The sequence below is a fragment of the Rhinichthys klamathensis genome, unplaced genomic scaffold (genome assembly GCF_029890125.1).
Source record: "Rhinichthys klamathensis goyatoka isolate OS25496 unplaced genomic scaffold, OSU_Roscu_1.1 h1tg000310l_1, whole genome shotgun sequence".
NCBI classification, from domain to species: domain Eukaryota; kingdom Metazoa; phylum Chordata; class Actinopteri; order Cypriniformes; family Leuciscidae; genus Rhinichthys; species Rhinichthys klamathensis.
This window is the reverse complement of record NW_026606828.1, coordinates 702,324-774,412: the sequence shown is the minus strand read 5'-3', so window position 1 is coordinate 774,412 and position 72,089 is coordinate 702,324. Positions and strand designations below refer to the sequence as shown.

At 37.7% G+C, this 72,089-nt stretch overlaps 4 protein-coding genes and 1 long non-coding RNA gene across 7 annotated transcripts in view; all 5 read right to left on the bottom strand.

Annotated features, from left to right (window-relative positions):
• Nucleotides 1–184, bottom strand: part of alkbh3 (alkB homolog 3, alpha-ketoglutarate dependent dioxygenase) — a 7,316-nt gene extending 7,132 nt beyond the window's left edge. Inside the window, exon 1 of the mRNA XM_056271033.1 lies at nucleotides 81–184. The gene's annotated coding sequence lies outside the window, so the exon portion shown is untranslated. The remainder of the gene's footprint in view (nucleotides 1–80) is intronic.
• Nucleotides 185–1,922: 1,738 nt separating this feature from the next.
• On the bottom strand, nucleotides 1,923–16,923 carry hsd17b12a (hydroxysteroid (17-beta) dehydrogenase 12a). The gene is made up of 11 exons (XM_056271031.1): nucleotides 16,603–16,923; nucleotides 8,254–8,300; nucleotides 7,152–7,227; nucleotides 5,363–5,470; nucleotides 4,976–5,040; nucleotides 4,847–4,891; nucleotides 4,532–4,566; nucleotides 4,016–4,097; nucleotides 3,521–3,586; nucleotides 3,041–3,190; nucleotides 1,923–2,371 (listed from the first exon to the last, which is right to left on the bottom strand). The coding sequence occupies exons 1-11, from the start codon at nucleotides 16,778–16,780 to the stop codon at nucleotides 2,264–2,266; spliced, it is 960 nt and encodes a 319-aa protein (XP_056127006.1). The 5' UTR covers nucleotides 16,781–16,923; the 3' UTR covers nucleotides 1,923–2,263.
• A 3,284-nt stretch (nucleotides 16,924–20,207) lies between these two features.
• On the bottom strand, nucleotides 20,208–33,339 carry LOC130104472 (uncharacterized). Of its 2 annotated transcripts, XR_008809497.1 has the most exons (6): nucleotides 32,792–33,339; nucleotides 32,536–32,553; nucleotides 27,211–27,309; nucleotides 24,053–24,171; nucleotides 20,823–20,913; nucleotides 20,208–20,499 (listed from the first exon to the last, which is right to left on the bottom strand). It is a non-coding gene; the product is annotated as an uncharacterized LOC130104472 (long non-coding RNA). The 2 variants fall into 2 exon arrangements; XR_008809496.1 differs by lacking the exon at nucleotides 32,792–33,339 and having other exon boundaries at nucleotides 32,536–32,774.
• Nucleotides 33,340–40,533: 7,194 nt separating this feature from the next.
• On the bottom strand, nucleotides 40,534–55,443 carry api5 (apoptosis inhibitor 5). 2 transcript variants are annotated; one of them, XM_056271008.1, is made up of 14 exons: nucleotides 55,135–55,443; nucleotides 53,483–53,644; nucleotides 53,295–53,388; nucleotides 53,089–53,154; nucleotides 52,781–52,932; nucleotides 52,004–52,231; nucleotides 51,512–51,616; nucleotides 51,244–51,333; nucleotides 50,938–51,116; nucleotides 44,204–44,297; nucleotides 41,296–41,352; nucleotides 41,112–41,203; nucleotides 40,879–41,021; nucleotides 40,534–40,795 (listed from the first exon to the last, which is right to left on the bottom strand). In XM_056271008.1, the coding sequence occupies exons 1-14, from the start codon at nucleotides 55,204–55,206 to the stop codon at nucleotides 40,716–40,718; spliced, it is 1,614 nt and encodes a 537-aa protein (XP_056126983.1). In that variant the 5' UTR covers nucleotides 55,207–55,443; the 3' UTR covers nucleotides 40,534–40,715. The 2 variants fall into 2 exon arrangements, with proteins under 2 accessions (XP_056126983.1, XP_056126984.1); XM_056271009.1 differs by having other exon boundaries at nucleotides 52,025–52,231.
• Nucleotides 55,444–57,687: 2,244 nt separating this feature from the next.
• prr5l (proline rich 5 like) lies at nucleotides 57,688–71,889 on the bottom strand. Its single transcript, XM_056271030.1, has 9 exons — nucleotides 71,677–71,889; nucleotides 69,583–69,730; nucleotides 67,404–67,484; nucleotides 62,752–62,800; nucleotides 62,049–62,106; nucleotides 61,837–61,928; nucleotides 61,603–61,737; nucleotides 59,394–59,514; nucleotides 57,688–58,064 (listed from the first exon to the last, which is right to left on the bottom strand). Exons 2-9 carry the CDS (start codon nucleotides 69,699–69,701, stop codon nucleotides 57,703–57,705), a joined length of 1,017 nt encoding a protein of 338 aa, XP_056127005.1. The 5' UTR covers nucleotides 69,702–69,730; nucleotides 71,677–71,889; the 3' UTR covers nucleotides 57,688–57,702.
• Nucleotides 71,890–72,089: the final 200 nt, after the last annotated feature.

Below are 72,089 nucleotides of genomic sequence, written 5' to 3'. Positions count from 1 at the left end.
TCCTAGACAGAGACATGTTTTAATAACTTTTTAATGACCTGATAGCTGTCCCAAACATTAACACCTTCAATAATACTTACACACAGTCGTTTCGAGTCGATTTTTCTCGTTCTTCAACGCGTTTGAACATTTGTGTAATGTAATACAATCAGTTCTGGTGTTCATCGAAACGTGTCCGGGTTACTACAATGACCGATTAAATATTTCCTACCTTCAGATGATCGTTCCTCCCCCTGTGCTCTGTAAGTACACTGCTATTTGAATATGAACATATAAGCATCATCAAATATGTGTATTATACAAATATAATATTGTATATTTGTTTAAAAAGCAATACGTATGCTATAGATAACCTACTAGACTTTCTATTTGTTTTGTAATATTACAACTAACCTTTTGTTGGAAATATTTAAGAAGCCTACAGAATGGTACTGAAAAAAGAAACCCAGACTTACATAAGGAAAGTATTTGCTCATTTTCAACATAGATCGAACTAACTTTTAATCAATTTATATAAGGAATTAAGCAAGTATCTTCAAAAATGGTTAAATACCTGATAAACAAAGTGAACACCTGGATTAGGGTGCATTATGTCAGGCATTGCTATTTACACAAAGACTGTTGGGTAGATTTTTAAAAAAGCAAGATTATTACATTTTGAAGTAGCCTAGAAGATAGCTGTAAAATGCTTGGCAAAGCCTTAAACCTTGAAGCTTTACTGTGCAAGTGTAAACACTGATTGGTGCAGATCCGTTGTGCTTCACTCAGGAGTCTTTTAGTAAATAAGATTCTGTAGGATTGTGTTCAGTTCCAGAAAACATTTGTTTCGAGAATAACAAAGCCACATTTATCTATAATTCTGCCCACCTTAAAGGGATAGTTCACCCAAAAATGAAAATTCTGTCATTTACTCACCCTCAAGTTGTTCCAAACCTGTATGAATTTTTCTTCTGCTGAACACAAAAGATATTGTGAAGAACATGGTTAACCAAACAATTGATGGACCCCATTGCCTTCCGTAGTAGGGGGGGAAAATACTATGGAAGTCAAAATATCTTTTGTGTTAAGCAGAAGAAAAAACTCATACAGGTTTGGAACAACTTGAGGGTGAGTAAACGACAGAATTTTCATTTTTGGGTGAACTACCCCTTTTAGAATGCAAAGTATCAGAGGACCTCAAAACTATTCAGCAATCATAATTTTGTACAAGTATATCAGTACTGGTTTAAGGACAGACATTAAAAGAAATCAAATAAGAAAAAAAAAATGAAACACCTTCACAGTTTTATACAATTTATAAAAAAAAAAAAAGACAAATACAAGATAATTACAGAAAATTCATTTTTATTAACAAACAAGCACTTCAGTGTCATGCATCAGTAAAGCAGCACATTGTGTTCCACTCTTCGACACGTCTGGAATGAGAACATTCAAGTTAAACCAGGGGCGACTAATGAGGATCAACCACCTGGATGTTTCAACTTGACTGGCACTTGTCCATAAACAATCATACAGAGATCCAAGCTATTGAGGTAATCCTCAAATCCATCTTTGGATGAAACCCAAGACAAACTGGTGACATTCCACCACACCTTAAAGACTTCAGCAGAGAAAATAATGTAAACGTGCATTAGATCTCCTTTAATAATCGTGACCAAGTTTCATGTTCTATAAAAAGGCACAGGGTTTCAATAAACCAAAACTGACAGGTAAACTTCCAGCCTGAAAAGGCCAATATACAAAAATACACTTAAATCAGACCTTTGGTTTTATATCGATACAGTACAGGATTCAAAAGTTAGCCACCATTGATTTGCTAAATATGATAAATTAATGACAAGAAAGGCCAGCACCCATTTATCACTACAAGGCATAACAAGTTTTTTGGCAGTTAACAAGAAGAGTGCAAGATTATCAAAGAGTAAATATATATCTATAATTAGTAATTAAATAAATAGAAAACACCACCACCACCATATAAATAGCCCTCTGCTTACAACAGCAGTGGTCACAAAACCCTCCTCCAAAATGTAATACTTTGTTCACCCTATAAAGAAAGATTGGTCCTCCCATTTCAGTAACAAGTCATTATGGGACATGAGCATGTCCAGATATTTATATAAAAATAAAAAATAAACGATTGGGTGTTATAAGAGGAAGCACTTCAAAGACGTGAGATCCAAAGTGAATCTCAAATCTCAGCACATATATATTCTATAAAACATCTTGTCCTGTTTGGTTTCCATCATAGAATGTCCTCGACCTATCGCAGCTTTCTCCTCCTGAGGTATCCTCCGCGCTGGGACTTGTTCAAGCGCAGGCCCAGGCAGATGACCAGCTGGATGGGGGCCAGGACGGCGATTACCCAGCCCTGCGGGACACAAAGATAAGAAACAAGGTTAGTTAGGGTGACAAACATGCTCACTAGCTAGGTTTCCATCCACCTATTTTAATGTGTATTTGGGATATCGCATTAAAAGAAGCTGGATGGAAACTGCAAGATGAACAAACTACAAAAGAAACACATTCCCCAAAAATTGTTTTTGATGCGCTTCAAAAAGAGACGTGACTTTGCGATGGGATGGCAGAACTGGACCGATCTTTTTGCACAGCATCTGAAACGCTGTTTTGGTTCTTCTGAAATGCCTGAGCAAAATCTATCAAAGTGTTTCGGTATAATTTCCTCCCAGAATTTTCTTACACGACTGCATTCCTAAACAGCAGGCATCCGCCTCTGAAAGCAAGCGAGTTTTGTCTGCGCGCTCTGAAGCGAAAGTCATTTATTATATACGTAAATTATTATATACAGTGGCTTCTCCTACTGCTGCAACTTCCATTTATCTTAGTGAGATTTAGCGGAAGTTTATCAGGAAGTGACGATTTTGTTCTCATCGACTCACTGAATGGAAAATTTGAATTATCGCATAAAACATTTGCGAATAAAGCACAAAGTTAAATCCGCATCTTTGGATGGAAACATAGCTAATGAATGACTTGTATTGAATTTGACATTTGAGGTGAGACGTTCAGGCAGTCGTACCATGACGGCGTGAGGGAAATAGCCGTTGGTCTGGTCCTGCAGTCCCACAGTGTTCAGTTCAGCAGCCACGTAGCGTTCAGGGGTGGGCTTGTCTAGGGTTGGTTTCCTGATCCTCGTCATCTTGGTAGCCACAAAGAAAGGCAGCACACTCTGCGGCAGGGACAGAGAGGTTTGTTATTCATTAAAAACACTTTCAGCCATTTTTTCAGTTTAATAGGCTATATAGGCCATGTTTGCATGCATGAAGCATCAAGTCAAGTCAAAAATTATTTCTATAGCGCATTTAAAAGCAACAGTTGCACCAAAGTGCAGTACAACAAAACATTGAGCATATAAAAATGCAGCATACAAAATTTAATTTCCTATATATAAATATAAATATAAATATCTGCCCTACTTTTTCCCTCCATTTAATAATATTTCACTCTGTAATATGGCACATTATAGAAGTAAAGTAGCATTTAATGACAGTTTTCTCACCTGGATGATGATCCCTTTGCTCTTGTACTCTGCATGAAGTCCACGTGAGAAGTAGTCCACAAAAGCCTGTAGAAAGATGACAAGTAAAAATCATCCTCCAAAAAAGCTACATTTAAATCAATAATTTCTAAATGCACAAAGTGAATTTAAGCATTATAATGTGGGGTATGAAAAATGTATACTCACTTATATTTTATACTCAGATTTGCACATTTAATAGTGTTATTAAATTAATGTTTTTAAAGATTCGCTTTAAGTGAGCGTTAGATGATGGCAAAGGTAATCTAAATGTAAAAATAGAAAAAAAAAAAATTGTGCACAAACTATTAAATATACATTATCGACCAATACTAATAAATATAATACCACCAAAATTTTAAAACAATTGTATGAACAAGTTAACTTCAGATTGTTCCGTATAAAGACTATTTTATTTCTTTCTGAAACAATTATGAGCACTGATTTTTCTGTGAAGAACATTGTGAAGTCACTTGCCTTGGTGGAGGAGTAGATGGTCAGCAGTGGAAGGGGGAACATGCCACTGGCAGAGGAGATATTTAGGATGACACCTTTAGCTCTGCAATATAAAAAAAAACTATTTCAACCGATCATGTTTGACATTGACATCAAATAAGGTCTTTTTTCCAGCTGTGGAAACCTAAAAGCAGCCCTCACATCAACACACGTCTAATGATGGTCGCCATGCGTGTTGCCATGGCACCAGTTCTCATGCAGTACCCCTGCAGCCGCAGCAGAGTGCTGGGGAGTGCAGAGGGTTGGACCTATTTGTACAAAATTTGCCCAGCTCCGTTATTGGCCCCAGAGTAGCATGTGACTTCAGAGTAGCCAATCGGATCAGTGCATTGTTGCTTTTCAATTTTACACAAAGAGTTGGGGGGGGGGACACTCAGGTGGAAAAACCCTGTTTTGAAAAAGCTGCACTGAATTCCCTTTTAGTGGCAGCGGACGTGTTAGGAATTCCAGCGCAAATAATGAAACATCAGGACTCACCTTGCCTCCATCCTGGGCAGAACCAAACGAGTCATCTGGCAAAAAAAAGAAAGAAAAAGTTACTCCAAAATGACATTAAAAATCTGTAATGCTAATATTTCATTCGAGAGAGCGAGAGAGAGAATGTGTGGGTGGTGAACACGAGGAGCGTTGGTAGAGATCAGCAAAAGAGAGAGAGACAGAGAGAGAAAACAGGTACAACAGGAGTACATCAAAGCGGTCATGTTGCAGTACTTTTAAAATTTCAAATTAGAATTTTCAAAATGAAGAATTCCGAAGCCCTTCAAACAGCACAACGTGTTTGTGTCTACTTACTTGGCACACTGAGGTGATGTTGACATTGATCATGGTGGTGATGAACTGCAAACGGAAATGAAAGGGTGAATATTTCTTCACAGTAATGTGGCTACTAATATGTAAACCTCCTCAGAAGTAGTTACTCACGTTTTCCAAATCAGGGATGTGGAGGAAGAATTCGGGGTATGTATAGGAGATTCCCACATTGTTAACTATGGTTCAAGAGACAAAAATAGAAGATTAGATGGGGTTGAATGCGAATCTGAAATGTTCCAAGAATCACCACTATGTGGCGATAAAGCATCAGGAATGAGATGAGAGCCTGAACAACAGACATAAAAAAAACTCAATCACGATTTCAGGTATAAAAAAAATAATAAAAAAAAACACCTTCTGGAGGATGAGGCCAAATAAAAGAGGTTTCAAACACAGACATGGAATCGTGAATGAAACTTGAGTGCGTGTTAGCTTTCTGACAAGAGGTTTGTGTTACTTTCAAGGCTCTGCGTAGAGAGAATTTTCTTTTTAACTTACCGAGGATTCCAATCTCCAGTCCTGCAAGACCCTTTTCGATTTTAGGATAGATATCAGCCTGACTGTAGTCCACTGCGATGGTTTTTGTTTCCACCTTATATGTGCTTTCTGTAATCAGAGACACAAAAGACATTAAGCGCAGAGAAAAAGACGCAAAGAGCTGAAGCCTCCTCCCCCCCAAAAAAACCTGCTGAAACAGTCATCGTTCCAGCTGCAGACCTAATATTGGCATTGGAGAACTCTGTCCAAGATCAGGCATCCCTGCTATTGCTGCTGTTCTAAAAATAACTTCTCTGGGACTTTGCACATTGCACCAAAACACAGATTTCTGGCCAGCAGGGGGCGCTGCGTACCAAGAAAAAGCTGTCAGAGGAACTTCCTACATCTCCCCCCTCCTCCGCTTGTTTGATGTGCCTGCAGCAATTAGAATTTATTGTCCAAAGGCTCATTTGTCTAAACACTGTTCCACTGAGTTATGAGAGGAAAATTCCTCTCAGGTCTCGCAGCGAGAAGCATTTTTTATGTATATCGAACGGTTATTTTAAGAACAACACACATATATGAGCTCCAAAGACTTTTGTCCTAGGGGCTTGTGGGATACTGCTATCTGCGACTTATAACACCCTAAATGGAGGGTGATCAATGCAAATGTTAGGTTTGAGAACTAGGTTTGGCAAATTACATCCCGGTTCGTGACTAGCCATAACCTCCTCCCATTCTGTGTGTTGCTAGCATGACTGTGGTACTGGGTTTTTCAGCCTACTAACCTCAGCAGTTAAGTGCTTGCATTGAAGACAGCTTAAAAAGTTGATTTTAATAACATTTTATAGTTAAAACATTTTAAAAACTGCATCAGCATAGAGCTTAAATGAGTCCTTTCCAGAGCTGATCATGGGACGAGTAAGACTATCAAGGCATTGTTAGTTCATTATTCAGTACACATTGGGGCCAAATAAGTATAAGACAACTCCTATTCACAATCTCACAGCCAGTCATGATTCATTCATACTAAAAGAAAATGTAGGATGAAAAATTAGCAAGTTATATAATAATAATAAAAAAAACCCGACAAGTACCTTGAACACTGAGAGGATGTGGGGGGAATTCATAATAAATTCAACACTTATATAATATATGCTATATTTAAAAATTCAGTGTTCTTGTTAACTAAAACTATTAAAAATCATGTTCAGTAACTGAAATAAATCTAAAATAAATCTAAAAAAAAAGCTACAAAAAAAGCTAAAACAATTAAGTATTGTGTTAGATTGCATTATAAAAACTCTGTTTGGTTCATTGCATATAAAGAGATTGAAGAGGAAACTGCTTTCACACCAAAAGCCTCAAATGAATGACCACAGTACAATTAGATGCATAGTAGAGGAAACGAGTCATGCTCCACACATCCGACTGGTCTAAATGGTCGATGTTTGGTCATTTAGCACTTGGTCGGGACAGATGGAAGGCCCTTCATGCTATATGTACATCATGTGAGCACTGATCTAGCATCCAAGTAATTCACATTTATTGGAACAGGAAAGGCAAACAGTGGTTCTGCCTTATTCTGAGAAGTGTGGTGCATGACCCCTGGAGCTTGCGTGGACCTTTGACTGTGCACTCCTGCCAGGCTGCATCAGCTCTGCGCCCAGCCAGTGAACCAGGCCCCCACCCTGCCTCTCAGGCCAGGGATAAAAATAAAGCCTGTTTCATTAACATCAGGAGGACTGTCTGTCATTCACAGAGATGAGCACTGCAGTTTGCCAACACACACAGATGGCCGAACACTGACCGAGAGACTTTGCCACGTCGTCGAGCTTCTCCTGGGAACGGCTGATGAGCATCATGGAGAACCCTCGTCGAGCAAGCTAAGAGAAAGAGAGAAAGAGAGATTGAATCATCTAATTTATGGCAGATAAACAATGCAAAGCATTTTTGCTAATAACTGCCATGAAAACTCCTAAAAGTGATCCATGTCAGCTTCTTATTTTCAAGGGTATCAACTGAATACTTTTCCTCAGAGAAGTAGAAATATTACAATAAAATGTTTGACAGACAATGAGCTTTTGACAAATGTAATATTTACAGCAAAACATTAAATGTGAATAGTAGAATATTTTAACCTATATGTAAAAACGACTATAAGTAAGCTAGAAGCAAGTTCGCAGCGCTCGTTGTGTTCCGTCTTCCGGTTTATATTTCCACAGCATGAAGGTAAGATCTTACGGATTTATGAATGAACCGCTCGTTTTAAAATATTCCCGGTATACTGACATTCGTTATGACATTCGCTTCAAACATCAGGAGCTTACAAAGCTCAGGATTACTTTCGTTAACTGTACCGCAAGTAAATCCACGTCATCAACTAATTACCTTTCGACAGCGATGCCATAGAAACACACAGAGCTATCGCAGAAACGAAAATTCAAACAAAATTCTAAAGATGGCTGCGCGTTTGTTTCTCTGGCGCATAAAGTCCATACACTCATTTTCAAAATATTTCCGTTTGAGAATTCTGAACAGCACGGCAACCGTGGCTCAACCAATGGCGTGTGTTTGGGGGTGGGGCTAGCTGTTTGTTTGACCAATGACACATGAGTCTATTGTCTGAGGGGAAACCTGTTTGAAAGCGGTCATGCTTTCACATTTTGCACAAATTGTGGATTACTCCAATTACTTTTAACTGTTACGAAAAAGCCAAAGACGAAGCTTGATGTTAGCTTTGGAGTGAGCAGTGACTTGAAAGAACTGTACGAGTTATGAGGTAACAGGTCTTTTTCCACCAGTAGTCTTCTAGTCACCCTCCTTCTCTTGGCCTCAGAGTGAAACCTCTGTCTTGTGATGAGTCACTGTGCTTTCCGTGGAGCGAAGAGATAAATAAGAGAAACCCTTACCTCCTCCGCATAGGATTTCCCAATCCCATCCGTGGCTCCCGTCACAACTAGAAAAAGTAGAAAGAAATAGACAGGATCAGTTTGCAGCAGCTCAATTACAATTTTTTTTTTACCAAAAACAAGCTTATTAAAAAGGGACATTCAGGGCAAACAGGTACTCAGATACACTAGGTTCAAATCAAAACAGCCTTACACTTGCTAAACTTCCAACTTTATGGATGTCAACACTTCCTATATTTGAGCTTCATATGCAAGATTGTTCAAAGTATCCATTTGTAGGTTGATTTCCCTGAAAAGTGCGAGCACCGACTGTGGCATTTTCAAAACAATTCTTTGACGTTAAAATACTCAAATATTAGCTTGATATATAAAAGCCAACTATTGGCCATTTCTAAGTTGACATCAAAAAGTGTACACACCGAAGACAACAAAACATTACTCAGTTGTTACTATACTAACACTAATACTAACAAACCCAACACGATAACACTGGGTCAACCAATGGCGTGGGTTTGGGGCGTCCAGACAGCAACAGTGTCGGCCCAGATGCGGCCCACATCTGGTACGCGGGGCATCCACATGTACAAGATGTGGCTCGGATCTGGGCCGACACCATGTTGCTGTCTGGGGAGCTATCTGTTTGACCAATGGCAGACAAGAACAGCGTTCAGGAAACTGGTTGCTTTTGTTGTTGCCTTTAATTAGATCTTATCAAAAATGTTAAAATGCTTTCTCATATCACAGCTTGATATAAAAAACCACCAAGAAAGCCATTTGATTTTCTCAAAAAGTATAAACACTGTGACTCTAAAGCACTTTCAAAACATTTGTCATTTCACAATTCCGACCGACAACACTGCCTCAACCAATCAATGAGTGGGGGGCGGGGCAATCTGTGCAATATATATATATATATATATATACACACACACAGATGTTTGAAAACGGTCATATTTGACATTCCATTTAGTGATGCTAGCAGCACCGAAATGACACCCTTCACATTTACAATTATGCATTAAAAGCCTGCAAAATGAAATAATTCTAATATAACTAGGACCATCTCAATTTCCCATAATGCTCTTGTTTTACAAAACACACATGGAAACACAAAAAGCAAGCAATAAGACAAAATGTGTGATGCTGATCAAAGTGTGGCATGGGCAGTGGTCATTGGCAAGAGCAGGGCTGTGGGGGAGAGAATGGGGGGTTATGACGTCTGTAGAGCACGACAGCACAGGAGGGGTGAGGAGGGATCCTGGGGGCTGCTAAAAATAGAAACCAGAGGGAGACTGCGCAAAGTCAGATGTGGGTAGAAAGTGAGAGAGCACGACAACGGGAGAGAGCACTGGATCGAAAGAGAGAAGGAACAAAAGAAGGTGATTCACAAGCTCCTTTTCAAATTCATCCCAAGAATGAAGCATCCTCGTGTTGGTCTCAATGGGACAAATTACATTAAAGAGATAGTTCAGCCCAAAATGAAATTTGTCATCATTTACTCACCATCATGTTGTTTCCAACCCGCCTGGTTTTCTTGTGTGGAACATAAAAGATGATAATATGAGTAATGTCTTTTTTTTTTTTTACCCATACAATGGAGGTCAATGGGCACCAAAACTGGTTGGTTATTAACATTCTTCAAAATTTGCAGAAGTAAGTAATTCAGGTTTCGAACAACATGAGGGTGAGTATGAAGATTTTCATTTTTTGAACAATGGCAAGAGCTTGCGAGGATATGGCTGAAGAAATTTAAAAAGTCAGAACAAATAGTAAATACACTAGAACACGTCAAACACGGAGTGAGGAGCGCTTGGGGACAATTCCTAGAATTCCACGCAATGAATGGGTCAGACACGAAGGTGGCGAGCACATGCTCGGCCACACTGTAAAAAATATGTACACAAAAATGTACACAAAATCCAAGACTAATCAACATATAGATATACAGGGACCATTCGGAGGATAATTTAATGCAGAAGACAGATCATAAACAGACTGCTGCCCATCAAAACCCAAGTCTAAAGGTTTCAAAAGTTTTTGCAGCGATGCCATAGAACACCATTTTTGATTTCCCAATGAGCCTTTCAGTGAACAGTTAATGATAAATAAATAAATTCTTAGTTTGAAGAACATTTTAATAATCTAAAAACCCCTTTCCACTTTAAAGAACTTTTCTTTTATTGGCATCAATGGTTATATGAAGAACCTGAGAGTGTAGCGTGAACAGCATTAGCAAGATGCTACACAAAAGCATGACACAAATGATTAAAAACAGGCCCAGAAGCAGCTCCCTTTGCAAGAGAGATGGCACGAGCAGTCGTGCTCAGGTACATTCACGAACAGTACGTTCAGAAATACGGAGGCGCACAGGCGCACTGGCCCTCCTCCGACTCTGGAATATAGAGCTAAAAAAAGCAGCCGAGTGAGTAAAAATAGCTGCCTCGTCTGGAACAGCCGCAGCACTTGAATACCAACAAGATGCTGCCCGCTCACCCTCAAACTCTCTCTCTCTGCATCCCCCAGCAACCCAGCTTATGTAGAGCCTTCGGTATAAAAAAAAAAAAGCAAAAGCTGACCGGCTCTCATGGAACAGAGATTTTATGCTTGCAGCAGAGCGGAGGACAATCGTGAACGAAAACCATCCTTAAAGGGATAGTTCACCCAAAAATGAAAATTGTCATTTACCCACCCTCATGTTGTTCAAAACCTGTATGAGATTCTTTCTTCTGTTGAACACAAAAGATGACATTTTAAAGAATGTTGTGAACCAGACAGTTGACGGCACCCATTGACTTCCACAGTATTTGTTTTTCCATCTGGTTATACCAACATTCTTTAAAATAACATTGTGTTCAACAGATGAAAAACTCATACAGGTTTGGAACAACTTTAGGGTTGAGTAATGAAAAACTTAATTTTTAGGTGACCTATACTTTTAAAAAACAGGGGGGGGGGGCATCAGAAGCTAGTGTAGCTCAATTAAAATGAGGGATGAGGGGGGATTCTGCCATCCACATTCAGACCGCTACTGTATGCAATCTGTCGCATCACTCTCTCTCTCTCTCTCTCTCTCTCTCAATGAATGAACTGTTCTCGTTCTTGGCTCGGTAGCACTGCAGAATGATAACACCTCCGCCCACTCCCCCCAAAGCAGCATCGGGCTTTAAATAGCACAAGCCAGTCACATGGCCAGCAGAAAAAAATAAACTACACACCAGAGCAGTTCAGCACCCAAAATAGCATCTATACTCGGATAAAGGTGGATTGAAGGGAAAAAAAACAATGTGGGGGTGAGAGGGTGCAATATCAGAAATAGCAGCAAAAAGCCACATGCGTACCAACACAAAAAGAAGTGAAAAATCAATAGTTCTCCTCGCCAAAAATTAATTAGAACAGAAAAGGGCAGAAATAATTCAAAACATCTAAACATAGACCTGGTATATTTTTGGACGCCAGTGCAGGGGTCGATGTTTTTTTCTAGGGAAGAGATGCATTAAATATGTGCAAACGTAACACGGAAAACTAATGTCAAAGTACTGTATGAAATTAGTGTCTTTAGGACACTAGGCATTTTTTGTAAGCTGCATCATGAGTGTGTGTGTGTAAATTGTTAACTGAGTGTCTTTTAAATTTTAGCCAAAGAGATCCAAATAAACGTCTGCTTCACGCTGCTCACAATAGCAGGTCGGAATGGGATGCGAATTGTAGGTGTAGTGTTAAACGCCAGATGGAAGATTTCCTTTTCCAGGAAATAAATAAATAAATGGAGCAGAGTCGTGACAGAAGAGAAAAAGGGAGGGTGGGGGTCCGCAGAGAGCGAACAAACAGATTCTGGAGGGGGGGAATGGGGTTCTTACTGAGGGGATGAGCAAGAGATGGAGGATGGAGATAGGCTTAGACAGAGAGAGGAGGAGAGAAGGGGGGTGCAATTTTACCCAGCATCCTCGGCTCCGGCACGTGGCAACAAGCGTGTTAGTCACATGAACGGCAGCGTTCTCTTTGAAGACCCCCACCTCTTCAAAGAACAGTCACACGCTGTCATCATTCACGCCGCACAAGGGCTCACACATTCACAAGTTGCGCAGCCGACATTCACTCACATGAATACGTTTCATTCACATTGTCCCATTTAGCTAGCATGAATGGGCTAATGTTGCTATTCACAAACTTGTGCATATACAGTAAGCAAGAAAAGAAACCTTGAGGATATTACTATAACAACTGAACTGAGAAAGGCCCGGATTTTAAACTGAAAAACCCTTGATTTGAATGTCAAAGCAAGTTTGTGTGACACAATCGCCCCCATCCCCATGAATGACTGCAGCTCTATTACATAACTGAGATTTTCGAACACATTCAGTGTTCTAAGGAAGGATGAAGTGAGATGGGGAAGGGTGAGGGGGGTGAAGCTCTAATTCTGGCTTCCTTGCACTGCTCGGTCAGCATCACAACTCAGCTGAGAGAAAGGCCAACCTACCTTGTTCACACAGTACACTGCACCAGTCATAGAAACCTAAAAATACTAAGACTCTTACAGTCCTTTATACACTGATGGACTGGAAGAGATTAAATATGGCTTCTTAATGTAATTTAGGTTGCTTGCATCTATGATAGATGGAAGTCTCTTCTTCGACATTTAAATGTCACGAATCCTGTCAAAAACAGGTCTGGGTCATATGTCACCTCTAAATTAAAAATAAGAAATCACATTTTGCTGCTTAAAGAAAATTAGGCATTTCTTGAAAATAAGGATAATAAATTGCCATTTTACTTTCTCAGTTCAGGTGGAATAATATACACTTTAAAAAAAAAATATATATATATATATATGGTTGGGTTTGTCCATAAACATGGGTTGAAACAGCCCAGCATTTTTTTTAAAACGCACACAATGTACATAAAATTAAATCTGACATTGTGGTAATATCTGTATTGCCTTTATATTGGGTTTAAATAGTTAAATTAAGATGAGGACAAGAATCACCAATGATTTTTTTTTTATTATTATTCTTTGTAATTTGGGGTAAAATGTTCATATTTGTAGTCATAATGCAAAATAAATCTTAATTGATCTAAAAATAAATGTTCTTTATGCAAAATATTAATTTTCTTATGATTTTGGGGCATGAGATTCAACTTTGGAAAGCATTAGATTAATATGTGATATTAGTAACTCAGATGCTTATTGTGTAAAAAAAAAAAAGTGACATCATAGATTTATTTTAAGCTTTAACTATTATTTTAATGTCTAAAACACATCTGGGATTCCTTATAAAAAAATTTGGTCTGGGTTTCCTCTAATATGTATAACTTAATAATACTGAGAGAAAGAGAGAGAAGCCAAAACTTACTAATAAAAATGGTCTTAAAAAAAAAAAAAACCTTCCAATCCTACAAGAACATCATGCACAATAACTAAACCACAGGCTTACAACCATGGCGGTGCAGTTCCCAAGAAAAACACCAGGAGTCTCCCGTAAGCATCTCAGGCCAGGAATGCCTTGTTTTTCTACAGGAACACCACAGGGCCTTTCTCATACATTCCACTTCATGACTCACCTTCTAGCTACTCAGCACATTAGATCTTCAAAAACACATCATTTTTGACATTTCGTGTCATCATACCGTCAACATACAAAGACAAGTCTGTAAGATGATGCACTTATCAAAAGAGGAGGCGGGGAGACCGCAAGCGTGTCAAAGAAGCATCAGTTACACTCAAACCGACGTGGACAGATTTTCGAGATCTGGAAGCGCACTCTTGCTCAATCTGACAAGACCTGTGCTTCTGGATTGACAGGGAGAGGAACTCGTTTTCCCCATCTCCACTTACCGCCACCTCTAAACCGCGCATGTTAATCTGAACGAGTCCGACTGGTACCCTGGTTTTTTTTTTTGGTTTCAGGGAGTGGCATTCATCAGCTTCATTTTTGACATCACACTAGCAGAAAGGAAATAGTTCAAAAAGTCACTGTAAAAGGGAGTGGTGTTGCCAAGTGAGCAAAGAGGTGATTCTTCTTACCATATAAACCTGCCGAGGAAATGTGCAGGTCGTATTTCACTCCAATCAAGAAAAACGAGAAATTAAAATGAAACTGAAGCCAATTTTTTTTTATTGTGGAATTTCCATGACATTAAAGCAGTTTGCCCCCACACTGTAAAACATATTTTCATGATTTGTCGTCACAATTTTTTTTTTCTTTTGCCAAAAAACTTTTTGCAGTTTTTGTCTAAAACATAACATACATTAAAAAAAAAAATCTCAGCTAACATAATATTTTGAGTTTCTGTTGATTAAACCAATCTCCTACATTGTATTAAACATTTTTTTAAATTTCAATTAACTCAATTATAAGGCAACCAGGTATCTTTAAGTTAAACCAACAATATATTTTACAGTGCAAAATCACAAGCAAACTAAATGTAATGCACAAAAAATATGTTATTTGAATTGTGAAACATGTTTACACCATGATAATGGGGAGTAAAGTTAAAGTAAAGTTAAAGTAAAATCAGTACATGAATTTAATAGTAACACTTCACAATAAGGTCTCATTCCTTAACATTAGTTAACTAACAATGAGCAATTCGGTACAGTATTTATTAATCTGTGTTAATGTTAGCTAATAAAAGTCTAGCTGTTCATTGTTTGTTCATGTTAGTTCACTGAGCTAACTATTAAAATCAAATGTTGTATTTAACATTAATGTATTAATAAATGTTAAAATTAACTAAGATTAATAGGCTAAATGCTGTCTTAATTAACAATTAAGTATTGTTAATTCTTAGTTTAACTAAAGTAGTTAACTAATGAAACCTTATTGTAAAGTGTTACCAATTTAATAAGAAAAGCAATGTCACAGTCCACAATTCATTGTTTCTATAAAGGCAAAATTTGTTATAATTGGTTTGAGTGTTATTTTACGATATTTTCTCACTTTTTCATGTTTATCGAAAATTGGCTCTAAATCCGGTAAGTTTGGTCACCTCCCTTTAACCTACATTCAACTGAAAACCACATTGCTCACAGGTGATGTCATTGGTTCTGCATATCGGTTATTAAACAGTTTAAACAATCAGTAAAAAAACAAAACAGGCTGACTTTTACACAAAATAAAAATTGCTTATTTTTGGAGGGAAGTAGCATAGGAACATTTTATTGACAGGTGAGAAAAACCCCAAAATCTAAAGGGTTGTAGGTTCAAAACTGCTGGCAAGTGGTACTTGAAAAATAAAGATATGAGCTAATGTCATTCGATAAAAAAAAATAAAAAATAAAAAAAAAACAATTTCGTCCAGAATCAGATTCAGCACATTCGCTCTGAATGTGCAATAACCGAATCGACCGATAGGGGCGTTGAGTGCTGGTGCACCTGCTGCCTAAATAGACAACATACTAGGCAGTGAAAGACTATGGCATGATGAACCATTTCAAAATCTTCCACAGTGTGATGAGTTTTGAAGTAACATTATTGAAAGTGCGATTACAGTGTCTGGAGAAAATCTTCGCGCTGAACCTCACGGCTTTTGTATATTTGAGCATCACCACAAGTCTCCCCTCACATGCCGCACGTGGTATGGACCCGCATTATAATTAAGATTGGCGTTTTAAACTGCGTCATGTTGCCAAAAACCAACCTCAGTGCCCTAGTGAGGGGATGAAGAAGACAAATGCTGCCAAAAAAGACATCAAGTAGAAGACTAAACCCCATTTTACCCACGAAAGCAGTGTGGAAAAGAGCGTTTGTCGGGACAAACACTGGCACGCGCAGCCGGGAAAACTGGATAACTGGGTCAGGCCAGGCATAAACGATTGAGGAAAAACTAGAAATGAATAAAATAAATCTTGATTTTAGCGAAATATCTGGTTGAATATTAAGTATGCGTTTGAAATAAAATATAAGATTTAAAAACAATGTTGTGACTATAAACTCATCTAATTGGTGGTATTTGAACGAATATATTAAGAGCAAGCTTGTAAAAAAAAAAGTCAGACTGAAATACTTGAATGACTCATAGTGACATGCTTTCTGCGCATAATATATGAATGTATGGCGCCTCCATTGACCATACGCATAAAATACTAATACCTCAATTAGTCTGCTGATTCAATCTTTCCTTAAGGATTATAAATGTACGTGAGTGGTATTCATCCCTTCGTAAACGATCACAATAACGTGTTATATCAAATCTGATGCGCAAAAAAGTTACAATTATTAGTTCCCTCCCCCCAAATCCATAAAGTTGAGCTTTATTTAGTTTAAGGCTGCGCCAAATGCGCACTACATTTATCCCACCCATGTCCTGCTAGTTCAGGCGCTTATTCCCAAAGCATGTCGTTCAACTTACCTGCCCATTTTCCCAATTTGGGAGAGAGCAAATCCCCGTTTCCCAGCACCCATATCCTAAAGCCAGTGATGACCATGTACAACAGCCACAGAGCCAGCGAGGCCGTGGTGAGTGCGCCGACCCAGAAGATCGCTCTGACGGCAGGCTGTAGCGTCTCCACCACGGTAAACGACTCCATGTCTACGGCTGGCTGTGCGTGGTGGTGGATGACCTGCAAAATTAGTCGTTATGCACTGCTTTAAAAGCTTCAACGTGTGCGCCGCTTTATAAGCAGCTTGTGGCATCACACCCCTACAACTCCTCTAACATACTAGTCTATCCAGATTTAAGTGCACACCTCCCACATACTCCATCGCCGCCCATGCGAGCCCACGTCCATTGTTGATTGGTCGAAACTCGCGTCCGTCAATCGAAACTTACCGCTTATTGGCGACCGTGCGCGTCAATCACAAAGAGCCCATTCTCATTCATTCGGTTGCCTGTTTCAATGGGGCGGGACCAAAAACTATTCTGCGAGAGAAGCGATTGGACAAACATTACGGCAACCTTCATTCAAATAATTTCATTGGTTGTGTTTCAGAACTGTTTTTTCTGTTTCAGTCAGGGTTACGAAACCTCCAAACCCACGCGTCCAACGATCACCCCCCACACTGTTTTATGAATGAAGGTTGTTACTTATTGGCCACGAGGACTCATATTGTCCCGCCCCCGCTGAGCAGTCGCTACGATTCTATTGGTCGGCACGAACGCCAGTCACATTAATTCAGTCGCGCTGTCACACCCATGAGTCATACCCTGAGAAAAAAAGACTGGCATGCTTATTTGCTGCATTTTTCTTCGACAGGCACATGTATGACTCGACTTTTCCACTTTCTTGGTTCTCCGAGGCACGTAACAACGTTTGTGAATTAACTAAAATCCCTCAAATCCGCTTGTTTTCACAGTGCATTAGAGACAAAGGACACAAAATAAACGTTATTAATGTATTTTGAATATTGAAAAGTCATTGTATTAAGAATAAAAGTGTGAATATACATCCATAGGACACACACGAAGGCCTACATTACATTACACAAGCAAAACTACAAATGCTGCAGTCAGAACCCATTATAATGATCCGCATCATATGATATTAGTTTACCTTGTGCAAATGTATTGATCTCTGTAGTTGAGGATGAACAATTAACATCGATCTATCTATCTATGGATTTCTATCTATCCATCTATCCATCTATCCATCCATCCATCCATCTATCTATCTATCTATCTATCTATCTATCTATCTATCTATCTATCTATCTATCTATCTATCTATCTATCTATCTATCTATCTATCTATCTATCTATCTATCTATCTATCTATCTATCTATCTATCTATCTATCTATCTATCTATCTATCTATCTATCTATCTAATCAGCAAAATAAGTTGTAATGCATTTTCCACCAGTTCTGTGTAGTAACAAGCGGCTAGGAAAAACGTGTTATTTTACACCGTAAAAAGCGTACAACCTAAGATGATTTGAACAGTGTTATTTGGGGAAACTGCTTATTTTATAATGTAGACACGCTTATTATTCATAATTCTCACGGTGAACATCCTCGCGCGTGAAACTACAATTACCCCACAGCAGCGCTGCACCAAAACATCGCGAGAACTCTGGGCGCGAGTAACGCGGAAGAGAGGATGGTTATGTAAACACATAGGCACGTAGTAGGTATGCAGCTGAGCAACCTGTGAAAATACAACGTAAACTGTTGTGAAACACATTTTTAATCGACTCACACAAGCATGCAGATATGAAAGCGATACCCGAGTGTTGTACGCGGTGAAACACGCGTTTGGCTCTTTGCTTGTGTCTAGCTTGTCAGGTTGACATTCAGTCAGACTAACACACAGACTGGACCACTCAAACACATGCATCCATGCCTACTGTCGCCATTCGGTTCAATCACGACCCGAAACTTAACCTAAAATATAAGCCCACCGAATCGTGCACAATATAAGTTACGCATGAAACATGTAAACCACATAGTGTTTAGTAGAAAAAAAGCATTGCCATCGTGGAGAAAAACATTTTAATGTCAGTATTTTTTGTATGAGGCTCTGGCTGTGGAAACCCCCCTCTCTGTGTATTGCCCTCACGCTACTTTTAGCCTTTTTATATATGAAAGGCTCATACACGAAAGGTTTCAATATGTCAGTTTTGCAGATTTTCCCCACACTTTTAAGTATAAAAATAAGTAAACAGACTCTAAAATAACGCCAAACATTTTATTTGCACTGACATGGGACAGAGAATACAGACTGATTACAAAACAACTTCGTCACGTCAACAACAAACTTCCAGCTTTTTGATTTTGCAATATGCAATCACTTTAATCACACCATACGTACAGCTTATTTCATGTAATAAAACGCTAAACAATTAGTCAAATAGTTAATTCAGCATATGTTATCTAAGCGCACTATATAGAAATTATATACAAAAACATAGGAGTGCAAAACTCGTTAACGTCGTCCAGCAACCACATGTAATTCTTCAGACACGTAGGGTTGCATGATACACAAAAACAGCAAGGGAGAAACAAGTAGTACAATTATAAAGCAATAAAAATATAAAACACAAAGCACAAATAATCTGATAGAGCACTGCCACTGTTATTTTTTGTTTTTATTATACTACAATGGATATAATATAATACTTTGATAAATTATGCAAAATTGAGATATTTTTACTTTAATATAATTTGCTTACAAACCTTAAAACACAATGTTCGACATTACCTCACACACACACACACACACACACACACACACACGTTTCCTCTCAGCCTTTCACGTAACACATTATATATTCCTGCTTTCCGTCCTCGGCACTCACAGACACCACAGACATCTTAAGATGAACTCGACGCCTTCTAACTTTATTTATTTTTTATTCAAACATATTTGCTTCTACCTTTTTCTGCACTACCCAGGCCCTCTGACCCTTTGACAATTCAAACAAAATAATTTTTTCATATTAATTGTGCTCAAAATGGTCCATAAATACTAGTTATGAAACAGTATTACATATATATAGACGATATAATAAACTAATCTATGGAAAGAACGTATAAAAACAGCGTAATGGTTATAAGCTCACTTGGGCCGTGTGAGTGATACGTCAGCAGCAGCAGCAGCGCATTTCAGCACCACGTGCAGTGGACAGCTCCGACACCTCATTCAACTGTCTGCATCTTCAACAATTTGAACAAACTATAGGATCCCAGAAATATGCAACCCTCGCAATTATAAAGCACCACAAGCTAAAAAAAAAAACCCATCCGAGTGCTGCGCCTGTAATTGTCATACTCTTCTACAGACGCGGACGTTTAATGCGCTCACGTTCTTATTACCAGAGTCACAACAAATCCATTCAAGCTACATATAGACTATTATTTAATTAGCACAAATAAGATTAAATACGACTACGTTTCCCTCCGCCTCTTTGCGTATTAAAACAACACAAGCGCTCTCGTACGTTTCGTCTATAGTGTTCCTCACTTTGGTGAAGAGTTGCAACAAATGTATCTATATATGAATTTATGTGCAATTATACTTTTTTTAGTAGCTCGAACACTCTATACGTTATCATTTTCATATCCCATTAGGTCTCACGCAGCTCACACGTGACAGACGTCTGGATGTGACAACGTAAGCAAAGTCCAGCTCATTAATTAAAACCCAGATAGTTTACAGACAAATATAGCAAATACCTGACGGTGTTATTGTGTCCCTAAAAAGAAATTAACTTGCTGAATATCCATTAACAGGTGTAAAGCATTCTAACAGACGTTGGTTTGAAGTTGATCTTCTGGGCAGGATACAAAGTAAAGTTTTCCCAGATTTATCCTATGGGGGGGGGGATAAAATGCGTTTTAGTATTTTTTAAAAGATCACATCTTCTGAATCATGCATCATTTATGTATAATCTAAAAAAAAAAAGACTGATGGCATTAAATAAAATTAAAATATATATATAAAACATATATTTCATGTTTTTATCACCACTTCTGCTCATTCAGAAAATATAGTATTTTATCTATCAGTTTATAAGGTGAAAATCATACAAATCTCCTCTATAACATTTATTGAGAGGGAAGTTCATATACTGTCAGCTTGACACAGGCCACATTATCCTGGTTAAAAAAATACAGACACTGATAAAATGCCACATACCTTTTTTATTTTTCCCTCTCACATGTGAAAGTTCTGGATCAGACGATTAACCGTAGGACCTCATCACGATTTTATCACGACTGAGGCCTTTGCCATGCTAGACGGGTTTCGAAAGACAAAGCATGCAAAAACAGATCAAGAGTTATGATTATAGAACATTTACAGTAATATATATATTTGCTTAGGGTGTGTTCTTTAACAATACCTATTTTTCACACAAATTTGTCTGAGAAGCATGACATGCTGTGCACACACACACACACACACACACACACACACACACACACACACACACACACACACACACACACACACACACAGTCTAACGTCACATGCACATCCACATGTATCATGTCCACTTCCATCCTTGTGCATCATTTTTATTAAATTTCAAAACAACCTTTTCATATTGACCACAACTGTAGATACCAATTATTTAAAACAGACAACATCCTGTATTCCACATTAGTCCTGCTTTCTTAAACATCTAAAATTAATGTTGTGAAGAATAACAGCTGTAAACTTAAAGTTTGAGCATATCTGTATTTAAGATTCAAAATATATAGTGTTTAAAATTATTCAGGGTCATTTCATATTATAGAAAAAGCTGTAATTTAGCTAATTTACTAGTAAAGCAAACAACAACAAACCCTTAAATATAAGATGCATATTAAATATATTTACAAAACTGTACATTTAGACATAACGCATTTAAAAGAAAATATAATCTATCAAAATGTAGCTAAATTATTTTTAACAATGCATTCTGATGTGTTGTACTATAACTGCATGCCTTTGGCTCGTCTGCCCTGCCGTCTCTTTCTCAAAGCTCATGCATACGTTTCACAACCTCTCGGCCATGTGCTCACAAACACACAAACACACACACACACATACAGCCCTTTACATGTGTGCAGACAATTGAACGCAAGTATTTACACACACATCTGCACTTACACGCTCATATATGCTTGCATTTACACACAAGCGGTTTTAGGGCCTCTAAACAATCACATAAAGCCTTACAACATGAACACACACATCCCTGTACACTCTTACAGTGTGTAAATATCAGTACAATTGACAAAAACACACACACGTCCCTTTAGACACACACTCATTCATATTCACACAAAACATTTTGCACACACACACAGAGGCCTTGCGATAATGATACAAAGCTTTCTGATATACACTTACACACATTTTGTTCATAAGCAAATGTCACACACATACTGTCTGTAATAACGGTAAACATTAGCATGCTTTATATTCACTTACAAACACACACACACACACACACACACACACACACACACACACACACACACCTATTCATAAATATCTATGCATGTACTCCTACGTACGTACAAGGTTTTGCAAGCACACATGCACCTTAAAATAATACAAAGCTTTTTGACACACACTAACACATACACATTCCCGTACATTCATATTGATGTGCACACACTCACACACACTTGCTTCATCTGTCGTATTCTCAAACATTTTATATATATATATATATAAAATTGCATTGATTCACAATGCACCACTTTACAATGGTATACTTGAACATTTCACACACACCACAAGTTATACAAACACACACATACACATATGAATACTTTTATACACAAGATGTTTTACACACACCAACACATGCACACATTTCTCAAGCATTTTTGCTGATACACTGTCTAAACTGTCAAAATCACACACATCTAGCTCTACATTCTCTAACAAACGTACATATATTGTCACAAGACATTTTACACACACACACATCCACAATAAAATGCTATTAGAAATAATTCTGACACACACTAACACTCACACACATTCCCAGAGCATGTTGTGTGGGTATGCAAACATATGACACAAGCAACACATCTCACAGTTATATATGGCACTGGATACACACACACACACACACAGATTTGGCCTGAACAATGAAAATTTGCTCATGACAGTCATAAGAACAACGTCACTAAAGTTAAATGTGTTTCCTGAGACCCCCATGCTGAATACATACAGACTAGTTAAAAACTGACTAGGTACAATATATAGTATAAGTTACTAATTTCAAATCAAACACAGAATCATTATTCAAACAGTGTATATACATATGTGTGTGTGTAAAATTATAAATATAAATGTATATAAAATGGTCTGAGGTTACGTGCTTTTACGTCTAATGTTGTTATACATCAGTCGCATGGCTCTACATTTCATACAATCAAAAAACACACACAAAAAGTCCAAAAACAGGGAACATAACTATTTTAACCCTCTAAAAACTTGTGTGATGGCTTACAATGTTAAGGTGAAACTGAGTGACAGTGTTGATTAGTTCACTGGTTTCTACAACTTTCCATATGATTAGTATGAATCTAGTTTTAACTATGCCACTTGTCTTATTTTTAATAGAAGTTTTTGCATTACTAAAGATAAGCTTTTTAATACCAGATAAAACACATACTAAGTTTTTAATGTAAGTTAGTTGATGCATCATTAAAAACTATCTGTAATACCAAAACTTACATTCAGAATTGTTTGTATTGCATTCACTTTTAACTCATTTGTTCAGGCAACATTTTTGTGCAATGTCTATGTTTTTGATGCATCCATTCTGCATTACTGGTTTTAAGAGTTTGATAAAACTGATTAATACTTTTCAAATGTTCTTTAAAAAAAGACTAGCTGTAACTTTATCTAAACAGTATTCATTTTGGTCAGCAAGACTGCAATGATATAATAAGCGTCTCCCTCTGTACGTTGTTGTCTTTTTAAGTGCCGTTGGAGCCTGGACTTTCCTCACGTCACTATCAGACCTGACCTGTTACATCTATATTGCTTTTTTAACATTATATACATGATTAGCGACCACTTAAACACCTTATTTGGATCTTTAAATACATATAATAGGGATCATTCCTCTTTTGGAAGATATTCCAATCGGAGCAGACCACATAAACACGACTGATTGTGAGCATTGAAGGATTTGCTCACTTGATTTTTTACATAGAGAGAGTTATTCACATTTCTAACGGTGATTTTCAGACATCACACTCTCAAAAAGCTGAATTTTGCTTCTTTTCTTATTCTTAGGGTGTGAATGGATGTCAGAAAGAGCGTTTTTGTCATTATAACTATTATAACAAGTGCGGGACACTCCCATGCTTCCCTGTGGGTGTGTTTGGGTCTAAAAGGTGTCGGTTGATACCTCGTTTATTGGTCAACTCCCTCTTTTTCCTCCGACAACTTCCATTTCTGTCAGCCGTCCTTGTCCTTCCATGAGGAACGCAGTCGGTTCAGCTTCACAGCTCGCTTTTGCACAGATGTCTGGTCATCAGCCGTTTTTCTACAAATAAAAGACACAATTACCAAAGAAACCCTATAAAACATCCAGACATGATGCAGCCAAACACAAACACACACCCACACACACAGCATCTGCATTCTTTATCTGTGCTAAAATTGGTGATTCAATTAAATACTTAATAATTCATGTTTTTGTATTGTTTTAGTTTATTTTATAGTATTATATTTTTTTGTCTTTTTTTAGACTGCTCTGAATAAGTTCTAACATTGTAAAGCTATAATTTCTTCTCCATTACATTACAATCTTTACTTATTTCATCAAATTAATTCTTACACACTTTATTTCAACATACTTTATACAATCTTTATGATCAGCAATTAAATAATAAGATCAATTTCATCATAGTGAGATATCTTTTTAAAAAAATCATTTTTTTGTTCCATTTAGTGCTATTTGATAAGGTAACTGAAAATGTCAGATTTACATTTAAATGTATGTATTTTATCAAAAGAACCAATTTTAACCACATTTAAAATGAACTGACCATGTTTAAAAACATAGCTGAATTTAACTGAGAAATAACATGCATATCATTTTCATATAAATCATTTAATGCAGAGTAAATGCATGAACGGATATTTCTGCGGCAGTGAGGTCGTGATATGTTCTTATGACGGGACCACCCTCTTAGGTACAAGCGGACACTCCCCTTCCCTAAAAATTCCATCCGGAACTGACTCATCCCTCACACCTTCCCTGACTCATCCATGTATGTATAGAGGGAATGTTAGAAAAGAGGGAAAGAATGAACGGGGGGAGCACATATGCATATATTCCGCTTGTTAATCCATATGCGGCCATCATTTGATAAGTGTTATTTGTTGTTACGGGAGGCTAATGTTGGCATCATGTTCCTGTGGACTGATTAGAAACAATTTGTCATTTTGCAAACAATTTAGGAAAGTCACAGGATTCTTGAGGTGGTAAAAAAGGCTTTAGGTGTTATTTAGTGTCACCATAGCATGATGAAATGTCCGAGAGGAGATTAAATAACATGTCTTTGACACAATATGTCAAAGACCGGCAATAATATGTTGAAAGAGACCAGAGGGAATGAGCTGAGGGAAAAAAAGAGGGTAAAAACAGTGAACAACATAAAAAAACCCCTCTTTGTTACATTAAAAGCTTGTTTCTCTTGTTTCATGCTTTTAAATTCTTTTTTAGCCTGATTTAGATTGTGGTTATTAATAGTTAAACATTAATATGTGAGTGTTAAAAAGAAATTAAAAACCCTCTTTAAATAGTATTAAGTCGAGAAGGAAAAACATTTGTTTACATTTGTTTAGAAAAAAACAAACACTCGTTTAAACTCACTATAAATCTAACACTGCACAATAGGGACTTTTACTGAGACGTGCATCTTTAATAAGATAAAACTGACTGGGTGAGAATACCGGGTGACGTCTTTTGCACACCCAGTTAATCGATCAATAAACGTATAGCTTATTTATAAAAATTTTTTAAATCACTCCAAAGACATGCAGTTGTTTGAATTCATTTTTGAAAGGGAGAGACGTATAGCCGTGAGTGGGGGAATAATCTGAAAGTATCTAAAATCTCAGACTACAGGTATGAAAAAACTATTTTTATATATATATATATATATGATATTATGACAAAACTATTTGTTAGATTTCTTTTTAAAGAGGTTAAGTCTTCAAATTAAATACATTGCTAAATGAAAATATCCCATTGTAGCCAGTGTTGGGTCCCTGTCCTCACTTAAATTATAATATAATGTCAGTAGAATATGACTCATATATACAGAAAAGGAACAAAATAGTATTTATGATATTAGAGTAAAGTAATCTGTATTAAAACACTTTGTCTCACATTGTTTGTCAGCATCTCAACGTCGTGGAATTTCTTCTGGGAGGTTTTTAAAAGTTAATAACAGCTTAAAGTGTCACTATTGTGTCACTAATTCCTTAAAAAAAGACAAAGAAAAAAAAGTTTGGCTAATTTAGTCTTTTAGGGTCCTTCGTACCGTCCAGCCTGTGTTAATACTCTCCCTTACACTGTAGGTGATACATATTTTTATGATACACACAAATATTTTTTCCATTTAAAAAACAATGGACCAAAATCATCCTGGACTTACTGTAAACTAAACTGCAATCATCACTTAGCAGTACTGTCACAATACTGTTAGATCTCACACACTAAAATCTCTCAAACTAAAACTGTTGACGAGCCAATCCAAATATCAGATTTTCCACATACGTAGCTTCATTTTTTATATTTTGCAGCTCAACATATATCATATAACTTCAGTGGTCATTTCACTTAAGACTTGCAATACAAGTCAATAAAAGTAAAGGCATGCAGTGAAAGCTACTTTAGTGCAGACACAGAAAAAATATAATATTTTCACGTCCTTTTGCTTTTCTTAAAAAATATTAAAAAATATTAACTACCTTTTAAAAAATATCTATGCATACAGATAAATCAGTGTGTGTGTGTGTGTGTGTGTGTGTGTGTGTGTGTGTGTGTGTGTGTGTGTGTGTGTGAGAGAGAGAGAGACCCTGTGCCTATGCACATATCAAGTATATACCTGTGAGAATATGTTTGTATTCTTCCTAATTGTTATAGCAATAAATATTAAACGTGTATTTAACATAAATAGCCTACAACATACAAACCCGAGCAGTGATTCAATTCACTATAGAAAAAAAAATTCATGCCATATTTACCATCTGCAAGACCAATACCAAAGGTTAAATGCTTTTCTATCAAAAATTATACTTATACATTAAAAGAAAGAGACTTTCAGGTCGTTTCATTGCAAACAACCGGAGCACTTAAGACGTTAGGCCTGAAACCGTCGAATCCAACAGTTTCATGGGCGTAATAATAACAAAGAAAAAAACCTTCAACAGTTGAAACCTTGTAATATTGACAAACCCTATCCCTGCTGCAGCTTTAAACGGTTACTGACAAATAAGGACAAAAGCAGAGGCCACTCTCGCAAAGGACTGAAGCGGAAAGAATGAACTTACGAAGACGGTGACGTCACGACTTGGGAGCGTTCTGTGACACGAACCGTTCGTTTCACCTTCTGTTCTTGACATGATGGATCCCTCAAGTTTTGTCCTGCCCTGTGCACAAACACAAGAACCCAAAGTTGTACATAAATACTAGTGGGATCGTTTGAAAAGCGCAGTTTGGACATGAACGGCTTAATGTATACAACACATGTTTAGTGAGTTAAAAGAGTAGATAATGGGGCGAAAAATAAAGCTTGGAAAAGCCATTCGCATACATCGTGCCATTCATTTAACAAAAACACGTTTGGTTCACTTTTCAAGTTTACATACGCATAGATTCACTCACTGTAGAGTCTACTGTACTAAAGTGACGTAAATGTGCGTCACGAAAAGTTTCTTCATATTAATTAGACGGTACGAAAACCCTATAGGCCATTAAACACTGTGAGAAAAATCAAACTATCAAACTTTAAAGCTTAAGAATAACTGATGGCATTATGTTAGTTAAGGAAAGTTCACTGCACTTTTTGACCACTTGGAATTCAGTTACTGTGCAGAAAACTAGAGTTGAAATTACAGAAATTATTATAAGTGAAATGGATAGAAAAATATGTTTTTTATCATAAAAAGAAAACATTCTGATCGGCTAGAAGCTTTCCCCTGACGCTGTTTATACACCATTGTAATGTTTCTAACCCCATTTAATTATGAATTCCTGCAGTCAAACATGTCATAATGATACAAAATGATAAGGCCACCAATATCCGCGTTTCTTTCCATCCGAAAACCTGTAAATCCCCCTTCAGTCTTCGCTGCTCACCTGGCCTCGTTCGCATGAGCATCAAATTAATCATTTGGATCAAAAAACGTGTTCAAACTCAAAACGAAAACTTACATGATTGCATATTACATTCTAGCTAAAGTTTGAGCACAATGTTCTTGAAGTATGGACAACTTTTTCAAGACTGTATCGAAAATCTAGGGTCGAAGGCTACGTAATATGTTAAACTTCATAAAGTTAAACTTTTCAAATATTTATTAACCAATTTCAGGAGAACCTCGTCTTGACATCATGTTTTTATTGCTCTATTTATAAACAAAGCAATGCATCTCTGTTATAATGCAATAATGTGTTAGGAACACACACGGTTGAAATGGAGTTACTGTTAGTCTGACCTGAAGAAATTTGGGGTTGTCGTCACTAAGGGACTTTGGAGCCCTTTCCAAAATGCTGTAGCACATAATGGGGGCATTTGTATTTGCACTTCCTCTAGCATATATAGGACAGGGGACAGGTGAGGGTCACCGAAAACGGGAAATGACTTATGAGGCACTTGGGGGACCTGACTTCAAGACTGTAGTGACACGGATCGCGTCACTTCTCAGCTAGTGAGAATTTCTCAATGGACTGTGTCTGCATGGCATAAAACTTTATCACCCAGTGTGTCTTCATGTTATATCCTGAGTGTGCGTAGGTGTGTCATATTTCATCGAGGTGTCATATTTCCAAAATACTGTGTGTGTGTGTGTGTGTGTGTGTGTGTGTGTGTGTGTGTGCGCGCGCGCGTATCTCTGTGTATGTGTTTGTGTGTAAAAAAGGGAGAAAAGAAATAAAAGAAAAGAAAGCAAGGAGGTTGGGTGAAACCTTGTTGTCTTTGGGCACCTACGGTGACGTGTTCTCTTACACACACACTCTCACACACTCTCTCTCTCTCACACTCACACACACACTCTCTCACACACACACCATGACACTCTGTCAATGGGCTGATATTTTAAACCTGTGTAGAACTATAACTGCGTCCGGCAGGGTTTATACAGCTTACATGTTATTGCGAACAGGGTGGGGTCATTTCAACATTGTTTGGCTTCTAAGTGAATAGCACACTAACGAGATGGCCCCCTATCTCTCTCTCCCTCTCGCTCTCTCCCCCGAATGGACCACTGTGGTTTCCCACGTGCAAACTGGGAGACTCGTTGGTGGAACTGTGGTTTTGTTTGGGTGACTTTTTGTAATCGTATTAACGAGAGCAAATATTCTGGCAATGGAGACGCCAGATAACTCTCGACAGGGAGGGATTTTAGACTTTGGGGACGTAAGTGGGAGAGAAGTTCGGCTTTACATTTGAGCCGCAATACAGTGATGACATTTTTGAAAGAAAAAAAAAAGAACAAAGTATTTGTAGAAAATAAATACAATAATAATAATAATAATAATAATAAAAATGCAAGCATTTAATCCACGCAGCGTATGGAGCATCAATCGGTGAATGCGCCTTCCGCAAATGCTTTTTGGGGTAAGGGCTTCCCAGCTAGATACTTATGAACAGCAAGCCCAGACCGCAAAAAGATTCGCGAAAGACAAATCGCAGTCTGAAGTCCGTGACATCAAACAGTGACATCCAGGTGGCTTGTGCATGGCTCTGGTTTCCCAATCCTATTGTGTCCAGACATCGGGAAAAGCGAGACAGCGAAGCCCTTTTCCGTGGCTGAACTGTATCCAACTCATTCACATTCTACGAGCATGGGAAGCTTTGAGAGCAGCCAGCATCCAAATGCCTGTATTCTGCGTGCGAGCGCTGTCCGCGGTGCTGAATTCACTCCTTCCCAGTACTTTATTCTCGCTGGCTTTTCTCGTCGCTCGTGCCTATACCGACGTGCGCTGCTATAATTACATCTAAACAAAGACACACATATGACACAGCGACCATTTAGCTCATTTCTTTTTGCGTCGCCGTTTTGTTGCTACTATGAAATATATCCTCTGGTTCGTGATGCCGTTTAGTGGAGAGCCGAGCAGATGAAGCGCTCTTGGTGAGGAGAGAGCAGTCTGTAATCTGCTTGCAATAAATAGAGAGCAGCGAGAGTTCTTATTGGCGCAAACAAAAAATCGTCATCCACCAATCGGTTTCTTGCTTATATAGGGACCCCCCTTTTTGAAAAAAAAAGAGAAAGGAAGAAAGAAAGGGGAAACCAAATTGTATCCTCGTTGGCGCAAGTGACCAGAAATATTCCATGTAAGACAAGAACATTTAATGTTTTCTGTTTTTAAGCCGAATTCGTTCGCCAGGTCACGTTTCAAAATGTCTCTCACACACACACCACGTCGTGCATTCACGTCTGCAAGTGCATCGTCGTGTGTTCATTCAAAACAGAGATATACACATTAGGGTCATTTTCAAAACGGAGGCGTCCAAACATTTTGGAGGCGTCGGTTTTTTAACGTGCATGTAAAACAAAACACATCGCCAGCACGACGACAACAACAACACGACAGGCTTCTGACAGCAATTTCATTTCATGACCACAGAGAGTTCACTGGCTGATACCACTTAGTGAGGACACGGGGGTCTCTAAACTATCAGCAGAACATAAATTCTATACATTACAGTTGCATCACATCTGACATCACCTGCAGGCACAGCAAAAAAAAAAAAACAACAACAACAACAACAATGGTGCGTTATACTAAGCTATATTGGCACCACAAGAACTTTACACAAATATTCCACAACTTACAACAACAACATTTGGCAATCGCATCAACAGCAGTCACTTCCTCACCACTTAAGTGAAAAACATTAATAATGGCACGAAAACACCACACAAGGGGGTTCTCAGTGATCCCTCTGGCACATATTTTGGCCATACACTAATTCCAGCTGTGGAATGTGACTTCATTTCACTTACCCGTGAAGTTATTGCATCCACGCGATCATTTGTCAAATTTCACAAGAGCGTCTCTTCTTGGAACTATGCGAGAAATAATACGAAGTGGGAGGGTCACGATCTATATCTGGAACCCCCCCCCACCCCCCAACACACACACACACACACACACACACACATCCCTCCCCTCCCCAGTCTAAATTCATCCCGAACCAAGACTCCCCCCTCCTTTCCTCTTAATCACTGATATTCTTCTTGCGCCTTCGTGGTGCAAGGGGAGGTTGAAGTGGCTATAGGCAAAAGAGATATGGCTTGAGATGTAACAGGTGTAAAAAAAATAATAATAGTAATGATAATTTACAAAAAATCAAGCCCAAATGCCACCATTATTAGGATTTTATTTAGTGGTATCATCATTTGCGGACGTCTCCAGTCAGTCACGATTCTCCACCTTCTGTCTGCACCGCACAGCGACTGCATCTCCTGACGCAGCCAACGCGCACATATTACTCACTATAGCAGTCACGACTCGGATAAATCCGTGTTTCCACTAAAATTACAACGCCAGCATTGACTTAAGAAGATCTTGCTATGTCTGGGATAGGTGTAGAGAGCCACAGTGTCTTTGAAAAGGTCAAGGTAATGAGTTCTTTTTTCCTGCAAAAAATCCGCGGTCATTCCTGGACTCACTACGACTTTAAGCATTTAAGCGAACTCGCATGTAAATTTTGCAGGGGATATAACCCCTGAACAGTTTAAACCGTGTGCACGCTGGAGGGTTAAAATTAGACATTTATTAAGAGGTGCTTTGATTATAACAACAGTAACGTGATTTTTTTTTTTTTTTTTCGCAACTGAACAAATGGTGTTGGATGCAACGCGAACGCGTTAGTTTTTGGCACAAGATCAGTAGTATAGTCCACAGCAATAGAAAACAGTCGATTGCAGTACTGTATAATGAAAATGACGTGGGCGGAAGAGTAATCCATGTGAATCCGCCTATAGCTACACACAGTCTCGAGCAGATCTGGTGGCCAAGTGTTCAAACAACGCACGCGGGAACATTTGCGCACACAAAAACAAAAAGTCCTAAAACTTAAGTCGCATTTTGAGAATGTGTGCCTAATGGCATCCCTTTCACGGGTGGTGGCCAAAACAAGGGCTGACCATTTAGGGCGATTTTGGATGCACGGAACCCCTTGACGCCACACCAGGGTTTCCCTCGTCGGCTGTTGCTGGTGTTATTCCTTTTGGCGCGGCGTCTTCCACCTATATTTATTAGCCTATTTTCCTCTTCACATATTTTGAGAGATATGTCCCCTCACTCTTCTAGTGTTGTCGGTTTCCATTCACACTTTCAGCGAAGAGGCAAAAATTGACTCAACAGCGCCGTCAGACAAAGGAGTTTGGATTTGCTTTTTTTGCTTCACTTATTTACCATTCGCGAGGTTCCTGCTCTGAGTGAGGAGAGAGTGGTTTATTGCATTTCTAACAAGTGGATGAAAACAACAAGGCACCTGTTTGACAAGAGCACACAGTATGCATGAAACAAATGGTTGCACTCTGTTCGGTGGAGGGAATGGCACGTTACTCAATGCATGCAACAAATCGTGCAAAAAACAAACAAACATGTAATCGAACCAAAAATCGCCGTGAATGTGTACTTACCAGTGCAGCGAGCCCTTGCTGAAAGCAGGGAAAACACAGATATGAGTTTAAACCATCATAAGTGAGTATGTCACACAAAAACAAGCAAGATGAAAATCAAATACTGCCCTTGATACATATCTATCCCCAGCAACACGTCCAAGTTTTCTCAGAATCGCAGTCCTTTTTATACAAGTGATACACTCTTCCTATTTCTGGACCACGATCAAACACTGATGCTATTTTTAGCGCCCAGTAAGAAAAAAAACACACTCACAAAGACATCGCTCAGGAGCGTTACGTGGAGTGCATGTAATGTACATTAATTTTGCCTCTCCAACTCCATGCGAGGGCTCCGACTCGCCTCCGATGCATCGCTGCAGTGATTTTCTTTTTTTTTTTTTTTTCAAACGAACTGCTTCAGTGCCCTTCTATATGGGCTAAATATTTCTAACGTTCGCTTGAGAGTCTCTTTCTTAGAGTTGTTCCCGCTCTCCTCGTTCCTTTATGTCGCTCACCGTCCTCTTTATTATACGCGTCTTACGCGGTGTCTCCATGCAACTTTCGCTTGGAAACTCGGGACGGATTCGCTGCTCATAAAGAAGAAAACACACGCACGCACTCACGCACGCACTCACACAGAGACATACGCGGGCTCACGCGCACAAACAACCATAATCAGTTGCACTGCGAGCGGAATATGTTTTGTCTTGAGAGCAGTACACAAACGATGATAATTAAATCTTGCAGAATCTCTCTCTCTCTCTCTCTCTCTTTTTTAAAGGGCTGCGTCAGTTACTAGGCATTGACGTCACGTTTAGGTTTTCCCACTTCACAATCCCTGGCAATCCATGGCTGCTGATTACAACCGTCCCTGATGTGCTCGCAGACAGCCTAAAGCTAATGAAAATGTCTCGAAGCAAGCGAAAACGGGCTTAATAGGTGAGAGACGTAAAGTGTCCACTTTGCAAGTGACCACAGCTCCGGTTTTCGAGAGCGAAACCACTCCTTGCAGTCGCCTGGCGTCGTGGAAAAACTCACTTGCCAATGGATTCCGTGGCAGACACGCACCAGTAGCCTATATATGATGTTCAAGCATGTTAGTTGTCCCATTGGATGATTTGCACATGTTCTGTGTACATTGTTTAGGGAGATCACTAAGGGAGACGTGTGTAAAAAGTTGGGGTTGCTATAGGGTGGCACACGAGGAGTGCAATATTGGGGTCTAATAATATTTTCGATTTCAGCTTTAAGTCAATGCAATGTTACAAACGACCGTGCAACCCTGACAGAAAGACTATGACTCCTAAACCTGTCGAATTGCAAAGCACACCACTTAAAGTGAACGTGCAGAACACAAAGTAATTTTACCAGTGCGGTATAAACATACGGGAGGGGAATCAGACCATCTTGCCGCTTGGTGTCGCCAAACTCCATTCAAGAGCTGCTAAAACTAGTGGTAGTTCACTTTAAAACTGCTTTAAAAATCGCATTAAAATAGTTATTCGCTTTTGTGTGGTTATTTATTAAATTACTAGTTTAATTAACAAAATCAAATCGCTAAAGGCACGCGAAATCGATGGTTTTGCGACTCGGCCGTCGCTGTCTGTGGTGCTGAAACGATCGCATCAAGCTTTCTCAACAGACACGAACTTATAATAGACTACATTGCATGCACCTCAAGGTTGTTTATATTATATTAAACGCATGAAAACGGCACGACCCTTACCATTTCATCGCCCTGCCATGTTAGCTACAAGTGTATGAATGAATAGAAGCTCCTATTCATAAAACAGTGCGACGTCCTGATCCTACCTTCGCGACACACGGGATGTTCCGGAGTGTCGTCGGACTCCTGCTGCTAAAATTGGAGAATCGTGAATGAGCGGGCGGTGACGAGTTGTGTGTGGTGGGAACCGAAAATAGGTAAATATTTAGATCAAGGGCATAAATATAACATTTGTCATCATGCTTTCCTTAAAATAAATCTGTACTGCAAAGAGTGACATAAGTGGCGGCTTTGATCTGACAATGAAGCTGGACGTTTGCACCCTCCGCTAAATCTAAAAATACCTCGATTTCGGCTGTGTGGGCTTGATCTCGCTCAGAGCTTCTACTCATTGAACCCACCTTGCCAAATTTGACAGGGACAGCAGTCTCGAGTCTGTGGCTCCAAGAGTGAAAATAACAAACCTGCAAAAAATAGCAACAATTCAGGCGTTTTTTTTAAAATGTATATAATTATTTCATATATAATTAAATCTAATATATCATTTTATGATTATACAATTTAAATATACATTCATCAACAAATTGTAAATAAAATAAAAGACTAAAATAATAAGAAAAAACTGATCTGATTGGCAGCTGCCAGTCAATAGCAATTTGAGCACTTTAGAAAGTGCCACCAGTGGTGGTAATAAAAGTCTTGAGTGAAATTAAACTTTCAGCCTTAGCATTCACCCTTATATGCAAGATTTAACGGGGTTTCTCTTGCCGACCCAGAAACACCATGGTTTCTATAAGTGCATAGCACAAAATGCCAATAATTAACAGAATGTTGTGTTGAATGATCATAATTATGAACGTCAAGTTTTGCTTTGCTCAAATGTTTAATGTGATCTTTGACCATCGGTATCCTTGCATTTACCTGACCAAATATGAATGATTCAGTATTTACGGAGTCCAGAATTAAACTGGATGGACAAGGTCAGAAACAATACTCAGTGGCGTTTAAACGATGATCAATTGGTACGAAGGGGCCCAGAGTGTGCCAAGAAAATATCCATTACACCATTACACCACCAGCAGCCTGAACCTTTGATACAAGGCAGGATGGATATATGCTTTCATGTTGTTTACGCCAAATTCTGACCCTACCATCTGAATGTAGCAGCAGAAATCGAGACTCATCGGACGTTTTTCCAATCCTCTATTGTCCAATTTTGGTGAGCCCGTGTGAATTGTAGCCTCAGTTTCTGACAGGAAACAGGTGTCACCGGTGTGTCAATCCGCTTCAAGGTTCGACGTGTTGTGCTCAGAGATGCTCTTCTGCAGACCTCGGTTGTAACCAGTGGTTATTTGAGTTACTGTTGCCTTTCTATCAGCTCTAACCAGTCTGGTCATTCTCCTCTGACCTCTGGCATCAACAAGGCATTTTCGCCCACAGAACTGCCGCTCACTGGATATTTCCTCTTTTTCGGGCCATTCCCCTAGAGATGGTTGTGTGTGAAAATCCCAGTAGATCAGCAGTTTCTGAAATACTGGCAACAACAACCATGCCACATTCAAAGTCACTTAAATCACCTTTCTTCCCCATTGTGCTGCTCAGTTTGAACTTCACCAGATCTTGGCCATGCATGCCTAAATGCGTTGAGCTGCTGCCATGTGATTGGCTGATTAGATATTTGCGTTAGCGAGCGGTTGAACAGGTGTACCTAACAAAGTGGCCGGGTGAGTGTATATGCTGGGATGAACGCATCTCATCAATCTTTATTGTTGACAGACAAGTGCTCACATAGGAAGTCTTGGCCATAATCGTCCTCCAAGTCCCATTAATAACATAATCCAAAATATTTGCTTTGGCCTTTCGTCACATGTTTCTTTTTCCTTTGTTTGATGTCCCCACCCATCCCTATCTCCTCGGTTTGGTTCCACTACGACCAGAGACATGGATGTTCTAGGAAACAGACACTGCTCCCGGTGGTTTCTATTGGAGAGTTGAGAGGGGAATCAGAATTGATGAGGGTTTGTTTGAATTTCAAGCTCAGATTAAGAATCTCCGCCCTTATAGCCCTTTCTCTCTGTTTATTTTTCCATCTCTCCTGCCTAAATGATGTCAATGGAAGCCGAGCTATAGAGCTATTTATAGAATCTCCCCCCTCCCATCAGAATCACATGGTTCAGAGCCGAGGCACAATGACTACCTCAAGAGAAGAGTCTGCATGAATAGAGACGGTGAATATTTATGAACGGGCAAGCTGTCACATTATGTCCCTCCTGCGTAACATGTTAAGAATGTCATGTGCACGTTCTCACCATCCATAAAGTAAGCCGTCATTCATTTATTCATTAATTCATGCATTAACCCCTCTAGTAATCTATTAATTCATTCAAGAGTTAGTTGGGACCTGGACTTCCCAGATGCATTACAACATCAAATGGCAGAAGAACAATCAACAAACTAACTTGTGCATCCAAAACCCCGAGGGTCCAGCCTTGTTTGCTTCTCTCAGCTGCTGCTCGCATGATCATTCACGTTTCATCCAGCCCCTTGTCTCCATTCACATACATAGGCCTATTACATAACAAGAGAGAAAGGTATTAAAATGCATTTACGGTCAACATAACTTAGACCGGTGATTTGTGCAGGGTGAAGCGACATTGATGAGCAACAAGCCATCAGAGCAAGCAAAAGGCACATATTGATCTATGTTTCTACGGTTATAAGTTATTGAAGACATGTCGCATAGTCTATTTATAGCAGTATGTGTACAGCCACACGTGTGGAAAGCACTTCTTTCGGGTTCCTTTTTGACATGTTAACACTCACTGGTTGCTATATTTAGTAAGCCTGGCAGTGCTGTTACTATTCCAGGCATTGTACATGAGGGGGCGGATGGTTCTCTTTCATGAAAAAGAAGATAGCGTTCCTTTTCTTGCAGTTCTTCAGCCATACTTCTGTCGCGTGTGTTTGCAGGGTGCGACAACTCGTTTCCAACTTCCACTGCAGAACACTGGGAACAAATGAATATGTATGGCATTTAGTTAAATGCATCATAAAAAAATAAAAATAAAAAAAAGTATAGGGATGGATGGGCATCGTTAAGAAATGAACGATTCTGGTTATGATTCCGATTCACACTCGGATTTGTTTACTGTTCGGTTAACGGTCCTACTTTTGAAGCAGAGACAGAAAGGAGGAACATTTTGAGAAAAAAAAGCTATTTTTATTGCGTTTACTCACCCGTGTGTTCTGTTGCCCGATGATGAGATTATTTCGGATTTCAGAATTTTCAGAACAGACGTAAGAAAACCAGAAAGAAATTCTTGCAAAAGCTGCATTGACTTTTAAGAGGCGGCACAAATACAAACTATTAATTGGTTCTCAACATACAGCATGTTAAATAAAAAATGTGAACATGTAAAACATATTTCATTCATCTTTTGGAAATACCATACAACAGAACTGTTTAAAGTAGCTAGGCCTATATGATCAACTTTATGAACAACTGAACGACAAACACCCCTTTTCGTAAGGGTGTTTATCAGTCAAATTCACAGTAGCCTACTCATAAAAGAGTACACAAAAAGTAACCGGACGAGCTTCTTCTTCCGGCGAGATTCTGAAGTGTGCAAACAATGGATGTCCGATGAGGCCACAGGAAAAGATTTATGAGTGACAGTGAAGCAACACAACTGACGGTGGTAGGTCACATGACAATGACATCATGGCGAATATATAGTAGCATAACGTTACGTCCAGTTTTTACATTCATCCTACACACATTCTTCATACTATATAACATATTTCATTAGCGGGCGTGAAGCAATTACGTTTTAAAAATAAGTAGTGCTACCTATTCAAGAGAGTAGGCCTATGCGATTTCGGACGCAGCCAACGACACAATGATGGACACGGACACCATCATATTCGCACAAATCTCGCCGGAAGTAGTAGCTCATTTGGATACTTTTCGTCTAAGTACTGTTTGTATGAATTCGGACATACTAACGTTACTAGGCTCACATACTGTTTTTCGCCTACTATATTAACTACTTATAGAAGTAGGGATATTCGGACGCAGCGCGAGGATCCTAGTAGCCTACGCTGTTTACATTTACCGGAACTACAACGTCACGAAAATCAGTTGGTTTAGTTCCAGTTCTTTCTTATATAAGTTTTTAAAACACAACATCAGTGAACCTTGTGAAACCTCAGGTGACCTGTTAGGTAAGGGCATATGGTGTAAAGTGGCACATTTAATGCGTTGATTAGTCGACTTGTGGTGGTTTTCCACCCCATCCAATACAGCCAGTGCTGCCCCACCTGCTCACTGCAGTATCATGAACATTTTGTTTGATATCGTACGCTTGTTGTGCCAGCCTATTTGCCCACTTCATGATTGGTCCATCGATTTATCACGTCTTACAAAAATAGCCGATCACTACCAGACGCCTAATGTTGCATCCCATCTATGTTGGCGAGCTCGATTTTAATCGTTCCTTTAATCGGTCTTGTTAAACGACAAAGGCAAAGCACGTCTTTAACACGATCAGAATCATAAAGAGGTTTCTTATTCAGTCACTTCATCTCTTGCAGTGAGCGCGTGAGATGGCGCGTGAGGAGCTGAAGAGCTAGTGAGTGATTTGGGAAATACCTAGTCACGAGCGCGCCACGCTGTGTTTGAGTGGTCTGATAGCGCCACCTGGCGGTCAAGGGCTGAACTGTTGGAGCTTGGCGGACACAACTCGACAGATTTAACCCTCACAATCCAGTTTTGTTTGCTATACATTTCACATGACGCAGTTATGACATCCATTAATCATGTGAACTAATTTTCACATTTAGGTAGCTGTTTTATATTAAAATAAAGTTGCCTTTATGTGGTTTCTATGTAGGCCCACTTGTTTTTATTTTAAGTTAATGATATTGTCTATCCTTAAACTCTACACATACCACTAAATTTAACCATCTCACAAACCTTAGCATTTTTAGATTTTACACATTACTTTTCACTGACATAAGAGTATAATTTTATCTCAATTGTGAGATGAATGAATCCTATGCATATTGGTGTTAACTACAATATGCACAACACACAAAAAAACGATGGTATTAGGCATTGGATTAAAATCTGTGATTATATATATATATAAAGTATATATAAATTGTTAAACTGTTAAAACTCCCTCTCTAATATCTTAAATCGACCTTTTGAATGTAATGTGATTTTTTCTGTTCTAACCTGTAAACGTAGATGGCCATCTAGTGGTGTGATTCTTCCAGACTAACTACAGTTATGACCTGTGGTTAAATTGTGTAATATTCCTTAAATTCAAAGATTGCTAAGCTGAAAACACATGAAATATGGAGATTGCAACACACATAGACCAGTATGTATTACAGACATTAAACTCTGTAAGCCTAGATATGCTGTAGCTCAAACAATACAGTGCAATACCAAGAACATGTAATCCAAGTCCCTTTAGACTGATCTGCCAAATGCATAAATGTAAATAATACATTTAGGAGCAGTTTATCTCTTAAGCACATGAAAGTTGGTAGAGAATATGTGCATCCAAGATTAATGGCACCTTCGGACGAAATATGTCCCCCAATATTTATAAATGAACCTGCGAGAATCTGTTGAAAAATGCAAAAAGATTTTTAATGTGGGTGAAAAAACTAGTTTGAAATGAAAACGACCAGCTGCGATACATAAATGTCTGATCTGCTTAAATCAAAAACATTCAATATCTTCTACAATCTAAGCATGCACAATTTTTTAAAATTGAAAGTGAACTCTACGCAAGCAATATTCGAAAACGTTTGGTTGCTTAAATTATTTGTGTAATAGATTGACAAGACTAGGTATTCCTACTCTAAAAGGACAAGTTCCATGAAATATTTTACTTCTCTCTTGGGGAGGGGAATCTATATTTTAACTCAATATAATTAAGTTAACAAACAAACATCAGGTCACATGAGGCGTCATACAAACTTAAATATTTATGTCTTGAAAAAAAGAAAGATAGCATAAGATTTGACCCACACAAGTTTATGATAAAATTCAGAAGGATATTATTTTTACGTCTTACAAATTTGTGATTTTTGAACCAACAAAAGCTCGGAAAAATTAAAAAGTTAAAAAAAGATACAAAGGATGCATGTCACCATACAAAAACACTTAAAAATCAAATACACCTTGGCAGTCTTTTGCTCCACAATGATGATCCAGAAAGAAAAACAATCCACACATTTGTAACCAAAGGGATAACCACTGAAAAGAAGCTGTGTATGGATTTTCAAAAACACACCCAAGAAAAAAAAATAAAAAAACAATGTGGAGAGGAACAGAATGGATGGAGGTCTGTGAGACGCTGGAAGGGCGAGCGGGGAGAAACAGTGTCAACACAGCAGAGATATTGTTGTGTTGTGGTAATGCAGTTGCATGGGTATAGAAACATATGCAGTCCTCTTAATAAATCCGGCCTCGGCTTCTGTTCCCTCTTCCTCCGAAGCCCCGGCCTCTGCCGCCCCTGAAGCCTCCTCGTTGTTCTGAGGGCACAGATGACATCAGAGATCAGTTATACACACACACACACACAGTACTACTGCATAGGATTTGATTAGACACTCACCATATGTGAAGTTCCCAATGCTGGCACTGTATTTCCCGCTGGGCGGATTGTATATTTGCCGGGCGTCCCTCCTGGGCAAAGTTGTGGGAAGCTTCTTTGTTGTCGCTGTTGTCCCCATGTCTTCTCCAGAGTGCCTCTTCTGGCTGTAGGATATACAGAGATCATGGCAAAAACTTTAATAAGCAGACTAAACATGGTGATGTCTGGATGCCAAAGTTGATCCGTGAACGTACCCAATTGCCGCTGCCGCCCCCTCGCTCTTCTGCACCGGTTTCCAGGACAGAGTGACTGTGCTTTTATAGGATGGAGGGTTATGAAACAGATCCTAGTGAAGATAAGAGAAAACAAATAAGATCTTATGTTCAAAATTCTATATAAAAACGGCAAAGAAACGCAATAAGAATAATTCAATGTTACCTTGATTAAAACATTTATGTTGTTGGTGATCTTCAAAGCCACAACTTTGATTTTATTCTGTGAAGGAAAAACAAAAGAAGCAATTGAAAGTTATCATTTAGAGCTGCACAATTCTGGATAAATTGAGAATCATGATTTTTTTTTTTTTTCAAACAGAGATCCCAATTCTCCCACGATTCTGAACAGACAAACCAAACAAAACATGTAATTTACTAGAGCAGGGTTTCTGCAGGGTTTAGTCAGTCGAATTTAAGACTTAAGACCTTTTTATGACCATTATGATTTAAATTTATGACCTACACGAATTACGAAAAATAACTTCCTTTCAAAAGTTTTTTTTAATTGACTTTCAAAAAAAGTACTAAGTTTCATTATTTAAAGGTTCCATTTTCTTAAGAGTAACAAACTGAAGGCTCCCTTTTGCTAAATATCAACAACACAGGAACAACACTTAACAATATCACGATAATATATCAGTCAATATCGATAATTATCACGATAAATGTAAAATCTTTATTTCTTTCAAGTTTAAAGGCAGATTTTTGCTCCTAAAGTGAAAGTTGTAGAAACCAGAGCGTTACTTGTGGTTTTAAACTACTCTTTATTGTCAGAACATATCATGACAAAGTCAAACACGAGAACATTTCACAAATATGTAGGTAGAACATTCAAACATTTGTCATTTTTCCTTAACAAAATTAATATCTTTATTGGAAAATGTATTTCTTAGTTTCTGCATGTGCTAATGGGGGATATTGTTTCAAGTCTTGAATAAGGTTTGTGTTGCCTGAATTTGATGGCACGTATCTTCATGAAATGTATGAAAAACAGTATAGCCTAAATACTGTATTTATATTCATTAGTCATTTAATACATTGTCTAGATTAATAATATAATACAATTCAATATGTATATCCCACATTTCATGGTGCAGTTAATATACTAGGCTAACGTTACAGTAAATCCATGGTAAATGATGGGAATTTGTAGATGGAAAAGCTTTCTGACTGTATCGTTGCGCAGTGTTTCTCCTGTTCGTCAGCGCGGTTTCATCTGCCTTTAAACTGGTTTAAATCACTGAGACATTTGTGTTCTTCGCTGAACTCAAGCGCTTCGCACTGGATCTAGTGACCGAGGCCGATCAGAGTAAACGCGTCTGCTGCTCTAGTGAGCTCGCGCTGCCGTTTGGACTTTGAGCCGAGCGGATACACAGTCCGTGAGGCGCGCGCGGTTCAAATGAGTTTCGTTCCGCTTTTGGCGCATAAACATTATAGAACATTTATCGAACTCTTGATATCGTTTTATAAAGAAAAAATGATATCCCGATAATGAATGAATGAATGAGCATATCAATTTAAGACGTGGCTAAATGTAATTTATGACCTTGTATGGAAAATCCGGACGTTTTTATGACCTTTTTATGGCCTAAAATTCTTATTATTAAATTTAAGACGTTTTATGACTCGGCGGAAACCCTGTAGAGATTCTGACAAATTTTTTATTGCTGCAGTCTATTTCAAATAATTAATCTGTATGATTCAATGACAAACACAGGATAGTCAAGTGTTGCCACCTGGTGTATCAATTCAAGTGTATCAATTCTTCCAGTTATATGTATATTTTTTTAGTTGACCTAGTTGAACACCTAGTTGAATAAACGCCTCTTAAAATGAGCATGCGCAGGATGATTTCAAAATCTGGACATTTTCAGAGACAGGAGAAGAGATATTCTGATGATTACTGTGTACAGGATTTTTCAAACTCAACTCTTTACTACAAATAAAACCTGGTTATAGTTCAACGATGGTAACCACAAATCAACCATGGTTTTCCTAACCATAGCATTTGTAGTAAAACTGTAATACAAACGGTAATTAATCCACAAAACAAAAAACAAAACATGGTTAATACATTTTTCTATAATAAAACCATGATAAACTTTCGTAAGGGTGTTTATCAGTCAAATTCAGTTAAACATGTAAATTCAACATTTATGAAATATGATCAGTAGGAGAAAAACACTGTTAATGAGAAGACGAGCACTGGATTGCGTCAGGTTAGTTTGGAAATAAATCTATTTATTATTCAGAATGCACATTTAAAAAGGAAATATATTTATAGGAGGAACATTTCAGCTGGTTGAAGATTTAATGTAAACATCCTTAGTTTCAAAATGCGTAATTCTACTACACACGAATGTACTCCCACTTATTATTTTAAAAGAAGAGCCTTTATCCCATCGTATCAGTCTCACCCATGCTTTCCTCAACTCTTTTTGTGTCAGGAAATCGTGAAAACTGATGTAAGGGTGTCTGTTTAAAATTAGAGCAGTAACACCAGCTAGAGGATTCAGGCATTAGTTTTGATTGCGTTGCGATAGTACCGGAAGAAGCGATACACTGCTTCGCTTACTGGAAATAGGAAGTGTGATAAAGGTCTATTTGAAAGCGCCCTGTTACTTTCAAAAGTAAAAAAAGAATTGCTCTATTTTGATCGCTACTGCAGACATCAGTGTTAAACTATAAACTTTTATTCCAGTATTTCTGTGATATGAATATTTGTAACAAAAATAACGAAACTATGTGGTTGGAAACACTAAATTTGTTTCATACCTATACATGACAACTGCTCTCTCTGGTCAGCGGCAGTGTGAATGCAGATTTGAATGTTCAGGCGTGGTTTTGTCAAAGGTTTAATAGACACAGAGATCGCAGCCTTTAAACGGTTAATCGTGCAGCTCTATTCTCATGTGACTTCTTTCACTGTATTTTCCCAGTTTCTTTAAAACAACTTGGATTTGCCAAGTAGAATTTAATTTCTGCAGTGGTTTTATAAATCCTATGAAGCTTTAAATTATTTCTATTACTTTTACAGACCAAAGATCACTGCAAAAAGTGTGATGATATACCTCCTCTGTCTTCAGTGCATCTCCAGTCTTGCCTTGCAAAGCAACACGCAGTTGTCGAATATATACTTGCAGCCCCCGTGCAAAGTACTGTAACCTGTGAAATAAACAAAATAAATAATTAAATGCACTGTTGACCTGCCCTTCACAAAGAAGGTATATAATCAGGAGTGCACAAAACTGGTGCGCATGCGTGGTAAAAATAAGCGACGCGCATCAGAAAGCGTGGAGGGAAGCACTTGAGTACCAACATTTTTGGGGACAGGGACTAGTTTACTTACTGGAGTACGATTTTTCTCCATCTCTGGTCAGATAGCAATCATGATGATAAATATGTTTATTAATTATTAGGGGTCCACGGTTCGGCACGCATGTGATTCGTGGATTAACTGCCCAGTTTAACCATCATAGAGTGAAAGTTTATCATTTTGACGTGTTTTGTCTTGCCAATTTACACATTCAAATGATTTTAAACGCGGAAAAAGAGTCGAAAGAGGGAGGAGCGAAACGACAGCGCTTGAACACCGAAATTGATTCGTCTTTACTTGCGCTTGAACCGACACACACACAAAATGTCAAAATACCTGTCTCGTCAAGTATTCTCTCCGTTATGTCATAAGTGAAGAGTTGAGAAAGAAACCGGATGTGTGTCAGTATATTCGGTCCCTGCATGCGATCTTAAAGTGACAGCAGCCTAATATTCCTGCTGTTGTCTGTGTCATTAAAGGGGGGGTGAAATGCTATTTCATGCATAGTGAGTTTTTTACACTGTTAAAGAGTTGGATTCCCATGCTAAACATGGACAAAGTTTCGAAAATTAAGTTGTACGTTTGAGTATTTCTGTTCTCAAAATACTCCTTCCTGGTTGTCACAAGTTTCGGAAAGTTTTTTTCGAGTATGGGCGCGTATGACGTCAGATGCGCCGGAATTTCCTTATACGGTCCTAAGGGCACTTCTCTCGGAAGGTCGTGCGCGCAGCTGTAGAGCAATAGCCGTAACCTATGCCCATCAAAGCGCTGTGCATCGACTGCGCTCGAATATGTCACCAAAGAAGTGTGTTTTCAGTTGCCAATGCCAAGGCAAGACAACACTGCACAGATTCCCAAAGAATCAAGCGTTAAAGGGTTAGTTCACCCAAAAATGAAAATTCTGTCAGTAATTACTCACCCTCATGTTGTTCCAACCCCGTAAGACCTTCGTTCATCTTCGGAACACGAATTAAGATATTTTTGATTAAATCTGAGAGCTGGATCACTCTCCTCCATACTAGTCCATAGGCTTCTTCAGGGATTGAACTTGCCGGCCTCGAAAAGTTATTAAAGACATCGTTAAAATAGTCCAAGTGACTACAGTGGCTCAATCTTAAGTTTATCAAGCGACGAGAATACTTTTTGTGCGCAAAAACAAACAAAAATAACGACTTTATTTCCACTATTCATGTCCATTTCTTTGGGCCTCTAGTCAGTTTAACTAGTGTAATTGCGTAGAGCTACGTCACACGTAGGCTCACTATTGGCCGACGCTGGTCATGTGCATGATGCGTGTGACGTACAACAGAAGCTTACGCTATTACACTAGTGAACTGACTCGAGGCCCACAGAGAAGGAAATGAATAGTTGAAATAAAGTCGTTATTTTGGGGGGTTTTTGCGCACAAAAAGTATTCTCGTCGCTTGATAAACTTAAGATTGAGCCACTGTAGTCACTTGGACTATTTTAACGATGTCTTTAATAACTTTTCGAGGCCGGCAAGTTCAATCCCTGAAGAAGCCTATGGACTAGTATGGAGGAGTGATCCAGCTCTCAGATTTCATTAAAAATATCTTCATTTGTGTTCTGAATATGAAAGAAAGTCTTATGGGTTTGGAAGGACATGAAGGTGAGTAAATACTGACAGAATTTTCATTTTTGGGTGAACTAACCCTTTAAGGGACCAGTGGATGGAGTTTGTTTTTCCAGAACATCAACACAGTTGTGCAAGTGTTCTTGTTTGTTCCATGCATTTCGAGGATGATTTTTTTATAAACAAGGCCCAGTTCGAAGCCGGATTTGCTAATCGTTAAGTTCTCAAGGATGGTCCGGAGCAGTCCCAACACTAAAGGTTAACGGTCTTGCATTGGAACCGCAGGCGGTGAGTAGAACTGCTTCAAATATCTGTGTGTCTATCGGCGTGTAACTTAAGCACAGCTAGTAGGCTAAACAACACGATCACGAATAGTTAATGTATCTATGGAGCATGCGATGTATGTTGTGTTTGTTTAAATACATTTGTTTAGGTGGCTACTGTAGGTGTCTGTTTGTTTATTGTAAAACCAAATCATGTCTTCATAAACCACGAGTAGACACACAAATTAGGGATCGACCGATATGGATTTTTTAGTGCCGATACCGATACCGATTTTTTTCCCATCAGCCTTAGCCGATGACCGATACGGGCTGCCGATTTTCTTGAACCGATATTTGGAGCCGATACATTTTGCTCCCTCAATTTACATCATAAAAATGACATGATGTTAACAAATGTTACAGGTCTCAATTTAATAAAAGTAACATTTATTTAACGTAAAAAAATCAATATTTAACAAATAGTAAAAACATGTGAGGTAGAACAAGAACAAGTAGATAAACAATATTTAACAAATATTAAAAACATGAGGTAGAACAAAAAAAAGTTCACTGCTGAAAATAAATATTTAAGCATAAATAAAATAATTGCACTATTGCACACAGTAGCAACCAGCATAATAAAGTGCACACTGTACTTCATTTTAAAAGTAACAAACTATTTACTGCCATGGTTTAAATTTTTCTACATAAAATAAAATGAGCATGTCTAATATCACTGCGATGGCGAGGGAGACACACACCACACGCGTCCAAACCTCAGCCAGGTGGTCGCTGAATAAATCTCCCACAAAAAGCACGGAACAACGTTGGTATTACTTAATCCTATGACCTGTGTTCGTAACAGCTACCGTACGCATACTAGGGCTGTCAAAATTGCTCAAATGGCGTTTGTATATTCCCTCTAAAAAAACATTTGAACATATCGTCGTGCATTTGGTCAATGACGCGCATTACGTCAATAACAGGACAAATTAATACAAAGAGACATAACTACTAGTATTAAGCAGCTTATTTGAGTTTAAACATATTTGACAACGTATTACTACAAAAAAACGATTAAATCAACTAATGGCCAAGACCGCAGAGCTCACTCTGGCTCGCCCGGACTCGCAGTCTCTCTCTCTCTCTCTCTCTCTCTCTCTCTCTCTTAAATGAACAACAAACAAATGTTGAGTGCTGATCAAGAGTTTTGTGCAAGCAATTTAAGGTATATAGCAGGCTTCATTCAGTGATTGAAACAAATACATTAATTGAAGTTTCACAGTACATAGAACCGACACTGAGCGCTCCGAGCGAGCTGTGCTGTGGTAACGTTAGTCTGCTACCGCGGGCGTGTTTTTCCACATTCGAATATTAATTTTCACCTTCAAAATTCAGTTTTTTTTAAACTATTCGAATATATATTCGTATTTAGAATATTCATTGACAGCCCTAATGCATACTGAACGGATAGCCTACAGCTATTTGCAGCTCCCTAAATACAATGGCAAGCAAGCAGTTTTATAGACGAGTCATTCGCGTTTTCCATTTGGACCCACAAACTTGCTTAGCTATATAGTTGCAACCACATAACAGTTATAGAGCAACGTGTTTCCATTTTCAAAGTGTTTGACAATATTTCAGCAGTCAAACAGTTAAAAGATGCTTTGAAAGTTTAAAAGTTACCGTTATCTTGAAGCGCAGGTTGCACTCTGCTAGTGGGGGAGGGACAGTGCAGGGTCTGCACGTGAACTGCAGCGTCTCCAGCAGCACAGAGCTGCCTGTGGACGCCTGTCTATAAATAATGCCGGGAAAAAACTATCGGCGAACGCAGCAGCCGCGTATCGGCCGATTCCGATACACGTAAAAACCGCAAATATCGGCCCGATATATCGGCCGGCCGATATATCGGTCGATCACTAACACAAATGTTCTAAAACTTCGCGCGCTCGTGATTATTTAGCTCCACCCACACGGCATGCCTCCACCCGCTCAGCTTTTTCCGGAAAGACTCGGTACAGCCTATCTTTCTTTTATAAATATAATAAAACTAAAGACTTTTTGGAGATATGATGGATGCAATATTACTCTATAGGTACTCAAGATTAACATGAGATTGACGGAAACTGAGTGTTTCACCCCCCTTTAAAGTTAATAAAATAAAATAAAACATGATCATTCTCATCTACCATGTTGGAGAGAAAAGAAGATATCGAGGAGAGCAGTCAGTGATGACGACAGCTTGTAGGATAAGTGTGCCGTGTAAAGTGTGAATATCAAGCAGCGTCTCCAGGTGCTCCCTTGAGAACCAGACCAAAAAGGTTGTGCACCCCTGTATATAATTTAGTTGTTTAATAAAAAACAATAGCCAAATAATGGGGTCAGTAACTTTTTATATATTTTTTAAAATTAGTCTCTTCTGCTCAATAAGGCTGAATTTAAAAAAAAAAAAAAAAAAAAAAAAAAAAAAAAAACAGTAATACTGTGAAATGTTACAATTTAAAACCAACGATTTTCTATATGAATATATTTTAAAATGTAATTTATTCCTGTGATGGTAGCAGCATTAGTCTAGTCTTCAGTGTCACAGGATACTTCAGAAATCATTCTAAAATGCTTATTTGCTGCCAGTGGCGTAGGAACCGGGGGGGACGGGGGGGACATGTCCCCCTCAATATTGAAAAATGCTGCATGTGTCCCACCCAAAAATTAGCCTATACTGCAGGGACAAAAACTGTACATTTTGAACTTTTATTTTAAAAGTGCGACAAAGAAGATATTCGGTTTTGCCAGCAAGTCAAACCTTCCCATGTTTGCTATGTTTGAATAATCACCATTCGCCAATCACCAGCTTCATATTCCTCACTCGGTGCATCTGATTGGTAGAGAGAAGTTAACATTACACTAGGAACATATTGACTAAATTACCGGTGCGCACCAGCATTGAACTGGAATAAGACTCGACTTTGTATGAGGTAAATTAGTCTCAGTCAAGCGGTTGAAATTAGCAAGCTTTTTAAAATTGAATTATGGATACGAGGCATATGACGATTAAAGATGCATAAAGATGTTTATTTTATTACATTTTGTTTACTTGCGGCAGTAAGTTTCTCCCGAATTTACCAAGAAGTTAGCATTCCAACGCGTAATGCCGAGTTCTGTCTGTTTACTGAAGTCAGTCATGACCGGTATCGCTGTAAAGCTCCGAGTCTCCTGCACAACGCTATGTAACCCAAATTTGGACATTTCCTTCCTATCAGTAACCAATCGTGAATGTCCAAAGGGGGATTTAAAGCTAATGACAAAATCTCATTGTCTACTGCTGGTTTCTGCTAACGTGATTCGCTCAGACGCATCACGTGGTGTACTCTGCCAATGTTAATTCATTGAGTTACTGCAGTTGTAGGCCTTAATATGCCTGCCATGTTATTAAATAATCAGTTTTCATGAGCTTGAAATAAATATTATATATTATTACTAATAAGGGCCTGAGCATTTATTTTGTTTTTGAGAAAAATTTTTCCAATAGAAATGTATTAAATTCCCCTATTTAAATCTTTAAATGCTGTTTTCTTAAAATGAGTTTTTTGTCATTCTCCAGTACAAACATCTCCGCCTATGTAGCATCCATGTACACCAAACTTTCCGTTTATACACTTAGCAGTATTCTGAAGATATTCTGAAGATATTTTCTGAGGGATTTGTTAATAAATCATTCCTGGCCTGATTTATGTGACATTTAAATACATTTTTTTTAAATAGCTTTTTTAAGGCTATGCACAGTATGTTTTGAATTCCTAGGTAATGGAAGCATTTATCCTGAAATCCCTCTGAAATTATTGTTTCATCTTGTGTGTAAAAAAAAAAAGCTAAAAGGTTAGCTCCTTGTTACTTATTATATCACATACCTACCTTAGAGACCCTGCCTGTTTCCAAAGCCGTATGTGACTACGTTGTATTTTTAATTGTTTTGGGGTTACAAATCAAATATTTGCCTTGTAAAGTGCCACTCTCCTTTCTTTTTTAGGAGGGGCTTGTACACTTTTATGTTTCCCAACTCCAATATTTGTCTAATAATAAACAGAATGGATGATTTATTTGCTGTTTGTGATTCCATACGTTGTACACGTCACCATACTGTATGTTACTATTAGTGGTGAGATGGACATGATTCATAGTGGCCAATATGTCCCCCCCAATGTCAAAGTCATTCCTACGCCCTTGTTTGCTGCTCAAAAAACATTTATAATTATTGAAAACAGTTGTGCTGAATCATGTTTGTGGAAACTGGATACATTTTTTCTCAGAAATCATTGATGACTGGAAAATTCAAAATAACAGCATTTCTTTGAAATAGAAATGTTTTTATTGTCAATTTTGATCAATTGAATGTGTCCTCACTGAACAGAAGTATTAATTTATTTGCGCAGTATTGTGTGTACATATTAAAAAAGCATTGTCTTTGCTGTAAGCATCGAAATTGGTATTAAGAATCATGAAACTTTGTATTGGTACTAATGATTTTTCTTCATACTGTAACAATTCTAGTAATGATGCAAATGTTTCAAGATTTAAAATGTTTTCAGTAGCAACACATCCGTTGTCTTTCTGCAGAATAATGTGAGATCTGACCTGATCTTGAAGTCCTTCAGCTTCTCTGCACTGATTTTGTCGATGAGGAAGTCAGGTAGCTTTTTGCCCAGTTGGTGGAAGCTAAAGAGCAGACACTCCACGTAGCTGAATTGTAGTTTGGGCTCTTCATTCGCAGCGTTCTCTCCATTCTCATCCTCTGGTGGCAGGGGCATGAACTCCTGAAGGCATTAGGGGACAGAGAAAGGGAACAAAAACACAGAATAAGAGGATGTTTGATGACAAAGAGGTTGAAGTGGAAAACTTTCAAAATTTCTCTGAATTCAGGAGTTTAATGTATGCCTTTACCAGTAGCTTCTCAAAAAGCATATTGAGGTTGACCTCCAGTTTGTCCATGTCCCCACAATACGGACTCATCTCTGCTAACAACTTTAGTACCTACAAAGCAAAAATATTTTCTTTTCAAGCATTTATTTCTAGCATTCTAAAAGCGTCTCATTTCCCCCCCCATGTAAAATCGCTTTCATATCCAAGCTTAATATACAGAGATTATATTTAGGGTTCAGACAATTTCTGACCAATGATCCTTCTGTGATTTCCATCATGTGATACACACCTCAAGCTGGATGTCCAGTTCGGCTACAGGGCTGGTGAGCAGACTGAGGTTGGGCAGAACAAATTCACAGAAGTATGTCACAAAGCGAGTAGAATGCACATTTTTCTGGAGGAGACAAGGACAAAAAACAAAAGTCAATAATTGTGATTTGCACCATTACTAGTGAAATATATTTGTGGAAGACATGACCAAAACAAACACACAAAAAAATTAATCAAAAAGTTTGAAAAGAATGGAAAACATTAACAATAAAGCTATAAAACAATAAAAACATTAATAAAAAAAATTAGTTTGGTGAAATATTGAGGCCACACCATTTTTTTTTTTAACAAAAAATGCCCCTCATTAGTTTCAGATGCTGGACAATTTATTCAGGCTTCTGAACTTTTGCCAGAAACTGACAAATTCAATAGCAGATTATTGGAAAAACAAAACTATATAGATTGATCACATCCACCACGGTGTGATGCATGAGATATTTGAAGTGCTGACCGTTGCTGTGGTTTCACTCACAGAAAAGAGTGGCAAGGCCTGGCGTGTGCACTGTAAGAGCCGGTCGACGCTGTCAGCATCTGCAGGGTTTAGCGCCTGCTCCAGGAAGGCCTGCTCCACCACCAGCTCCACCAGCTGCTGCCGCCCGCTCACGGTCTGCATGCTCTTCAGCCCGGACAGGATACGCATCAGAAGCACAAACTCCTCCCCCGTCACATCCTCTAGCACCTAAGACAATGAGAGAGAGACAGGTCAAGTGTGAGGACGATCCAAGGCCAAAATAAACTTTGTTCATCACATCAAACTCATGTGGTGCAACCAATTTGACCTTTCTTATGACAAGGCAAGGTTAGTTCAGGTTGTAAAATGGACTCTCCAAAAACGTAATTTTTCTGAATTTATAATTCATGATATTTGGTTAAAAATACGACATCTAAAATTATATTTTGAAACATACACTATTATCCATTTCAAATAAATAGATAATAATGAGAACTATTTGAGCACCAAATCATTGTATTGATATGATTTCTGAAGGATCATGTGACACTGAAGACTGGAGTAATGATCCTTTGCATCACAGGAATAAATTACATTTTACAATTATCCAAATAGAAAAGCAATTTTGACATTTCACAATTACTATATTTTTGATCAAATAAATGCAGCCTTGGACAGCAGAAGAGACTTCTTTTTAAAAAGTTACAAATCTTACAGACCCTAAACTTTTGAGTAATGTATGGGTGGAAAATAAAAATCTGAATGGAGTGCTGGTACCTTTTTTGTCTCTATGAAGATGTAATCCTCAACCTCCTTTGTCATTGTGTCATCTGGCATCATTTTCAATTTAGTAGAGAGAAACTTAATCGCTCTCTCTCGAACAATATCTTCTCCCTGCAGGATCTGACTGAACAAGCCTCCCAGAGTTCCTTTAAAGAAAGACATCAGGGTAAAAGAGGACAACAACTTCACCTTCAACATACGACTATTAGCCATGAAAGACAAATTACAAAAACAATCAGTATTTTATATGCAGAATTAACAGAAACCACATTCTACACAGAGAGCATAACGGAAATAGATACCTTTTGCGTCAATTTTGAATATGGAGATCAAAGCTGTGTTAACTTGATTGAATTCAGCAGAATCATCTAGAAGAGATGACAAGAAATGACTTGGATCAAACAGCTGGAAAAACAGTATGTCATTCAGATGCAATAGTTTATGCACAAATGCAAGTACTTTATCTAAAAACCATGTTCTTAGTAAATGTGAGATCTCTGTAGGCTACCTGTCTGCAACAGCTGTGTGAGGATGTCTGCGACTCTGGGTAAATTCTCTCCTGATGCGAAACGGGGGAGCTCTTTGATAGCCTGCCTTCGGATCTGTGATCAGAAAAGAACAGCCAACAATGTAGAGATGTGTTTTCTGATATCACCACCCACAACATGCAAATCCCTGACAAGATGATGTACTCACGGATACATCCTCATCCTCACACAGATCGAGTTGTGCATTGATGGCTGCATCGGCCAGCTCTGGAAAACTGCTGAAAAATTTAGGAATGAACTGTGCGGCCAGTCGCTTCTCCTTTGCACCTCCTTTAACGCCGTCCAGAATGACCTGATAAGCATCTTTGTGCTGAAAAACAATACATAAAAATAAGTGACATTTAATAATATTGATTTGAAATATGAATGATATCGGTAACACTTAATAAGGTGTTAACATGAGTTAATGCATAAAATAACAACGAGCAATATATTTTTACCTCTTTTATTAAAGGATCCTACAATGTGATAGTAAATGTTTAGATTAACATTAACATTAACTAAGATTAATAAATGCAGTATAAGTCCTGTACATTGTTAGTTGATGTTAACTAATGTTAACAAAGAGTTACCATGATAATTGAAAAAAATACTAGCAATGTTTTTTTTAATGTATTTTAAGTTTAATAGGCCTACATATTTTAATACATGAAGCATTGAGTTACAGTATGATTAATAATACACAACCGGTCAATAATTAAGTTTTTAATGTTTACTTTTTGAGAAAAGTCTTTCTTATAATATTTTAAATATCGAGTCGATTTAAAATATTTGTTTTATTAGAAATTAGTTTGAAATGTAATATATTGCTGAGATCCCAATAATATTTGCTGTGATGAACAATTATTATTAACTGAGCACCAATTAAAATCGATTTAGCTTTGCCATCTTATGAATAAATTACTTTTTAAATATATTAAAATAGAAAATTGTTATTTTAATTTGTGATAACATTTCACAATGTTATAGTTTTTACTGTAATTTCAATCAAATAAATGAAGCCTAGGTGAACAAGGATCAAATAAAATTATTTATTGTAAAATATATAAATAAATAACATATATTCATTCCGAAAATTAACCATGGTTTTATAGCAAAAGTGTAGTAACCATGTTTTTTGGGGGGTGGATTACCATTTGTGTAACCAGTTTTACGACAAATACCATGGTTTAACTAAGGTTAGCCTAGCATAATTTTTTAGTTTTTAGTTTTATTTGTAGTGAAACGATGGTTAATCTTCGTAAGGGATATACATTCGATATTTCAAACATTTGCCCATTTCATCAGATGTAATGCTCCCTGAATAAGGACAAATTTGAATTTTTTTCCCCAGAATAAGAACAAGATTTGCATTATGTAAATTCACTCATCCTCCCTCTTGAAAGCCTATCCTACGCTGTTAATTATTCATCAGTGTTACAGTGCGCTGCACAGCGGAAACCCGAATTCACAAACACGCTACGCTCACAGCGTAACGTTAGCAATAGCCTTCCTTCAACGCGATAGCTTTCTCCTCAACAAACCTCAAAGAAACCAAAGTATTTCATCGGTTGCATACAGAATGAAAACTTCGTGGATGCACAGCAACCCTAAATGCTCGCAGATGAACTTGATAGCTTATTTACTCAAAAACACACAAACAACTATCGTAAGCTATTAGGGATAATGAGCTAGTAGTCCGAGGAGGCCTCGCAGACACACCAGTCTTTAATATTTAACAAAAATCTCACTCAAACGGAATATCTAAAGAGTATTGTTGCTATATCGAGCGACAGCACAGATATACGAGGCTTTGTTTACCGTGCTGAGATCCTCTTTTGCGTCGGCGAGGATGCCGTAGTTACGGTAGAGATCCTCCACTGTCGCCGCCATCAGCGTGTCCGACTTCACCGCGGGGTTCAATGGATTTCGGCAGTTCTGCTGCTCTCTCTGTGATACTATCGCTGTATCTGCTCGAGATGTGCTCAAACGCGTCACGGTATGAAAGCACAGATGTGATGTGGGCTGTGAGTGTGCTGTTGTTTTCACAGTAAACGTTGCTCTCGCGTGCAGTTCGACAGCTTGGGTTTGTTGCTCTGTGCGTGCGGCGGCGGGATGAACGTCACTTCCGGGCTTTTGGGACGTGTTTGAGAGCGCCATCTGCTGGATTGGGTGTCTGATGCCACAACCATAGATACTATGGAAGTCATGTCAATGTCAAGGGGGAACATCAACTGTTTGGTTACCCATATTCTTCAAAAATATCTTCTTTTGTATTCAGCAGAAGAAATAAATTCATACAAGTGTGAGTATGATCACAGAATTTTCATTTTAGGGTAAACTATCCCTTTAACATTCATACTATTGTCTAGCCCCATTGTACTCATTCTCTATGTGAAGTGCTAAATCTTTTTTTTTTTTTAAACAAATAGTGCTAAATTTGATCATGTTAGTATTGTCATGTGAGCTATAGGCTATAGTGTGAGTTGTCATTTCTCTGCCTTTCCCATTGTCTATGGATAGTAAAGTGGGTTACGCTTTACTTCACAGTACAGATCTGTGTATTCAGACACGAGGTGGGTGTCTGAGGCAAATTCTTGTCTCAAAGCAACAAAAAAAGTCACTTTTTTTAAGTAATCCATAAAGTTTAAAGAAAATAAATATTATTATTGACAAATTTATCCAAAAAGAATGCGTTGTCAAAATTTCATAGGTAATAAATACGGATAAATATGGATCATATTTACACTCTTTATGCATTCTTTTTTTCCCCCTCATCTTATCAATGTCATTTTCAAGAAATATGATTTTTTTTAAAGAATTCATGGAATAAGTAAATAACATGATTCTTCAAAAATCCTTCTAATATGATGATTTATTAATGTAATCTAATCTAAAATATTGCGATTGATCACAGAAAAAATGTGTGATTAATCTAGTTAAATTTTTTTTATGGATTGACAGCACACATGTATATATATATATATAACTACTGTATATCTATATACATGTGTGCTGTCAATCCATAAAATAAAAATGAACTAGATTAATCACACATTTAAAGTGGATCAAAACCTTTCATCAAAGTTATACATTAATTTTGAACAATACCCGTTCTTGTCTTAGGACAACCTTGCTGAACATTTTTGATCCACTTCAAATGTTGACTACTATATATATACATATATATATATATATATATAAAATATATCTCTACTCACAGCTGTTAAAAAGAACAGTAAGAAACAGAAACTAATTTATATTTATTGACTGTGAGCTGCAGTCCAGTAAAATTGCCAGAAGATGGCATCAAAGATCAGTAAATGCTTCTTTTTTATTCTTACATCCAGTAAAATCATGCCCTTTGGCAGCTCAATGTTCATATCTTCTTAATAGGAAAACCAGACAGAACTAATCACCTCAAATAAGATTACACTGAACTAAGACACAAGAGGAACTTCCTCTGTCAATCTGGGACCTTTTCACAAATCTGACACATCTGCAATACTTCTGTCGAAATGATATAGATCCACAACAAAAACATACCAACCGCTCTTACCTTCCCCAAGGTCAAATGTTCTTGATCCAAAAGGCTCTTTGGCAGGGCTCACGTGCTGAAACACTGCCACAAAGGCTTTCTGAGGCTAACAACATTGGAAAACAACACCTAAAGCTCCTTAACAGCTAATCTGCTAAAGGAACTCTGAAGCCGCAAAGAAACGATCACATGAACTAAATGTTCACTGAACAATCAAATGCCAAAATGAATTCAAAATCACTTTCTTCATTACATTTATTACTAGAAAATATATACATTATTTTACATCCACACGTGAATGCAATTGTTTTTAAATTACCATAATATTAAAATTCCATAAAACTATAACTATAACAAAAATATTCATAAAAAGACTGAAAAGCCCGTTTTTTTTTCATATCAGCATGTTTAGTTTCCACTACAAAGAGATGAGATCACTTTAGAAAGAGAAGGTAGAAGACGGGAACAAACGTTTATGATCTCAGTATGGTTTTTACTGTACCACTGTAAACCATGAGCTCACCAGGGCATATTTTCACACGTCTTTACCACCTCCACGGCAGAAAAAAAGTGTGACTCTCGGCGTGCTTTAGAAGAAAGGGCTGAACCGTTAACTTCTTCAACCAACCTCCACACAAAAGGCTAAACTGACAGGCCAAACAGTATTTAGCACACAAACCACTGCGTATTTCCATAGCAGTAGGCTTCATATTGTATTAAATGAACAGGTTCTAGCTTGTCTCAGTTATCATAACTTTAGAAGATTGCAGTGGGCGTTTTGTGTGTGTGAGAGAGAGAGAGAGAGAGAGAGAGAGAGAGAGAGAGAAAGAGAGAGAGAGAGAGAGAGCTTTCTAACTAGTTAAGCCACACTTCATCTCTGCAGTGCTTTGCCCTCGAAGGATTTCCACGCCACCTGGCCGGGAGTCAAAAAAGGCCGATTCGCTGTAGAAACTCTTAGGTGTCTTTTTGCTCTTGCTCGTCCTGACCTTGACTTTTTCTGAACACATCCTGTTTTTCATGGACAGGAGCTGGATGTCCGAATGCACATTGGCGACAGTGTGGCGTCGGACGCCGCCGGTCCTTTCCAAATAGGCTTCACCTTCGTGTTCGATTAGAGGTGCCAGGAAGGACTCGTGGGCAAAGTGTGTCACCATAATCTCGGGTTGAGCGGGGTGTGGGGTGTTAACCAGTCTCAAGCCTTCCAGATGATCCTCTGCGGGGGAAGCCATAATGACAGTGGTTAGATTCAACGCTGACTTCAACATGCAGAAATTAGACTAGGGTCAATGACGTAAAAAAGAAATCTAGTTTTACTAATGCACTTTTTGCTTTTGTTAGTGTTTATATGGGTTAAAAAAAAAAAACAACGTTTATATTTAATGACTTTTTATATTTAATGATAAAAATGTCATGCGGTGTCATTATGTCAGGATTATGCTCTGTTCAGTGTTTGTTCCTGTTATTCTAAGTTTGACCTAGTTTCGCCAGTGAGTTTGATGAATGATCCTGTTCACCTGTTGCCTATTTAATGCTCTCATTAGCTCTTTAGTTTGCTCTGTGTTTATAAGTCCTGTGTCTCCTCCCTTCCTTGTCCTGCCTCGTTGACTTTAGTGGATGTTTAGTCTGTTCCCTGAGTTTCTCCTGCCTGTCCCGTGAGTTTTTGAGTTTAAAGATTACTTGTGTTATACTCTCCTGCGTCGTGCAGGAGAATATAATATACACTACCATTATCAATAAAATAAAATTGATTACATGTGAGAGTAGAACGTTTTTAGATATATTTTTTAAGAGGTTTTTGGGTAGTTTCACCACGTGACATTTGTTATGAAATGCTTTGTCATAAAATTATCTTACATTTTTGAGACTTCTTGATCTTAACACTCTTAACACCTTTTTCTGCTGGTTACACCATATGACTTTAATCTGCTGGGCAAACTTTTTAAAATGATTATAATATTAATAAATAGTGAAGCAGTTTTGTGAAAATATTTTCCTCTAAGCAACAATACTTAAGGCTTTTTTTTTCATTATTATAATCAACACAGTTATACCACCTTGACATATTTTCCCTAAAAAAATCTTAATGAATTTTAATTCCAATTAAATGTTTTAATATTAGTTAACTACATTAGTTAACATGGACAAACAGCATTTATTAATCTTAGTTAATGTTAATTTCAACCTTTACTAATACATTTTTAAGATCAAATGTTGTATCTGTTAACATTAAAGCACTGTGAACATTTTTATTAATATTAACAATGGTTAATAAATGCTGTAAGAATATATTGCTTATAGTTAGTTCTGCAAGTTAATGCATTAACTAATGTTAACAAATAAGACCTCATTGTTAAGTGTTTCTTCAAAAACTACATTAAAAATTAAAAAACGTGCTCATCATAGCAATAGTGTGTATTCCGTTCATTGTATATATTAATTGCATTTTTGAATAAATTAATAGATCCAGAGTCAGACAAAAAAAAGTGCATCATGTCATTGACCCACAATGCAAAAGAAGATAAAGCATAAAATGAATGATCACCTGAAGAGGAATCGCTAGGGCTCGTGTAGAGGTAGTTACTCAGGTAAGGAGAAACAACCATGTCCACCAGTCTCTCCAGCCGGAAATACTCTCGTGTAGGTCCGTTAGGCTCATGAATGCCCTGAACATAATGAAAATATGAATCCAAAATAAAGACTGCTGGGAGATGAATAGTTAAATATCTGGGTTCAATCCCAAGAAAGCTGGCGAGTGGGAGTAATTCAGGAACGGATGATGCATCACCATTACACCCTTAAGCATGACACTGTATCCCTGTGGTACTCAGCCTTGTCCAGGAACAAAGCTGACAAATGTCTTTTGTATAGAGGAGCCTGATTTTAAAAATGAATGCTGGGTCAAGGTGCTTGGTATCTGGTCTGAGATTACACCAGCACAAAGCAGATATGAATATGTTCCCACACGGCCACTCAGGGAATATTCTCACAATGTTCCGCATTTATCATCATATCTCTGCCTCTTATGCTCACCTGTGTGTTAACAAAGGTTTGCATAACGTTTATGGACATAAACAGTGGTTGATTTTAATTCAAATGGATTTCAACTTTTTTTGTCATATAAAGCAGTGTTATTGTAGTATTATTTATATCTACTATTTTTTTTAAATATTTCTATTTAGCTTTAATTGATTTTTTTATTTCAGTTTTAGTAAGTTTAGTACTCCAACTGGAATTATTTATAATTATTATTATATTATTATTACAATTATTGTATATCAATTAGTTTGCCAAGGCAACATTTCAGTTATAGTTTTCATACTTATATTTTATCTTATTCTTTATTTCAGCTTTATTTAAAAAAAAAATTATAATACTTTTACTAACAATCCTGATATAATGTTCAGGATCGGATGTCTTCATCATTACTTTCGCTACTTTTGTTATATATAAATTACCTTGCCTGTAAATCTAAAAATATGAAAATAATCATAAAAATTTAATTAATTTTTTTTAGAATGATGATATTGAGTATAATAAACATAAACAATTTGAATATTTACGGTGTGAACATTACCGTATTTATATCTATTTTTTAACACAAATTATAACTGTCTCTCACTTGTCGCTTCATCTCAAGAACTTTTTTTCTCTCCAAATGTTACTGTGCAACAGTGTCAGTAAAGAACATAAGATGATATATGAGAGGAATGATGCATGAAAAAAACCCCAAAGTGTCCCAAACGACGCCCTATACACTTATACAATACAGTATGTACTTATCTGTAGTGTATGAATTTCATAAGGTTATTTTGTCATTCAACATCAGTCTGATAGCCCCTCCCCCTCGGCTATGTAATTAAAGCTCCGACAGTTGAGTGCACGAAGGGTCATTCCACAATTAGTTTTTTTGGTTGATTAAGTGCATCATCTGGATATTATTTAAAGTGTACTTTTTGAAATTTTCAGTGTGAACAAACTACTCACACTATTTATACTACAAAGCGTCATAGAATAGGCGAAATGGATGCACTTAAAGAAGAATTAAGGTAAATATATTTTGATATCAGATTATTTTTATTGTGCATCAAGCTGTAATTGTCAAATTATGCCAAACGTGTGAAAATATTATTTAAATTAGCTATAAAACTAGCCTTAGCAGGACAGAAAAGTCTGCTTAAAAATGTTCAAAATGTAATTTCCGTCACAAAATTTGAGATGTGGTGGAAATGTTCATGATGCTTCAAAAAACTTGGACATTATTAAAAGTGTCACAGATTTTCAACCCGCTTTGCATTGTAACAATATCAGTAATATATGTAAATGAACAATGTTTAACTTGTTGTCCGTGCAACACGTTTCAGTTCTTTCGGTTTTTCCCATCTGTTTGGCATAAAACACTGTGTTCGTGGTCATCCAGTTTGCAAATGTTGACTACAAACAGAGGATTTTCAGTTTTTCCATTGTAGTGTTCTCTCCGTATATACAACTCTTTAGCAGCCTTTAGCCTTTAGCTGGATCCTTCTCTGGAAACCGAACGTAACTCACTCCTGCTAAACGTTTACTCTTTGAATTCTTACACCTGGGAACAATACACGTCGACACCATTATAACTAAAAGTTAGCTAAGAAGCATTTCCTACTAAAGCATTTGACTCTGGTAAAAGTATCCATAGCAGTCTGCTGGGAGTATCATTGGACGGCAAAATTTGTCCTTAAAGTGTACAAATGAAATAAGCTATAGTGAGACCTCACCTGCAGGATCAGCAGCATCTGTGTGATTGGAGGAGGGTATGAGGAGCCCTGAAACATGTTCTCCAGAGGAAGCTTCAACAGAACCATGTTCCTGAAGCCTAGCAGAGCCATTTGCCTCACAGTCAACTCCTGACCCTACACACACACACACAGCCAAAAAACACCAGTCACCATAGAGTCGGTAACTTGACACTGACCTACTACTTTGAATGGTAGGTGAGATCATTTTAATACCTGCACGGGGTAGAAAATAGCTTGAAGAGTTGGCAGGATCTCTGTGAAAAACCTCACCCACATCTCAGACAGCGCTTGGAGCCGATTTTCATCTGGCCATGAGAAAGGAGAGAAGAATGCAGGGAGTCATTGAATTACACACGTCTGTATAAAACCTTATTAAAGCGCACGCTGGCCATGAAATGAGTAAGAAAATCTGGTTCGGCACTCACCGTTATGAAGCTGAATCTTCTCCAAAATATCCGTCAGACCCTTATTCAAGAGTTGATCCTGGATAATATGAGTGATGCAAGTACTTTAAAGCAATATTCTGGATTGATTACGAGTTAAGCTCAATTGACAGCATTTGTGGTATAATGTTGATAAGAACATTCGATTTTTCTTATAGTGAGGCACTTACAAAGGAAGTAAACGGAGCCAATTTGTAAGCATTAGAATACGCATCATATCAATAGGACAGCCATAAGAAATAAACAATTAAAAAAGTGTAGTCTAAAAAAATGCTTACTAACAGCCGTAACCCCTAAAACAACTGTAAAAATGGTGGATAACTCTTTACAATAAAGTTTTATTTGTCAACATTAGTAAACTACATTAATTAACAGGACTATGACCAATGAACAATACTTCTACAGCATTTATTATTCATAGTTAATGTTTATTTCAGCATTTAATAATATATTTAATAATATAAGTTGTATCTGTTAAAATTAGTGAACTTACATGAACAATTTTGTTAATTAATATTAAGAATAGCTGTAAAAAATATATTCACACACACACACATTTGTGATTTTAAATGCTACAAAAATTGGCCCGCTCACTTTCATTGTAAGTGCCTCACCGTAACTTCAATTTTTACGGTAACTTTTGAAACTCACTTCATAATGTCTTTAAGACTGAAATACATTTTACCTGAAAGTACTCTGTGATAAATGATCCCAACTCGGTCCTCAAAAGCCACCTATTAAAAAAGTGTAATAGCTTAGACGAGCCCTTATAATTTAAAGTACATTTTTACATTTTCTGAAGAAAATGTGAGTGATGCTGCCTGTACAAAACTCAACAGCACAATGCTAGGGTGTTGTGGGTGGTTGCTAAATGTTGATTGTTGTTTTTAGCGTGTTTCTATGTGGTTTCTAGTTTATTCTAGGTCATTGCCTACTTGCTCAATTCAAAAAAGTCAGATCATGACTTGATTAGAGATCAGAAACAGGGCTGCCAACTCTCACACTCCGTGTAAGACTCACAAAATTGACACCATTCTCACACTCTCATGCCACACGTCTATTTTTTCACACAGTGAAAAAACATTGCAGATCAAAGAATAGAAAACGAATGTATGAATATGATTTGATATGAAACTAAGTCTCAGCTTTCAAATTCTGCAAATTTTATTACGAAATTCAAATAATGCATATCGATAGAGCCGACACGTGAGCCGATCATCTCTTCCGCTTTACTACTAGTTACAGCATAAAATAAACATGAATGAACATCTGAAGGTGTTGTAAAATACAGTACAACTTACAGAAACGTATCATCATGACTAATGTAATCGCTCAGCGTTTCAACCGCGGAAAAAAGCCAATAAAACAGCTTGTAACGTTACATTTACCTCAGAAAAATGAACTCTAGAGAGGAGTATTATGCACAAAATGACGGTGGCCGAGAGAGCTCAACGCGCTGCAACTGAAGCAAACACATGCAAATAGAAAAACACGCTTGCAAATAGAAAAAAAAACACCTGCAAATTAAAAAAAAACATCAGTTTCACAACACACGTGTGCTCCAAATACAGAAACGCACTGCAAATAACACAGACCACAACGGAAATGTTTCCAGGGGAACCAAATAAGTGACGAACCCGGCTGGGACATGCTTATTGCTCGTGAGCTTCCCTATGCCCTACTCCCTTCAAAGGGCAGACGGCAGAGCCCTTAAAGACCCACTCCGATGAAAATAATGTTTTTCTAGGTGTTAACATGTTCTTGTGGCATTTTTCTGATGTTAGAGGACATATCTTGAGAAAAATCAGCTCAAAGTTGTATTTCTGAGTATTTCTACATTCAAATGGCTGTGAATCAGTAGCAGACGCTAAAATGCCGGCTAAAATAGACTGGAGTTGTGACGTAGTAACTCCACTGGGCGTCTCCACATGCGACGTCTTGCAGTGAAATAATGATCGGTGATCAGTGATAACTTTGATGAACTTCAGATAATAATAATTAACGTGTATATAATACTGTTGCCCCACCGGTATTTGGGATGTAAGCTAGCGGGAGAGACAGAGCTCTCAGCAACGGGCAGGGGGAGGGTCGTCTCCGTGCCAACGGCTCCGCCCACAACGCAGAGGCGAATTGCTAATGAGCTCCCAGAAGTCCCAGAATACGGCACAGGTTTTGTGATTTTGGCTAAAAATGGCATAATCATAATTTAAAAACCACTGGGAATGTTTAAAAAAAGCTCAAAATATGATCGGAGTGGGACTTTAAAGTGGGACTGTGGAGGGAGCAGGGCTCTAGTGTGCAGTTAGGCAGCCGTGTGGAACGCACTTGATTAAGGGAGCAACGAAAGACAACGTAATTCCTCATTATTTTCACCTGGGATGTTCCCATGACAACGCAGCACGGTGTCCATCAGCTGGTCTTACGACAGAAATATAATGCTGTTAACATAACAGATGCAAATACATTGTTATTTTTATTTTACAAAAAAGCTTTTAAAATATGCGTTATATATCTGTGTGTCTCAACTTTAAAATTTTGGACCCTGCATTACCTAACATTTCTTACGAAACTTTTCTTTATGAAAATGTAATGACATGAAACAATTTGTACAGTGTAACTGATGTATAGATAAATATCTTATGTTTTTCTTCTTTATCTTTTTTATTTATTTATTTTATTTTCCAGCTCATTGTTCTTTTCTCATTTGTATTCTGATGACATTGAACATATTGTTAATACATTGTGTACATTGTATACAAGTTGTATGTCATAAGTAATTATTTACATAAATGGGATGCTTATCCGAGTTTCACACATAGGCTATGCAAAATAGTTAATTTTACAACATTTTAAATCACATGATTTTAAACCTAAATTTGATAGATTAATAGCATGCCCTCAGCACCTCAATTTTTTTTTTTTTTTTTTATGTGTGTATATAGAACTTTTTTTTTTTTTTAAAGCCATTTTATTTTATTCAGGTCACATTTGCTGTTGAGTGGAAGCAAAAATGAATCAAGTAGCCTAATTGTCTTTGTAATTGTAAAGGTACAATACAATACAGTCTGTAAACATTTTAAAATACCAGTACACGTTCAAGGGAAAATGCAAAAATAATAACAGCATCAAGAAAATAAATCTTGTCAGATGTAAAAAAAAAAAAAGTGTTTGATATTTTGCCTGGTAAGAGTTCCTTCTTTAATGGATATAGCCTACTCATTTTTCCACAGTGATCTGTAGCCTACGGTTCCTCTTAATTTGCTGTTCAGTGTCTGCAATACATATGGTAGGCTATAAGTTTTCGCCACAGAGTGAGAAATAAAAAAGGTAACTTTTTATCTCACTATTCTGACTTTTTATCTCAGAATTGAAGTCGCAATTGCGAGTTATAAAGTCAGAATTGCGTGATATAAAGTCAGAATTGCGTGATATAAAGTCAGAATTGCGTGATATAAAGTCGCAATTGCGTGTTATTAAGTCAGAATTATGAGATATAAACTCGCAATTGCGAGGCTACTTGAAATTCTGGCTTTATAATACGCAAATTGGAGATATAGGCTAAAGTCAGAATTGCATGATATAAAGTCGCAATTGTGTTATAAAGTCAGAATTGTGAGAGAACTATTCTGAGGTAAAATTTGACTTTATAACTCGCAATTGTGAGTTTATATCTCACAATTCTAAGAAAATATATCAGAATTGGGAGATATAAAATCTTAATTATGTGTTATAAATTCAGAATTGCGAGAAATAAGTCAGAATTTCGACTTTATAATACCAATTGGGAGATATAAAGTCAGAATTGCATGATAAGTCGCAATTGCGTGTTATAGCCTAAAGTCAGAATTGTGAGATATTAAACTATTCTGAGGTTAGAAAAATAAGTCATTTTTTCCCTTAGAATTTATAATTCGCAATTGCGAGTTTATATGTCACAATTATGAGAAAAAATGTCAGAATTGGGAGACTTAAACTCCCAATTATGTAGGCCTATTATAAATTCAGAATTGCAAGAAAGAAAGTCAGAATTCTGACTTTATAGCACGCAATTCTGACTTTATAACATGCAATTGAGACTTACATCTTGCATACTGACTTTATTTCTCAGAATTGTGAGATATAAAGTCAGAACTGCGTTAAATAAACTCGCAATTGTGAGGAAAATGTCGCAATTATTTATTTTTAAATGTTTTATTCGGTGGCGGAAAAGCGCTTCCATCCTCAAGTGACCATTTATATTTAACTTTATTCTTCTTGGAAGATCACGTGCGATCGTTCACCAACTCTCTACTCTCTCTACACCTACTCTAACTAGAATCAATTCTTAATGCGCATATGAACGCCATCAGCGTTTATCACAGGTTCTTAAACATTATTAAAGCCAAAACAATCTCATTTACCTTAAATTATATGTTTATCTCTGCTTTGAAACAATCTACATTGTTAAAAGCGCTATAAGTTGACTTGACTTGACTAGTGCGCATGCGTCTATGACGTCACCAAAACACACCTCCATCCACTACGTATTGGACCATCCAGCTACGTCATCGTGCTACAGGCTGCAGTGAGGACCTCTTGGGTTCGTCACTTATTTGGTTCCCCTGGAAACATTTCCGTTGTGGTCTGTGTTATTTGCAGCGCGTTTCTGTATTTGGTGGTGTTGTGAGTATTTGGAGCACACGTGTGTTGTAAAACTGATGAAGATGTTTTCTTAATTTGTGGGTGGTTTTTTTTTTGCACGCGTTTTTTTCTATTTGCATGCGTTTTATTTTATTTGCATGTGTTTTCTTCAGTTGCAGCGCGTTGAGCTCTCTCGGCCACCGTACAAAATAGGCACTATATTACACATTCATTATACTTTTACATTATTATAAAAAGTGCCTTATTCAATAGTATAAAAATTTAATATTTTTAATCAATGATTGTATATTCATTTTACCTTTAATAATCATGTACCAACTGACAGGGTTACCGTAAGTTTACAGCAGCTGAGAGAGAGATATTAATATGTACTTTACCACATTCAAATGAATCGAATTGAATCGAGATTGGACTCGAATTGCAAGCTTATGAATCAAAACCGAATCGAATCATTCAATTTGTGTCAAAACCCACCCCTAATAAAAACACAGTACTAGTCATTGTACCATGTAAACATTGCAACATGTTGTCAGTAAACCTAATGAAATTCTGTTCAGTTATCAAATGTTTTGACAATCACAATTCTTCTTGCAAAAAACAAAAACAAAAACACCCCCTCCCACCCTGAACTCAGAAGTTGTCAGCCCTGAAAGTGAATTGAGAACATGGCTGGTTTTCTCTGTATTGATGTCTTACCGTATGCTTTCATTCAGGGTGTAAAGCTCATTGGTCTGCAGCCCCCCACCTTGGAAGACTTTAATTACAGCCGTTTGAACACTGCAAAACAGAAATGACTCAGGAAATAATTCAAATAGGCCTGACCGCTGATTTGCAAGCCAAGCAAATTCCATGCAAAACATGCCTTTATATGCAAGACTTTCACTTTGTAAAAATATGTCAGAATCAAGAAATGTCACCTGTGTCAGGGAAATTGTCTCTGTTGTTCATATCTATGGTCAGCATTTTTTGTCTGCTTGCCAGCAAACTTTCACTGCCAACCGACCACAGATTTGACTAACATCCTGCTCTACACTTCCTGAGAGAGGGGCAGCAGAGGTCTCGTTTCCATTAGGAAGTGGTAAAGGCAAAGGCTGCTGCAAAAAACTTACCGTCTCTAAAGGGTTTTTCCCGAAGACTAAATATGGCAAGCTAAGTGTGAAGTCATAAGTTACAAAGCAAGGTTCCAATTTCGAGTCTGCGGTACTGTAAACATCGCCCCTTTTAATGCAAAGTTCGTGGCTTCCTGAAAACTAATTAAAAATTTATCAATTTAAAGGGACAGTGCATCCAAAAATGAAAATTCTGTCATTATTTGGGTCAATGATAAAAAATAAATAAATAAAAAAGACAAAAAGTATTCATGCATTTCTACATTGACTTCTATATATGAGGATGTTTTTTTTTATTTCTGAATTAAAACTCATTTTGATATTTTTTGGGGGGTGGGGGCGGAACTGTGGTCAGCGACGGTCCTGATATTATAATCTACATTTACATTTATGCATTTGGCAGACGCTTTTATCCAAAGCGACTTACATTGCATTTCAAGGTACATATTTTACATTCTCATCAGTTCTTGCTTTCCCTGGGAATCGAACCCATGACCTTAGCGTTGCAAGGGTACAACGCTGTAGCTCAAACAGTAGAGTTTGAGCTACAGGAAAGCTATAAATGAATAATGAATAATAATGAAGCGAGAAAAAAATCCTTTCCCATTAAAATAATAAAATTGGAAAGAAAACTTTCTAAAAGCATAATCTTTTATTATTATTTCTTAGAAAAAAATATTTTAACAAAATTGGTACACTTTATTAATATTCGAAAGACTTTTGTCTGCCAAATCCAAGGCATGTGGTAAAACTACAAAAAAAAATTATACAGGACATGATGTCATTGAGAGGACTCCTGCAGACGCTTATTACTGTGTGTCAAGATCAGTAAGTCTTTTAAAATATCAGATAGTGAGTAGTTAGTTACCATAGTAGTTTTATGGGTAACACTTTAGTTTAGGGTCCAATTCTCACTATTAACTAGTTGCTTATTAGCATGCATATTAGTAGGATATTGGCTGTTTATTACTACTTATAAAGCACGTATTAATGCCTTATTCTGCATGGCCATATTCTACATCCCTTACCCAATACCTAAACTTAACAACTACCAACTAACTATTAATAAGCAGTAATTAGGAGTTTATTGAGGCAAAAGTTTAGTTAATAGTTTGTTAATGGTGAGAATTGGACCCTAATCTAAATTGTGACCATTTTATAACAATATAAGGTTAGTTTTTACTTGATGTTTACACTACATGACATATTTAGAGTCAGTTGGATATAAACTTTTCTTGAAAATGGTGTAAAAGTTTTTCAGACCCGTTTGAAACCAAAATAAAAAAAACAATACATTTCTAAGAACTTGCCATGTTTTATGAAAAATAAGGTTAGTTCAGTTGCAAAATGTCATGTGGTGCCACTCCCTAAAAACTAAATAATATCTTGAAATAGTAATTCATTATATTTGCAAAAAAATAAACCTTTTTTACTTATTATACATATTGTATTTAAAAACTTTTTGAAAATAATAATTAAGATGTGTACATCCACATGTATTCAAGGCGTAAGGAAAATATGTCATTCGTTTTTACTTGATGGTTACAATACATGACATTTTTAGAGTCATTAGATATAAACTTCATTTTAGATATAAAGGTCATGTGGTGTGACTCCCCAAAATTACCAGATTTTTTAATGAACTTTCTTTGTAAAAAATCTCTATTGTGCCAATTAAAACGGAATAAAAATATCCTCAAATCTCGTGGCAATTAATGAAACAATGCCTTTTCTCTTTTTCGTCCTTGAGAAAGAGAACCACCCACCTGTTCCAAACACTAGCGTTGGACAGCTGTAATGTTGGCGAGCTGGCATGAAAGCGGGCAAGGTCTGACAGCACAGGCGAGCTCATGAAACGTGGCCTGGGCTTTCGGAAGGACCCCATGCTTCAGGTGCGACGAGGACAGGCACGTGCTAGAACAAATGTGAGATACAGAAAGTCACGTTAGAGGCAAAAACTCCCACAAGGTACACCAAAAGGGTGACGCAAAATAAAAAAAACACAAAACCACCGCAAAGTGCAGTTGTTTACACGGTTCATCTGCGGTGACTCATTTATATCGATGCCTGTGTCATAGTGAAAGCCACACAGAACATCTACCATACAAACAAGCACACTTCCTTCGATGCGAAGCCTGACATGAGACTTCCTTGTGAACTTATGGCTGCAGAGGTTTCTGATAATCGCAAAAAAAAAAAAAAAAATCTGTTAGGATGCAGTTAACCAGATGCCTGTATCAGATGCTGACACGTTCAAACACCTCTCCTCTTGGTTTCCTATGCATGCATGCTTTCCAGAATTGTGACTCAAGCTGTCTTGCTCACATACTCACCCTTGATGGCATCACAACTCGAACCCACACACATCTGATACCAGATAGCAACTGTAAACTTACATATTTATCCCAACTGCCTAATAATAGGTTAGGTCGGTTCCCACACTGACAAAATCAGTGCAGCAATGGCAACTATGGTGCCACGAGAAGGCAAACAATGGCTCCAATTATAGGCTGTCTTTGTAAAGCCTATGATGAGTTAAATTGGTACTTTATCCACCCAGCAAGAAGATGGCAATGATGTCATATCAGATGGCACACCGAATCTGTTCCATCATGCCACTTGCTGCAAGAAAGTGAGCTCATTCACAGTCTAACATTATGAATGAAAATTTTATGCATCCATACTCACCATCTGCTAATTATGAGGCCAAAAGCAAGCCATGCTGCAGACTCCCACTGCCGTTGATTCATTCTCTGCACTCGCATACATAATTCGCATTGAATTAAGCTTATGGGGCACCTCTGGTTATAAATCACACTAACCAAGACATCACGCTCCTTAAGAATAATCTCATTATTTTAGCTCTGGCTTATTACTTTATTCACCAAGTGTTTTGGTGAATTAGGGCTTGGATTGTCTGGTTTGATGGTTGACTGGTGAACTTGTAATAACAGACATGAGCAAATACTCAGGGCAGTTAGGTAATGCAATTAAGGCAGCAGCATCTCAAAGCATGACCAGAAGAGAGTAAACAGCCTCATTTATCATCCGCGTCCAACTGCTGACCCGGCTTAAGTACATTAAGCGGACTCTCAAAGTCAGCCTCAACTTTTTGAAGGCCCATTTACACTACGGAGGATAACTATAATGTTTAAATAATCATTCTAATTCTATAAAAGCAGCTGAAGTCCACATCACAACTTTGACTAGTTTAGTTTTAATTTTGGTCAGCCCGGAAACTTTTAATGAAAGCATTGTTTGGGTTATGAAAATCATTTAAAGGAACAATTCACGCAAAAATGATAATTCTGTCATCATGTACTCAACCTTGAGAAGTTCCAAACCTGTGTGGTTTTCTTTCTTCTGTGGAACATAAAATAAGTTATTTTGAAGATTTATTTTGTCCAAAACATAATTGGACCCCATTGACTTTCACTGTATTGACAATGAGGCATTTTTCAAAATATCACATTTTCTGTTCCACGGAATATAAAAAAAAATTATATTAGTTTTGTGTGAACTGTCATTTTAAGTAAAATGAAAAAATGCTTTCTCCGAATTTGCCTATAAATGAATGCCCGAAAATGTTGTAGCGCACTAGTTTTTGAGGCACAGCCAATGAAGGAACCTATGTTGAGAAATCATCTACATCCCAAGAATCCCATAAAAGGTGAGCTTTACCCTGTAAGACTTTTTTAATAACATTCATTAATGACATTAACTCACATAATTACAACGTAAGAAATAAGTAGTTCAACTGGCATTAAGTTCTACACGTTTAGTTAATCTTCTCTATACATGTATCCTCTGGGGTAATCTATACAGGACCTCAAGACGCTATGCGTAAATGTTGCACTTACCCGCTTGTTCTTCTCAGTCCTAACTGAATGTTAGTTTGGCCACATTGTAATTTCCGCGACAGTTTTCACAAATTTGTACTCTCAATGCAACTGTGACGAACGAACGCTCTGTAAAAACCCATAGGCTACACATAAAGGTAAAACTTCTTAAGGGTTAAGAAGCCCGTTTGTCAACTTAGTATTCATCGTGTGAGTCAAGAATGAAAGATGCTCCGCTGTGAAGCGCCGCTCGTGGGCGGGCCATGGGAGGAGTTTTCTGTAACTGTTTCACACATGCAACAAGTGTGCTGTGAGTCCGAGTCATTTCCGGAATCGGTTCTTTTGAACAGCTCGGTTCGAGTAATTATTTATTTCCGTCAAAGTAGTTGGCTCAGCTGGGTTCGAAATCGCCCCATCACCCTCACTATTCCCTA

Excerpts from the sequence above, each read along its gene's own strand:
- hsd17b12a (XM_056271031.1), bottom strand. The coding sequence starts at position 16,780 with ATGGAGTCGTTTACCGTGGTGGAGACGCTACAGCCTGCCGTCAGAGCG. Across the intron at positions 4,567-4,846 it reads ACATCACCTCAGTGTGCCAA|ATGACTCGTTTGGTTCTGCC; the intron begins GTAAGTAGACAC and ends TTTTTTTGCCAG. Across the intron at positions 3,191-3,520 it reads GCAAAGGGATCATCATCCAG|AGTGTGCTGCCTTTCTTTGT; the intron begins GTGAGAAAACTG and ends TCCCTGCCGCAG.
- api5 (XM_056271008.1), bottom strand. The coding sequence starts at position 55,206 with ATGGCGGCGACAGTGGAGGATCTCTACCGTAACTACGGCATCCTCGCC. Across the intron at positions 53,645-55,134 it reads CAAAAGAGGATCTCAGCACG|CACAAAGATGCTTATCAGGT; the intron begins GTAAACAAAGCC and ends ATTGTTTTTCAG. Across the intron at positions 52,232-52,780 it reads TCTTCATAGAGACAAAAAAG|GTGCTAGAGGATGTGACGGG; the intron begins GTACCAGCACTC and ends TCATTGTCTTAG.
- prr5l (XM_056271030.1), bottom strand. The coding sequence starts at position 69,701 with ATGGGGTCCTTCCGAAAGCCCAGGCCACGTTTCATGAGCTCGCCTGTG. Across the intron at positions 62,107-62,751 it reads TTATCACAGAGTACTTTCAG|GATCAACTCTTGAATAAGGG; the intron begins GTAAAATGTATT and ends CATATTATCCAG. Across the intron at positions 58,065-59,393 it reads CCCTAGCGATTCCTCTTCAG|AGGATCATCTGGAAGGCTTG; the intron begins GTGATCATTCAT and ends CTTCCCCCGCAG.